The sequence below is a fragment of the Sander lucioperca genome, chromosome 13, assembly GCF_008315115.2.
Source record: "Sander lucioperca isolate FBNREF2018 chromosome 13, SLUC_FBN_1.2, whole genome shotgun sequence".
Taxonomy (NCBI): domain Eukaryota; kingdom Metazoa; phylum Chordata; class Actinopteri; order Perciformes; family Percidae; genus Sander; species Sander lucioperca.
In genome coordinates, this window is record NC_050185.1 from 8,038,320 (window position 1) to 8,109,174 (window position 70,855).

Below are 70,855 nucleotides of genomic sequence, written 5' to 3' on the forward strand. Positions count from 1 at the left end.
CTTTCACTGTGTTATTAACACTATATCAGGTATTAGTACAAAAATGGCCCTTTTTGATTGTTTCATCCCTTGACAGCTGGGGTTATGACAGTATTCTGTTTGCATGGCTATAAAAAAAAGTGTAAATGGACATACGAATGAAAAAATAAAATAAAAGACACATAGCCTACGATAAGGACAATCTCTACATCAAGAAGGGCTTTTTAACAATGCAAGCTTATTCAACTATTGTCTTCTTCAAAATTACATTTGACTAAAATCAACCATTTTAGTCATTTTGTATGAGAATTTATGGACTTGTGCAAAGATCCTCTACAAAAAACCATTGGAATGTAGTTTAACAAAGACTTTTGCACACAATTCAGAGTCTCATATACTGTATATTATAACCTCACTGTGTTTTCAAAAGTTTTGGTTGATGTATTTGTTCGCATTAGAGAAAGAGAGCGTTTTTGAACGACGTAGTTATGAATCCTTCTAGCAAAATTTGGACTGAGTGAGTGAGTGACCTGCAACTGCAGTTATTATGCTGCAGGTGCCCTTGAGCCACACAGCTGTGCTTGAAGTGAGCTGCTCAGTGCTCATTAAACTCTAATTCAACTGAGATGATTATTTGTGACTGACTGTAATGCTGCTGATTAAATATATTATGCATGCATTTAGGAGATCTCCCCTTTAAAAAAATGAAGGCTGAACTCTCAACCCTTTTGAAACTTTGAAAGTTCATCAACACACATGTTGTGTGGTCAAACATTGTTGAAACACACAGAACTTAAACAAAATCATGCTGAATTAGTTGGATATAATAAAATGAGGCACAACACAGCTATAATTTACACCTATACATTTATAATTGCAGCCAGGGCTGGATATTTGATTCATTACCTGCAACATTCAACTTCAGTAGGAACGATTTGCTGTAATAACTGGTAGAACTTTCTGGTAATTTGAGGAAAATAGCCACATTACTTCTGTCAAGTACTAACGTTTGTAAAACAGCATATTTTTACACGTTTGTTGAAAAATTATGCATAATATTAACAAGGTATGTTGATTCCCTTGCATCCTTACAGCAAACAAATATAATCTTTATTGATTACATTACTGTGTGACTTACTTACAGGTAATGGATAACTCGGACATACATGTTGTGCCCAATACCCTCATGATTGTTGGTCTGGCCTCCTTGGGTATCAACTACTTTGCTTCAAAGATCTGTCAGGATGCTTTGGATGCCGGGCGATTTCCTCGCTGGAAGAACATGTTAAAGCCCTATTTCGCTGTCTCTTGCTTCTTCACTGTGCTCATGCTGCTCGCTGTCATCATGAGCTTTGCGATGAAGGGAAGTCTGGAGTCCTCTCTGAAAGTTGGCCTGAGGAACGGCATCCGCTTCTACAAGGACACAGACACCCCGGGCCGCTGCTTCCAGAAACAGAACATCGATCGCCTGCAGATGGACTTCCATTGTTGTGGAAACAATGACTTCAGGGACTGGTTTGAGGTCCAGTGGATCAGCAACCGCTACCTTGATTTCAGCTCTAAGGAAGTCAAAGAGTAAGTTGTGCACAATATTATAGAGTGTAGTGGGGCGAGTTTCCCATCTCTGGATATTTGTGGAAAAACATTTGGTTATTATACTGTATCTGTATGTAATCTGAAACATATCTTTCCCTTGTTTCATTAGCCGCATCAAGAGCAACGTGGATGGCCGTTACTTGTTAGATGGAGTCCCATTCAGTTGCTGCAACCCCAGCTCTCCACGGCCATGCATCCAATTTCAGCTCACCAACAACTCAGCTCACTATAACTATGACTACCAAACCGAGGAGCTCAACATCTACCTCCGAGGCTGCAGAGAGGCCCTGGTCCACTACTACATGGGGCTGATGAACGCCATTGGGGCTGGAGTACTGTCAGTCTTCCTCTTACAGGTATTTTATGAAAAGAATTACAGTTAAACTCATTGGGTTTTTAAGCAGAGTTGCTGGTGCTAAAGGGAGCTTTTATGTTGGAGGATAGTTGAGGAATAGCATTAGCTTTTTAGGGATTTGTAATGCTGCCATGGTGTTATAAAACCACAGTATTTAACATTGTGTCATGGCTTTACAAGTAAGGGAAAGAATGTGCTGCAACAACCCACCATTCTGCATGTACACTATACGCAAGGCTAGATGCAATTTTATAACTCAAAGATTTTATTTATGAGAATCCGGACTTGATTGAGAGTGAACTTCAATTAATTCCTTATTCATTCATTGGGTCTAATATGTGCACAATTTATGCAATTTCCATCAATCACTACTTCCGTTTAGTAGTGTTTGTGGATCCTTGATGATGCTCTTCTGCTCTAAATCTAACCCACATCTCTCCACCTTCCTCCCTCCCAGGCCTCTGTGCTGGTGAGCTTGCGGTTCCTGCAGACCTCCATGGAGGCAGTGGCAGGGAATGAAAACACAGAGATTGAGACAGAAGGGTACTTGCTGGAGAAACCACTGAAAGAGACCATCATGGAATATATTGAACCTGTGATGAAGTTCTTCCTGCTTACAAACCAGGTGGAAGAGGGCACTCCTGGAGCCCCAGCTTCAACTTAAATCACAAATAATGTACACTCATGTAAATACTTTTTACACAGAGAAGGCAACTAATGAATGATAATTAATGATTTAAAATTGAAAATATTAATCACACATTTCTATGAATTTCACAGATTTAGGGATAGTATTTTTCATTGTCAGATGACCATCACAGGTAAAGTAAATGTGTATTACAATACTGTACTTTCCCATTCAAATTTGATACGCTGTTATACCCCTTCTGTAAACCACATACTGAATAACATAAGAAAAGATGATTTTGACTGTTTTTGTCAATACCCCTCAATTTTTTAATTATTTCTCATTTCTTTTTTTCTTTATTGTTATATTTGTTAACAGTTCCACACATTCACAAAATCACTTCACTGCTTTGGAACATGACATGCATTGCTAATTCATTCTCAAGAGTCTGTGTCAAAAGCAGTAACAACAATCACCAATCAGTCATTTGGAAAACAGTAATTCACGAAGCAGTGTACAAAAATAATTTTTAATCTTACAAAACAAGGATGTAAAGCTGATTGTAGAGAGACACGAGGCACAATGCTCTGCTGTGCAACAGGACTATTACATAGTATACCAGATGAATTATTAAAGTTTGAGGTTACTAATTGCCTTATGGAGTGGAGTCTTTTTTTTCTAATGACATGCAGACATTATAACACTTCACATGTCAGATGTCATACTCCATAACAAGTGCTCCAAGTTGCTAATTTCTCCCTGCCTCTCTTCTTCCTGTCAGTGAAAGGAATAGGATTATGAAGATTGATATAATCAAAGTCAGTAATGCAGTGAAAGCCATCAAGTGTGTCCTCTGTTCTGACACCTTTGTTAAAGCTTTTAATCCCATTTGTTAATACTCAACCTGCTGCCCTTGCATTTAGACACCTGCGTCAGGTGAATGTAAGATGCAGAGTGAACTATGCCAAGGCTTTTTTCTGCTAATGGAAATATACTGAAAAAAATATATAATATTAGTGATATAACTTCAAACTTGGATGAAGAGTTTGTGTTCTTTACCAATGTCCCTGAGCATTTCATTAATTATGCAAAGAGAAATATTCTACAATCTCTTTGTTACCAAAAACAAAATATTGGTTAATCTCTGGAATCTATTTGTAATATCCACCCATGTGAATAGCTTTATTAAAGGTCATTTTAAAAACATGACTGTCTTGAATGATTTTCTGGGGATAGGCAGACCTCTTCTGATTTCAAACAAATAGTAGCCTACACCATAGGTCTAGAATCCACAATACAGATGTCAGAGCCCATGTATTCTTATAGCAAAATCTTCAATTTGTACATCTTTATAGTATCTTGATTCTCTGGTTTTTAACTAGAATTGCTGTTATTTGTGCATTGTCCTTGTCATTTTTGAGGCTGTAGCTTACAACAACAACAACAACAACAACAACAACAACAACAATAACAACTTTTGCATAATGTTGTAATCGATTGCATGAGAGTTGTATGGCCTTTCTGTCCACCTGGAGGACAAACCAATCAAAAGAATATGATACAACTGTCCACTGGCTTCAAACATTATCATAAAAGCATGAGTCAATGGACTGAAATTACAGTATTAGTAAAGGACATTTATTCCTCCACCGTGAGGCAGAGTCTGTTTATTGAAAATTTGATATTCAAATTCATGGTATAACTGACTGCAAACTATTGTTAGCAATTACCCAGGCAACAGATCATAGAAGAATCTGCCTGCGTAGTTACAGACGCGATGACGTTTGGATTACGTGGAGGGGCGACGATGCGCGGTTATATGCGCGCTCTGACATTAGAGTCATTCTCGAGATCACGCCGTTTTGAATCATTCTCGTGTAAAAGCGTTCATTATACACCCAGTCATATTTTTTCAAGTTATCTCCGACGAAAACTTTGGAACACTTTATCTTAGCTATTTTAATGGCTACTTCATTCATGTATATCTTAGTTAAAGTGGTGTTTCAATTCTTGCAGAGTGACTGTCACAGCCAGTAAAGAGCGGTTCAGAATAAGCGAATCTATTACAGTCACACCATCTAACTGTTGCAGCTGCCCGGAAAGCTAGTTTTAGACAACTGGCTAGCCGCAGCCCAGCCAGGGCAGAGAATAACAGCGAATCGTGGATTAGCTAGCTACTGTAACGTTATTTACAAAATTAGCTTTCCCATCCAGTGCGTAAGCAGCAAGTGGAGGGGAATTCACCAAAACTGGCAGGTAGGTGGACAACAGAGACATTTTGTTCCTTCACTCGCTATTAACAGTAACGAAACGTTATTTCAGAATGTTGTGCAAAACAACAAAGTGGAGCTAACGTTAGCTCTAAAGTGACAAAATCGCCATCAACTGATGGTATCAAAAGTATCGCAGTAACGTAAATGTTTAGCGACAATCTCAATAACGTTAACGTTACACGATAGCTAGCTTCCCTCGCCCTAACGAAATGAGTTTAAAGTTAGTGGCGTTGAATAACGTTAGTTCCCTGGGATATTTCATCTATTGTTTGGGTTTGTTTATGCATTTAACGTTAGGACATAACGTTAAGTTAGCCTCTCTGTATTTAACGTTAGGCTATTAACGGTTAACGTTATATAAATGCTCGATGTCCTGTTGAAGACCATATAAACGGTGCTGAATAACTGACATGTTAAGGCCAAACGTCAAGTCTAGTTCAACAGGGTGAAGTCAACAGTAGTCGAATGGGATGTTCTGACGATACAGGGTCTTTTCCAGTCTAATAATACCACATGGTGGCGCTGGTGCATGATGAGACCTGGGCTACATTAGCATGATTACATATTGTTGATGTACATTTTGTTTATGAAACATGACTAAAGGGTTAGTTGTTGAGGTTAATGGATGAAGTGACACGTCAGTGAGGAGATCCCCCCCCCCAATATTACTACTGTCTGTCAAGTCATCTATGAAGCAGTTAAGTTACTAGGTCTTTATTTAAAGGTATGAGACTAATGTTACTCCTTTAATAGTTAGCTACTCTAGTTAGCCAGCTTTACATAGATAACTTAGATTTTAGGAAATCTTGTGAAGTTCTGTGTTGACACACTTTTGCGTCCCATCCCATCCCACATGTAGATCAAAGGAATCCCTCCTGGTCTTATGTCCCACATCAGACAGCTAAGCTTGGGAAGCATGGGTAATGCATTCTGCATAGCTAGATAAGAGGGAGCTGCAGACGTGCTGCCCATGTTGGCATTTGTGCATCTCATACTTTGAGATACTTGGTGTTACATCCGCACATCTGAAAACTACCACAAATGTGGAGTTTCCATGTGAATATATACATCAGCGTTCATTTTTTTTCACTTATCTCCTATGGAGAAAAAAAACTTTTTTAGGTTGTTTCTGCAATATATGTTGTAATGCACATGAGTTTGTGTTTGGTCATTGTGTTTCAGAGTAGAGATGGAAGGAGATGACTGCAATTTTCCTCCAGATTCATTGGATGATCACTCGCAAAGAGGAAGCGTTGCTTCTTCCGCAACACTTTCCCGTGGTACGGTGCAGCAAATATTTATGTAGCTAATGGAGGATGAAATCAGTCCTCGGTGGCTTTTCTAGCATGTATTATTTTTATTTGTAGCAAATTAACTTTAAAGAAAGATAAAAATTGGATGTGGTGTTGTTTCTCTTTGGCTTACTTGTCTTTGTAATTTATTTAATTACTTTTGGTTATTTGTGTTTGTTCACACAGCTCAAGATGTGCTTATATACCTCTGTGGTGACAGCGCAGTGCACTTATCAGTAGAAGGGCTTGGCAGCGTCTCTGTGCAGGAGTTGGGCCGCAGTGTTCGTGAGGCTCTCCATATTCCTGAGTCTGCACAGGATGCTTTTGCCTTCTGGCTTTCTTCTCCACTGCTCGGTAAGAACTTTTTCCCCCACACTTTTCAAACTCATAAATGCTGCGACTCTTCATCTGGCAGTATGTGTATATGTGTGCTTCTTTCTTTAAAAGAATCAAAAATATTACTCGTAAAATATTAAAGACTATATTATATTTATATCATCCTGAACAAGCCTAAATGATATAGCCATTAAACAGTACACTCCTTGAATGAGGAATTAAATGGTATAAGCAGGTTTAATACAGTATGTATAATTTATGTATTTAAAGCTATAGTGCGTAGTTTCTGTCGCCCCCATGAGGAATTCTAAGTAATGACAACAAAACTGTTGGCGCGTCCACATGATACAAGCCTTCCATGATCGCGCCCCCAACATCCTCCACGCAGTTGCTAGTAGCCAAGGAGGACACGGAGGATTAAAAAAAACATGATGGACTCTTCAGAAGAGGTCATTATCTTCACTCGGGCTTCTGCGCCCAAAAGTGGCCGGACGCCACAATCTTCTGAACATAGTCATACTGAGAAATCCAGAGAGAGTTGTGTGGAGCTGATAGTCTTGATTAGCTTTGTAGCAACTCATTTGGCAATGGCTTGAATGTAACAGACGTTCATTAATATAAAAAAAAGTTATGCACTAAAGCTTTAAGTGTTATAGCTGTTAACGACTGTAACTGTTACAGTAATTATTTAGTTTAAAAATTATGTCAGTCAATGTTTATGTCAAAAATGAATTGTGTTTACTTTGTGGCTTCGCCGATGGCCATTTACTCTCTAAATGATTGTACCTTACTTTGACTTTCTCCAGTTTTACAAAAGCAAACGGCACAAGAATCGGAGCAGGAAAACAGACGCATCTCACTGTGTTACATTTGCCTCCTCCTTACTCCTCAGAATTGCAGTTAAAGCTAAGGCATCAACCATACAAACTGTGTCGACAGTGGCAGGACTTGCTCTATCGCTTCACTGAGGCCTCGGAGGAAGACATCTCACAAGGTGAGGTCTTTATGTCGCTGTGTTTACATGCATTATGTAACTGCATTATTGTCAGCTTTCTGCAATAAGCTAATTTTTTTTTGGAAGTCGTCTGAACAAGAAACCGAGTATGGTAAGGATTAGAAGACTTTGTTTATAAAGTCAGATTTTTGCTGGAGAAACGTGTTTTTTTTGGCCATGTATGCACGTAACCTGGTTTCTGACAGAGTTCTTGCAAGAGCTCTTGCAATACACAGCCAGTTTCTTTTTCTGCAGCTGTTCCCTGTGGATTTGTATCTTACTTACAAATTGTTGGTGCTTAATACCTCACTTAGGGTAAAAGTGCTGTCAGGTTTGTTTGGAATGAATTAATAAAAGGAAAGAGAGGGAGTTGGCATGATAAGCAACAAACACCTGTGTCTGAACAAGCAAAAATAAAGACTGGAGCATGTAGAAATCAAACGACATGAAGAGAAACCAATCAGAGAAAGAGAACAGAGAAGAGATTACACTTGCTGCATTTTAGTGAATATTTCCTCGTAAAATGATGTAACTGAACAGTTACCACATTAGTTTAGACAACATGAGCTATTAATACTGTATAGAGTAGATTATCTTGGCTCTTCAGACCTTTTTTACCCTTAAATATTTCACATCATACAAATATTATTTTGAAGCATTTTTAGGATGAGGGATGTTTAGCGAACCTGATCATTGTAGCATTATCCACAATACGTTGGCAAATGCTGTTCACACGGGAAAACCTAAACGTTAAATGTTTTTTCTTGTGCAATGGTTGCGTTGTTTAAAATAAATTACTAGCCTACCATACAGTGATGGCCATGTCACATTTCATGTTGTCACCAATCCATCCAAGTTGTCAAAAATTCTTTTGTCAACTGTTTTGATTAACAACTAATTGTAACTTGACCTAGATCCAGTTTCTTAAATGTGGAGATGTTTAGTTTTTTGTCATGTGAGATGTTAAATGGATTTTGGATTGATGTTTTGACTTAACAAGCGACTGGTGATTCTGCTGCGAGGTGCATTGCAAAAAACTAAACACAACTGGGACCGCTTACCACTATTCAAACTGTGTATCACAAATGCATTGCATAATTACTCAAATGCTGTTATGTATTTAGTAGATAGGGCTTCCATGTGGGCTTCCACATTAGAGTGCGGATCGGGCCGCATTTTTCTGTCCGAGCCCGGCCCGCGTCCGACAGAGCAGTAACCGAACCCGGCCCGAGCCCGACAGGCATTAAGATATATATGTCCGAGCCCGACCCGAGCCCAACACAGTTAAAATCTAATTTGTTTTCTCATATCAATGACACATATGTTTGTTTGTGTGGAAAGCCCGCTTTTATTAAGCAACTGTAGGAAGGCATTCGGAAATGTCAACAGATGAGCGCATCAGCGCACACGGGGCAGCAAGCGCCGATAACACAGGCGCGCACCTACATAATAAGCTTTTTAAAATTTAAAATGTTCAACGCCTTATCGTGCTGATGTGACCGAGCCCGACCTGAACATCATTTTTAAATATCAGTCCGAACCCGGCCCGGCCCGTCGGGACGGTACCTGACGGGCTCGGTTCGGGTATCCATCCTCTATTCCACATGCACCATAGTGTTTGTTTCAATACCCTCACTCCTCCACTCTGGGCGGTGTTGATGAATCTCACCCAGTGACAATCGGACGAACAGAATGGTCGCCTGACCCTAACGCATCACTGTCCTCTGCTTTTTCCTCAGATGAACCATGTCTCCAGTACCGTCGGAACGTGTTTTATCCTAAAGCGAAAGAGCTGCAGGTACCATTAAGCCTAATTCTCTGCAAGAACATTTAATAATCTTAGAGATGACTACATTAATAAGACATTATTACCTATCCCCGTCCAGTCCATGTTTAGTTAATCTGGATCGACGACAGTTCATTTACAGAATAATCTCCGGATCATCCGCAAAACTCTGTGCGTTTCGGGAAACCACGACAAACTTCGAGCTAGCAAGCTACACGCTGAAAATGGCAAGTTTTGAGGAAAATTTGGATTGTGCAACAAGGCAGGCCTACTTGGTTCTTTCAGGAAATGATTGTAAAGATGTACAAAGAACGGCATTCACCGCATTTACTATCAAACTGGGGCGTTTTGGGACTGATTGGCGGGGATTGCTATGGACAAAATACACACGGTGATACACTGGTGAAAGCAAATGAGGTTTAACCATGTATCCAGCTAATTTAAATAGCTAATGTTACTGTATTGTGTGAACAGTTAACTTCATTTAATATTTTATGTGGCGTTTTCTTTTGCGGGAGTGCAAATATTTTGCAGAACCACCGTCGCTGCGTCCGGAGCTTAGCGACCAAGACGATTGTGATTTATTTCAAGAAATGCAAACAATCCAAGAAGGTTTTTTTTCTCCTATACAGGAGTGTATGTGTGGAGGGGCCAGACCTTACTCCGCAGCGCTGTGGAGTAAGGTCTGGCAATGCGAGACTAATGTTTAGTTCATCTGACTAAAAAAAAAATATTTTTTTCTACTCAAAGATGTTGTCCTCAGACTAACTGAGCTAGTTGTCCTGCTAACTGTTGGTTAATTGTCATGGTGTTATTCCTGAGCAGATATATGATGAGGGAGTGCTGAGGCTCCTGTATGAGGAGGCCAGGGACAGAGTTCTCACTGGTCGATACCCCTGCGACCCCGAGCACTGGACAGCTCTCGGAGCCTTGTCTCTTGCTCTTGATGAGGGAACTGGTCTGGACGGGCAACAATTTACTACTACTGTGAGGTATGTTAGAACGGTTGGTTATAGAAAAAAATGTTTGACCATATTCTGGATATGGGTTTTAAATGCTTTTCTATTTTTTGATTTCTATAGATGATTGTGTTGTTGACCCTTTAGTTTCTCTGAAAGGAATATTTTCATTGTTTGACATTTTTCGCTTAGATGACAGATCGATATCACTCAATGTTTTTTTTAACTTTTGGTCCGAGCCAGACTAGCTGTTTCCCCCTGCTTTCAGTCTTTATGCTAAGCTAAACCGATCATCTCCTGGCTGTGGCTTCCTATATAACCCACAGACATGAGAGTGGTATCTTCTCATCTAAGAAAGCTAACAGGTGTATTTCCCAAAATATCCTTTTAACAATTTAGCCTATTTGAAGTAAATTACAGATTATATCTAATGTTGGCATTGAAATATATTATTGAAATTGAAACTAATTTTGAAGAACAGGAATTTATTTAACTGTATAACTGTGGTGTAACCATATGCACATACACTGATGTTAACATTTTCTGGTAGGATAATCAACACACGCAGCATTCTTTTTAACACATGAGCCTACTTGACTTTCTGTTCCTTGGCTCCAACTTGCACTTGGACATTTTGTGAAGTTCACAGTTGATTATAGTTTGCCTCTTTAGAAAATGAAGAAGTATGCACTGGCCCAGCTGTTTATTTTCACTTCAGCTTAATGTACTAAAAGAGATCGGCACTGTAAAAGCCAAAATCATGTCTCTCAACCCACATATTCTAAAGAGCAGCTGGTAGATTGTGCAGTTTCAAGTACTTCAGTACAATCAGCGACAACATGTTGCAATTTGATGAAAATCCACAGGCATTGTGAGAAAAGGTCAACAGTGCTTTTTTTGTTTGAGTGGGCCTTGATTTTCAATATGTTGTTAACACACATAAACACTCATACTGTGCCACAGCAGTATTTTCTAGTTACTTGTTGGTTTTTAAGTGCCAAGTACAAGAATGCACAAAATTACATTTTTGATTGGAGTGGAGTCCTTGTAAAGCCTTTTAGAGACTTGATTGTGATTAAAGAGCTGAGAATTATAAGTACTTGACAGGGCCTGTATATCACTGCAGGTATGATACACATGCATGCAAAGTAAGGGGAAGTAGTCACCGTTGTTATTTTAGGTACTCACACTTTACTCTCTGCCTACATTTAGTATGAACATACTTCTGAATAGATACTTCTGAGGAAGTCTCATGATATTGTATTAATGTCTTAAGTTTGTGTATGCCTGTGGTTTGTGTCTGTTGTGTCCCATTTAACTGTTTTACAACTTCATTCTGTAAAGAAATCTTCTTTTATTTGGGGTGTAGTAATTATTACACCGAAACAGACAATACAATGCGCTGTATCAAAACAACCATAACGACTTCATCCAAAAGTCTAAAAGTCACTTTCTATATTTTTCTCTGACCATTGAACTTTGCAAGATGTTCCAAGCTTTCCCAACAATGGAAGAAAAGAGAGAAGACACTGAGTTTGTCTCTTACACCTACATTACATGATTTTTAACAATACAGTTGAATTAAAACCTCAAATTATGATGTGATTGGACTATTGTGGAGGAGAGAAACACAACTGTAAGCTCGACAATCTTGATATGTGCTGATGGAATCATGCTTTGTATTATAATTACTGTTTGCAGATTATATGTTATATATATATATATATATATATATATATATATATATATATATATATATATATATATATATATATATATATATATATATATATATATATATATATATAGACCAGGTTCTTTTCAGAGGATATCAAGGTAGTCATCAGTTGACATCTTTTATGACGCTGAAGAACAGGAGCTGTCCCACTTAAGGAGATTTTTTTATGTCAGGACGTGAGTAGTAGTAATTGAGAAGAGAAGGTCAAAACTCCAGCATCATTCTACACTGTAAAGAACTTCATTGTGAGACCAATGAGATTCATGTGCCAAGAAAAAATCGAGTGATTTGAGGAAAAAGAATCTGTAACATTGAATTTTACAACACCTGAAGGAGTGAAGAAAACCGATTATTTAAGGAGAAATGTATAACGGCACAGCACATTAGCACATGAAAGTATTGATGCAATTGGTTGTCACAGCATCATGTTAATCATAAAGACAAGAGCAACCGAAGGAAGGGACAACATGAGATTATATCGTAAATGCTAATAAATGGATTGTGAATTTAATATAATCTCCAGCCCGGATTTGCACCGATAAGATGCACTCAATGCATAATACAAACGTCTCTCATCTGCTTTCCACAGAGAGAAGAAGCTGTCTTCGTTTCTGCCTGTACATGTTGCCATGGGGAGTGGAGGTTTGTTCTCCACTCTGAGAGGGAAGTCGAGCCGTCAGACAGGGCTGGAGCAGAACCTCTTGGAGGAATACAGAAAGATCAGTAAATCTGATGGAAACTCTCCCGAGCCCACACAGCTCCTACACCAGTACCTCAACACATGTCACACTCTGCCTTATTATGGGTAAGAATGTCTTTTTTTCTTTCCACAAATGTTAGTTTTACCTCAAATAATTCACATACCTCCAAATCACTTCATACTTATTAGGTTTTAATTAACATTAACTACATTAACAGGTGCGCCTTCTTCGTTGGGGAGATTGACAAACCAGCGCAAGGGTTTCTCCAAAGGGCCAAACGCAAAGCTGTCAACGTTGGGATCTGCCTGGAGGGAGTTTATGTGATGGATGTTAAAGAGAAGGTGAGCACTGCATTGTCTTTGGTTGACAGTTTGGGAAAGTGTGTGGGTGTGTGTGGGTGTGTGTGGTTTTTCATTTCTCTTCAGGAAAACAAACCTGATTTCTCTGGTTATACACATTTTCTTGCAGCATGTGCTGCTTGGCCTGCAATTCAATGAGCTTTCCTGGGACCACAGCTACCCTGAGGAGCAGGGGGACTCGCATATTCTGTGGCTCGAGTTTGATGGAGATGAAGACGGCACTCCTGTTAACAAGTTGCTAAAGATCTACTCAAAACAGGTAGGGAAATAAGATCTTGAAATTAGATTTTATATTCACTAATCCTCTGACGAGATTATATTTAACACCTGTACCTACAGCGTCACCAACCAGCATGTGTAACTGTGAACTGTTGAGCATGTTGGGTCGATTGGCTTTTTGGGTCGCACCTGTTGTGGTTGACAACTCTGCCATCTCTGCTGTGGTTTGAATATCAATTTAAGAGCGTCATTGCTGCTGTGACAGATGTAGTCATTTTATGTTTGTCTCACTTCAAATGTTTTCAACAAGAAGAGAGGTATACAGCCATCTCTAGGGAGCGCACAGCACCTGGTGTTTATGAGAGCTTCAGGATTGAGCGCAGCTGTTTTGCCCATTCGTTCTTAGAGGAGCACAGCACTCGATGCTCTAAATACTCCTGTTGAAACCTAAGAGATTTCAAATATTTGTTTGTAGACACGTGTATCATCCTTGTTTAATGATTGTTAGGTTGACAAATACTGTCTCAGCCAACAGACGATGAAGAGATTTTGAGAGAGAGTTACATAATGGTCGAGGCAGTAATACATAATCACACCAGGCCCTAATCCAAGGCTGGCAATGTGACCCTTTTATGTGCCTGTGGTTCACTAATGGACCATCGAAAAGTAAAGTACAGCTGTACTGTATATCATGCATACGTTTAAAGCTCAGACTTATTCATTTGTTTTCTTTTTTCCTTTTGTCAACCAGGCAGAGCTAATGAGCGGCTTCATTGAGTTCTGTGTGGAGCTGAAGTCTGCGTCTGAGGGAGGGGCTGCCGCCGAAATGGACGGTGAGGTGAGTCTGTCTCAGCAGCCTGCTGGGCAAGACGGCAGCAGCAAGAACGGACGCGGAGGGCGGCGCGGGGTGCTGCACAGGCAAAGCAGTGTTCTGTGCAGTCGGGTCCATTCACTTAACACTATCAGCTACGTGGACAATGGTGAGTCTAATGGTTACGTTTAGTAGTCCAAGCCTAGTAACAGTATAATCTTTCTAGAGTGAGTAACTTCCAAGACGATCTCCCTGTAGTAACTTCAATCGGAGTAATTTTTCAATAGTTTGGTCCGTTTGGTGTCTTTCAGGAAAAGAAATCAAACGCTTGAAGCCGAAAAGAGCCGCGTCCTTCTTCACCCGTCAGGCGTCTACATACTCTGCTGTGCAAGTGACGGAGAGTCTGGAGCAGAGTTAAATCCACTGATCATGCCTCTAAAAGACCAAACCTGAACATTTAAAGAAAAGACTTGAAACAAGCTTGAGACATTCAACTGATAATATATGAACATGCAAAGGACCAAGCAAGGGATCTAAGTGTGAGTGACAATATTTATCTTTTGAAGTTGTATATTAAGACAGTACAGTAATGTGAAAAACAAAATGATCTATTAACCGCTATGTTTCCAAGGTTTCACTGAAGTGGCTATTCATTAGATAGCCTTACGTTAAAAAAAAAAAAAATAGTATTCTCTGAGCACCATCTGATGGACATCTTTCATGAAACAAGCCTTAGAGAAATCCTCAGACAACCACTCCAATTGATGACTGTATGATGACCGTTCTGACCTTTCTGCAGCGCTCAGGAGCTGTGTTTACTGGTAAATGTTAAACCTCATTAGAGTAGAACCACTGCATTACCTCTTTTTACCCTTATTGGCGGTTTGAACATCAAGAAGAATACATCCCCATATGACATGGAGTTACCACTAGAGATGTTCTGATACTGATACCAGTAACGGTATTGCCTCCGATACTGCCTAAAATGCTGGTATCGGTATCGGGAAGTACTGGAGTTTATGCACCGATCCGATACCACGTAATAAAGCCCTAAAGAAAATCTACGTTAAAGTAGTTTATTTATGTTCTTTTTCCGTTATAGCTGACTGTCAAACTGGATATAAAAAGAAAGTTCTGTGGCATTCATTGTTCATGTTTCACAAAGAGTTTAACCTGAGCCAGACCGACAACAAAGATAGAAATAATATCACATCCATACAGGGATAGTAGTATACAGCTGTTAAAACATAATACAATATACGACACGCTGGTATCGGATCAGTACTCGGTATCGGCCGATACGCAAGTTCAGGTATCAGAATCGGTATCGGGAAGCAAAAAATGGTATCGGACCATCTCTAGTTACCACAAACAACTCTTTACAGTCAGCATGACAAACCCTTTCAGGGGACGATCTGAGGGCGTGTTCCCACTATTCTGCTTTTTCAAACTGCCAGTGCCTTGTTCTCATCAAAGGGGGAACACACTTTAGAAAAGTACTGGTAGAAACATTTAGCGGTTGGTGTTAACTGATCATAAGGAGTCCGTATGGGAGCACATTGTCCGTGTTTTGGAGGTTTCTTGTAAGTACACGCTTTTAAGAGATACTTAATATTTGGTATTTGGATAATGGTGGAAAGAAAGCCCAGGTGGGACATCCCGCTTTTAAAATAACAATTTTGCCGATTTTCATTTGTAAAAGCGGGATAGCGTGAATGTAGTCTAAACATGCAAAACAACAGGATAAAACGGACAGGATTTTACAGCATCTAGTTGTAGAAGCTAACATGACACATTCACAGTATTGGGTTGTCATTGGGGAGCATGACTTGATTTGCACCAATAAAAGAATCAAACATGTATTTACATTGGACTTGCCCGTCCAATGTAAATACAGATAAGAAATTCTTCGCTTACGAGGATAAGTCAGATCATTGGCAGAGGTCATTTTACACCAATGAGGACATATTTATGAATGAAGACATTGATTTTAGCTTATAAAATACCTAAAACACTACACAGTGTACCTTTTTCAGTTAGTAAAAAGAAGAAAAAAACTTAACCTAACAAAGGCTCTCGTTTAGCAATTAAAGAAACACACCTCGCTCTTATTCCTGTCACTGAAAGGTTAGCATGTCACATTCAAGGTCTAACTTCTAATCGGCACCATCAGTACAAGCGACATCCATGCACAGGTCTTGACTTGACTATAACTTGCTTGGTCAGACCGGATTAGCAAAACTGATGCAATACTGTACTTCTGCAACTTCTGAGAGACAAAAAAAGAAGAAGAAAGCTTCCTGTTTAGCTGTTATCAGCACTAGTTTTACATATTGGACTCTGAAATTCAAACTGCAACCTACATGTCCAAGTTTAGGTTAGCCATTTGAAATGATTTTGTCCTTGCAAATCATGGTTGACATTGTTTAAAAGAGGAACGGGGAACACCATCTTTGTATAAAAATGTTGTTGACGCCTGTTTTCAGCATTTTTTATGGGCTATTTAGTTTAAAAGTAGGACGGTTTTCTCAAAGGAACATAACTGCTTCAGTTTATCTGAAAAATGTAATATCACCAAACTGAGGTACGTTTTCACTGGACAGGGCTATGTGCTCTGTGCATATGGCACAGACTAACTGTACAAGAACTTGTGACTGTGCTGTTGAAATCTCAGTCTGTACACCAAAGCAAGCCTATCTTAACATGCTGCAAAACAGTATGCTACCTTAACGCTCCAGAGACAGACTTCAGTCTCCACCACATATCAGAGTCCTCCAGGTGTCTCTTTGAACCTCACACTAATGCTGTAAATTTAACAAACAGCTCACCTCACTAATGGCCATTTTTTTTTTTTTTAAAACTGCCTTTCACTTGAACGTATGTTCCTGATTTGAGATGTGGCGGCATCATGTATTCTTCCTTATTCTCCTGAGCAAACGGCAGACTGTTTTTACTTTTCTATGCTTTGATTTGTAATATGTCAGCTACCGTCTGTAACCTGGCTGCAGCCGTACAATATATTGTTGCTATCTTACACTATGCATGTCACATTGTAGAATAGGCATTCCACATCAGACTACACATCACGTCTGCACTATTAATACTAATACACTGTTTTTGTATTGTTTGTTAGCTTTTGTGAGAGAATATTTGTATTTCATTTTCATATACTTGTCAGTGTTTGTACCTAATGAATGAAATTAAGAAATAGGTCATTTAAAGCATTATCTTCTCAAGCAATCACTTTGCAGAAGCATTAAGTGCCTTTTTGTTTGTACTGAGTTTGCATCTGAATGACTGAATGTGCTTGGAAACCAGGAATGGACACTTCTTGTTATTGCTATGGTTTATATTGCTATGGTTTAAAAAAAGACTAATTGTGTTTTGTAATATATTTTCCACATTTTCAGCTAGACCATGCATTTATCTTTCCTAGTTGATGTGAGTATATTGATATACTGGATAACTACACTGGGCTGCTGTTGAACAGTGTATTGTGGTTCCTCTAAATGGAGTGGTCAGTCTGCCTTCATTAAAATATGTCTGGTATGCTTCTTCTTCTTTTTTTTTTTTTTTAATAAACAGATGCAAAGTGGGCCCATTTCTCTGAAAATATCTGTTAAAAAGTGTTTAGTACTTAACCTACCTACAGCCTAAATGAAGACATACTTCTTTTCATCAGCTGTTACCTTGTAATTTTTATTAGGGCACAATGTTTTAGATCTATACATGTTGACCTGTTCCGCAGTAACTGCTGTAAACTGCTATTGATGTAATTCCATCAAAGTCATGCTCTCGTTATGTTTGAGGCACTGAAGAAAGATCGACCTCACGTTAAAACCAGATTCTGTTGCAAAGTGTTTTCCATCATTAACCTTAAGTATGTGAAGGTTGCTCGGATTCTGCCAAAAAAAATATACTTGAATAGTCTTGTTTAAATAAAAAAGATCGATAGATAAATAAATAAGCAGTTGACCTGCTTATAAAATGATTTTGCCTCTCAATAGGAAAATAAACAGGGATTCCCCCCACTTGTTGATGCTTTCCATGGGATTTGAGTTTAAATTGTGATTTGGATCGATTAGTTCCGTGTTGGATACACGCACTTTGTGTTAACTCACCAACCTATGTGTCAAGACAAGGCCGTAATATTGAGCCAGTCAGTGAAAGGAGACGTTTTCACCCTTTAGCCAACCTCTTTCTCCTGCAGCCCTTTGTTTTGCCATGTGTTCTGCTCAGATACTCACAACTGTAGATGTAGATTGTTGTCACTGCTTTGACTCTTGTAACATATCGACTTTTGATGAGGGGTGAAAAAGCATTCTAGTGTTACATTTTGATATTGATAATATAATATGCAGATATGTAACAGTGATATAACACTGTTACAGTTGCTTTATGGTCACTCCTGTGCAAATGATTTGATATGCTCCTAAAAACTTGTATTATAAATAACTAATTTGAAAAATGCCTGAAGCAATTCACATGATATGATTCAATTGTTAAAGTATTGTCCATGATGCAATATATCTAATAGTCGTTTTGTCAGATTTTGAATCTTTGAGCAATTAAATGAAATTAAATGTGTTTTTTTGAAGATGAAGCCCATCAGCTGTTTTTTTTTTTCTTTTAAGACATAAATATGAAATTAATGTGGCAGAATTTTGCTTAATTTTTAACTTTTTAAATATTCATGCAAATGAAATAAGATTTTATTATTTTTACTTCGTGGCACATCATGCACACACGAGAAATTAAGGTTTTGGCATGGCATGCGCAGTAGTGCACTTCCGGACAGTCAGACCGAAGTACATTCCTAACATAAGGTGAGTAGTCAGTCCTCTTGACTAAACTACTCTTTGACGACGTAACACCGGATAGGCTATAAACTACAAACCCGGAAACGCTGACGTTTTCAAGTTTTCAAGCTAACGTTAGCTGTGTGTTATCTGGAGAAATATATATATATTTGTTGAAGCAAACTCTTATTAAGAGCAGAGAGCTAAGCTTACACGAATATCAGTCACTTTGGAGGAAGAGGTTAACGTTTTCGGGCAGTGGTTGTCAGGTTTCTGCTGCCAGCTGGACGCCCGTCATCTTTGTTTATCGTCATTTTATTTCTACATTTCTCAGCTGGCCGGTTTACAGTATGGACGGAGAGGCGGACGGCTTGGTGCAGCTGTCGGAGGACTCCGGCAGGCCGCGGAGGGTGCACGGCATGCTGAAGCTCTACTACGGGATAAACAAGGAAGGAAAGGCCGCGGAGCAGGCGGAGTCCCTGGATCCCTGCGACATCAACGGGGCGCATTTTAACCCCGACCTTTTCCTAAACAAGGTGAGGACCACTGCTGTCATGTGAACTGTTTCCACTGTGACGCAGTTCACATTATGGCTTGCCCTCTCTGCACAGTATGCTATTAACGCTGTGTCAATGTCAGTGTTACTTGAAGTCAGGGGCGATTCTAGGATCAGACCTTTAGGGGGGCTCAGCCCCTAATAAGAATGTGACACGGATACAGTGCCTTGCAAAAGTGTTCCCCCCCCCCCCCCCTCTGCTAAATCAGTAATTTCATTAGCCGATCATCTCTGAGCTAGCTACTGAACAACAACAGTCAGCTAACGTTTTTTGACACTATTAACACTATGATGGAACTAAACCTGACACTTTATAGGTCACAGTAATAATGACCACTTTGGAACAATGTTCTAACATTCAGCAATTTTAGTTGCTTACGTTTCAATTTGGGTTCTAATCTGCGCCATGAAATTACCAACTTCTTCTCTGGGGACTACCAACGTTGAATTTACAACCATCTCCTGCTCTCCCTCTGATAGATTAGATAGAGATTCAGCCAAAGGCGGGAGTCTAGCACAACCACCTCCGATTGGCCAAAGCTACGTTTCTGTTGACCCTGTTCTTGACTGGGTTACAGGTGCATAGCATTGGCTACAGCAACACAGGATATTAAACCTGTTTCAAGCCCTTTGAACCTGTAATTGTTTGTCCTCTGTCACTAACAGACAAGTTCGCAAACTCTAACTGGCTTGGGCCCCCCTAAAAAGGGTCTAAAATCGCCTATGCTTGAAGCTGCTAATGTAACTTTATACATTAGGCCTAGTAACTTTTATATGCAGGTGTTAAATAAGAGAATATAACCACATTTTACAGCAAATCATTATACAACAAATCACCAGTACACATACAGTAACTTACTACGGCACCATTCTATACACATATTGCACCCTTTTGATGTGGGGAAGTGCTGTTGATTCAATGTATTTAGTGGATCAATAATGTAATACTGCTTTGGTTAAAGCAATTGTGAATAAGGCTGCTGTGTGAATAATGCTGTCTGGAATACTGTTTTTAAGTGTTACTGTGACTGTTGCGTGTTTTTGTGTCCAAATGCAGCTTAGAAGGGAGTGCTCTCTTGCAGAGTTGATGGACCAGGAGACCTGCATGGTCAAGCAGATCCGCTCTTTGGACAGTGACATGCAGACGCTGGTGTATGAAAACTACAACAAGTTCATATCTGCTACAGGTGAGAGAATGTCTCGCTCACTGTTGAGTTACTGTTGAAATGTAGTCCGATTTGGTTGAATTGTGCTTATGTGGTTGGTTAAATCATCTTTCCATGTTTTTCCAGACACCATAAGGAAGATGAAGAATGACTTCAAAAAGATGGAGGATGAAATGGATTGCCTGTCTGCTAACATGTCTGCAATCACTGAGTTCAGTGCTCGTATCAGTGGTACTCTTCAAGACCAGCATGAACAGATTACAAAACTCTCAGGTGAGACCCAAACTGGCAGTTTGTTTTGTTGAATCAGTTGTGGGGACTTCATGGTGGTTATTTTCACATTTTTGTCTTGTTGTGTTCCACGCCAGGGGTTCACACTCTGTTAAGGAAGCTGCAGTTTCTCTTTGAACTGCCTGCTAGATTAAATAAGTGTCTGGAGCTGCAGGCCTATGCTCAGGCAGTGAGATCCCATCGCCGTGCCCGCTGTGTGCTGCAGCAGTACAGCCACCTGCCCTCCTTCAAGGGAATTCAGGACGACTGTCATGCCATCATGGACAAGCTGGCACAGGAGCTTCGACAGAAGTTCAGGTGGGAATCTATCAACCTACATTCAGATTAGAGATGCCACTGTGAGGGAACATAACACTTGAGAGTCACGTTTACTGCTAACAAGAAATGTGACTGGCAAGTGCACCCAGATTTTATGAACCAAAGAAATAAATTAGGATTCAATAAATTGAAAATGACAAATCCTCATTTTGTTCTTTCAGACTTTTGCCATTATTTTACCCTGATTTCAAGTAATATTGCACATTTTCTACATTGTATATTGCAGATGTTCATGCTCAAATCAATTAAGAATACATAATACAGATGTTTTGTCATTATTGAATGTTATTCTTGCCTGTACAAAATCTATTTGTATTTCAGTTTGAATTTTTAAAATGTTTAAAAATAGATTTATTTGTGTCTAATTTTTACATTTACGTTTTGTTGTTGTCTTAAAGGGATGGTGGGTCAAGCGCTAAAGATTTATCAGAGTGTGTGGAGCTGCTGCTTCAGCTGGATGAGCCAGCGGAGGAGCTCTGTGATAAATTTCTGAGCCATGCACAGTCTCGACTTGAGACGGACCTCCAGGGTCTGGAAGCAGAGATAAGACCGTACCCATCTGCCCCGGCCGTGAAAGATGCTTCTGCACCCAGGTTGTCATCCACTGCAGCCGCTGGCTCTCCGACTGATAACTCTCCTAAAATGAGCACTATACCTTCTCCCACCTCAAACACTGACATCCTGGAATTCATTGACCGAGGCTGCAATGAATTTGTCAGCAGCTTGTGTTTAGTAATTGCATCCTATCAAGAACTATTTATCAACCATGCTCAGACAGGTGAACTTGCATCCAAAAATATTCCTCAGATGGCAAACGGTAAGTTGCAGGCCTTTGTGGGTGATCTGGCTGCTCGGTATTTCTCGCTGGTTGAGCGGAGGATACAAGAGGAGAAAGGGGTCGGAGATAACTCCCTCCTGGTCCGCGCACTCGACCGCTTCCACCGCAGACTTCAGGCTGTGGCCAAACTGCTGCCAGGCTCTCCTGTGCCAAACCAGGGGACTGAGATTGTGATACGGGCAGCTACAGAGCGAGTCAAGCAGTACCTCTCTGCCCTGCAGAGCTTCTACATGGACAGCTTGACAGACGTGAGGCAGGCCCTGGCGACACCTCGGCTCTCTGTGGTCAGTGCTTCAGGGGCTGGAGGCGGAGCTCTTCTAGGGGGTTCGGCCTCCAGCAGAGATGCTCCGAACAGCCTGCCAGAGCTGCTCTCCTCGCTGTCAGCCTCTATTCTCAATCAGATCAAGTCAGTGTTGGCATCAGTGCATCTCTTCACAGCTAAAGACATTGCATTCTCCAACAAGCCGTACTTTAAGGTATATAGCTTTTCTGTTTATTTGCCAGTTAACACTTGCCCCAGAAAATCAGTCTCTAGTGAGAGTGACAGCTGTTTCTGTCTGTCTTGTCCTCGTAGGGTGAATTCTGCAGCCAGGGTGTACGTGAGAGCCTGGTGGTGAGCTTTATAAAGTTTGTGTGCCAGTCTTCTCGCCAGTTTTGTGAGAGTGCAGGCGACAAGGGAGGTTCGACTCCTCCGGCCCTTCTGTTGCTGCTGTCTCGCCTCTGCTTGGACTATGAAACCTCTACTATCTCTTACATACTCACTCTCACAGATGAACAGTTTCTTGTGCAGGTAAAGGCTTGTCACCTTATAAATGCAGCGGCATGCAAAAAGACCATATTACACTGTAAAATGACGGTATTTAACTTCAGATAGATGCTTGAATGTTGCATTTTAGTGAATCAGTCCTGATAAATATGACTAATATGTAATGTTTTTGAATGCATTTTTTTTAAACTCCTTAAAATTGACATATTTCACTCCCAAAAGCTAACCTGTTTCACTGCCATCTAAATACAGGTCTTCTTCTTTTTGTACGTTCTCAGCACCACAGTCCCGTAACACCCGTCACAACTTTATGTACAGAAGCCAGAGAGGCAGCACAGAAACTGCTGAACCATTATGTAAAGGTAGGTTTTCACCTACAACATTCTCTGAGTGAAGAATGTCATCACTGCAGGAAAATAATAATACAATCTTTTCTCACAAATTTGTATATTTCGTTGTTTTTGCAGGTCCAGGGCCTAATTATCTCCCAAATGTTGCGAAAGAGCGTCGAAACACGAGACTGGGTTAACACCATCGAGCCACGAAACGTCCGCGCTGTGATGAAGAGAGTAGTAGAGGACACCACCTCGATTGACGTGCAGGTCACAGTCTACAATATCAACATCCGCATTATGTCCTCAAGTCCTCTCATTATGCTTTCATCCCCATGTATGAGCAGATTGTCTTATGAACCGTCTCTGCTCTACCACAGGTTGGTCTTTTGTATGAAGAAGGTGTGAGGAAAGCACACAGCAGTGACTCCAGCAAAAGGACTTTCTCCGTCTACAGCAGCTCGAGGCAGCAAGCCCGCTATGCTGCCAGCTACACTCCAAGGTAAACAAGCTGCACATAGACTGGTGACGTGATGAAACAAAGTGCAGTCCTCTAGAGTTTTTTTTTTTTTTTCCTTTGGCAACATTCTCATATATTCACAACATATCACACTCTGTCAGGGAGAGGATGAACGAATGAAGTCTTGCACTTCATGTATTGTCTGATATGTAAGTATAATTTAGAAAATAAATAAATCTAAGCCATATCATGAAAACTCTTGCCTAAATCTAAAGCCAAGATCCATCACGACTCACCTTTGTAACCAATTATACATCTCTACAATTAATTATTGTGCATTGTTCTGTCCTTTAATGAGTGGCTTGGTAAGATACTGTGTGTGGCAGACGTACAAACAAACACAGGCAGCTAATCTGTATTACCTCCTTCACTTTCCCTTGTTACTGAGTTGCCTTTAATCATCAGAATGAGTTCAATGTTCTAATTGTGGATTTACTTGAGTGGTTTGTCTTGTGTCTGCCTGCAGTGCGCCCATGGATACTAATCTACTGAGCAACATACACAAGCTGTTTTCTGAGAGGATTGACATCTTCAGCTCAGTGGAGTTCAACAAGGTGGGTGCAGGTCTTCGTTCAGCTGTAGTGTTGTCTTTAGTGAAAAACATCTCTCACACACAAACTCACACACCTCATCCACTGTCCCAGGTCTCCGTGATAACAGGAATTATCAAAATCAGTTTAAAGACGTTCCTGGAGTGTGTCCGTCTGCGCACCTTTGGCCGTTACGGGCTGCAGCAGATCCAAGTTGACTGCCATTACCTGCAGATGTACCTGTGGCGGTTCGTCTCCGATGAGAACCTTGTACACTTCCTGCTGGATGAGATAGTGGGGAGCTCCGCCCACCGCTGCCTGGATCCCGCCCCGATGGAGCAGAGTGTGATCGAAGTCATCTGTGAACGGGGTTGAAGCTCAAAGTGCAGCACAGCCAGCTAGTCTTCAAACATCATTGAATTGTGCATCTAAATGTAATCCTCTCTTTTACATCATTACTGTTAATGTTAGATGTAATGCTCCAGATTCAAATTACACTGAAAAAATGGCATAGGCATAACACTTTTAATACTGTAAGAATATTAATAAATCTTTCAACACTAAAGAAAATCAAACATTTGGCTGTTATGTTGTTGAGAAGATTGACTGACAGTGAATTTGGGACAGATCTACATTACATTCCATGCACAAAGTGCACATGAGCCTCTAGTACTTGGGTTTAATATTATAATAGCCATTTACAAACCATCGAATATGAGCAGAGACAACCCCTTTCATGTCCACTATCGGCAAAGATAGAAAAAATTGAATTATCCATGATACAAGAAAAACCTTTTAGCACATGTTCCCCTTGAAAGTAATGCGTTTCATGTGAATACAAAATATGAATGACGAAAGAGTAAAAGTTGTGTCCCGCATGTATTAATACATTCTTTTAGGGCTATTTTGCTTAATAATTTGCAATCTGACTGTCATCTGATTATGTAACCTGTGTCTAACACTAAAGTAACTACAGAAGATTAACTGTTTATCTTGAAGGTTAGTTGATTCTGTTTTCTGTGTATATCTTCCACAGATAAACACTATGTCTAGGAATGGTTGTGTGTATGTCTACAATAAAAGTGCATTAATGTAAGATTCAAATTGTGTTTTTCCTTTACAAAACCAGTTGAAACAGGCACATTAAAAAAAAATGTGTGTGTGTGTGTAATCACACAAATATTTGCAGTTGCAGCCTCAGTGTTGACGGACAGATTTTAGAAGTGGTATAACTATGTAATTCAGGTATATTTCACAACGACTTCAGCCATTCCAATCCTCACTGTTGTATGCACTGTCGCCACCTTACGAGCTCATTTCATTGGCTAAGCCCTTTTCTCTCCACCCTCTTCTGATGACATTGGAGCGATCTGATTCGCTGAGAGACACTTTCGTCCTTTTCAACGGGTTTCAGGGGTGTTTCCATCTGCGACTGCTGGATGGATGCATATTAGAATATCATTACAGTCCCAGCTACACCTCCGTGCTTTACACCGGTAAGACACTGCATTTACTGTGTTATAAGAGAAACAGCCTGATGATCTTTACTTACGCGTTATTTTCTTTCTGCAAAGCCGTTGTTTCTCTCGCGCTCAGATCACTTTAGCATCGGCAGGTAATGGGACAGCAACTCAACGCCCTTTTGTCTCACGTTAGCTGCATGGGCACACCGGTACTAACCTGAACTTTGCCTCGGTGGTTATGACAGCAGTCGCAATAATATAGTAATAACATCTAATTTAAAGTAGGCTATGTTCCAGAATGGGAAAAACTGCTTAATTTGTGATCAACTGGATTTAGAATTCCCTTGAAGGCAGCAAGTGTCTGCTCAAAGGCGCCCTGTGTGAGAAGTCTGAGGGAATAATTGTGAAGATGTACTTAGACTTTTAGTAAGTAAAAGTACATAAACATACTACGCTAAAAGTTAAAGTTCTCTATTCAAAATTTCAAAGAAGTATGAGCAGCAATTGCAGCAAATGTAGCCTACTTAAAGTATCAAAAGTAAAAAAAAAAAAAACTGAAAGAGGCAGAATGGCCCCATAAGCTTGTATTTATTAATGCATTAAACGGTAGGCAGCATTTGGATGTAGCTAGCTACTTTGAATTATTTTATAACCTGTAACACTTTCTTGTTCGTACAGTTTTGTAACTAAATGTAAATCCCAGCATTGCTTTGCACTCCACACTGAGGAAGTCTAATTAGCCAGAGTGATTAAAACACCTGTGTGAATACGCATGGCCTTTAATCTGTAAAAATGCATCATATTATACTGTGTGCAGTTTATCATATGTTTTGTATGTTAAATCAAAGTCACTGGTAACTGTAGCTGTTAGATAAACGTACAAATACCTCCAGGTTGTACTTAAGTACAGAACTTGAGTAGATGTGCTCAGTTATTACAGCTATTATCAAGGATGTTTAGCTTATGGTACATATACAAGTTCACCATCATCAGAAGGCTCTGTTACTCATTTTACTAATTGCCATTACCATCTAATTACTATTTATTTGTTCCTCAAATGTCTTTGTCTTTTTGACTAAAATGTATATTTTCACAGGAGACCATAATGAAGCCAAACAGTCAAGTGCTCAAAAACAGATCCTCACATGACACCGAGAGGGAATTTGGAGGAACCCTGGGTGAGTCACAGCAGGCCAGACCGCCTTACCCAGGCGCCATCGTGATACAACCACCTATATTTTGTTTAAGATGTTTTTCCCTTTATATAACCATGAACTCCACACTGTATAGACATTTTGCTATTACATTTGTTGCAGCTAAGCAGGAAAAAATCAAAAACAAACATTTTCTTCATTCTGTTCATGCACTCTTGTCACTTGTTCACACTTATTCTGTTTGCAAATTGTGAATGCTGAATTACATTTTCATTACATAACCCTGTGCTGCTCACAGGTAAAAGCTGCTTTTCTGAAAAACAAACTTTTGTAGCCTACATCGAAGGTGAACCTCAGTTGACAGCCGGCATACAAAAGAACATTAATACTAATTTACTATTTGTGATATAGAGACACTGTCATGATATTTGTTGTTTCATAAAATCAAAAAACTGCTGCCACAATAGCAAGATGACAAAACTTGCTTCAGTAAAGATCTCTAAGATCAGAGCAAGAACTCCATCAACACAGGACTGTTCATTACAGCTCTAATTAAGAATCATTACAACCTCAGTTGACAAATCTCGTACTTGTATCATATATTATATATACCATATCATATATTATATCAATATGTATCACTGTGTGTGCGCGCGCGCTTCATCTCCTGCTGCATTCCTCCATTTGCGCATCACATCCAATTTGTCTTCCAGTGATTTTTGAAGTAAAATCCTGTTTTGACCATGGCAGTTGAGCTCTCTGCAGACTACAGATGTAGACAGAAGACAATACTGGGTGAACCGCATTTTTAGTTGCACCCACACTAGTCTATATCCTTGACGTAATGTTTATATTGTTATGTTATGTTATATCCTTCCGTTCCACTTCCCAGATTGCTCCGGTGCCGCAGGAAATTCTGCTGGTGCATGTATTTTCACTGATGTCCATTACCTTCTTTGTGTTGAAATTTTAAACTCCGGTGGATTTCTGAGGACTATGGTTAACTGCTCCTCAGATCTCTGCAGGGTAAATCCAGACAGCTAGCTAGACTATCTGTCAAATCTGAGTTTTTCTCGCTCAACTATTTTACAGCGGCTCCGTGCGGAGCTTACGATTGTGATTGGTGATTGGTTTAAAGAAATGCCAATAAACCAGAGCACGTTTTTCTCCCATCCCGGAATGCTGTGGGGGGTAGCCAGACCCTCCTCCGCTCCGCAGCATGTGGATGGTCTGGCAAAGCGAGACTACACCCACGCTGTCTAGCTAATCTAATTTTTTTTGCTACTACACAGTTTTTCAACGTGTTTAATTATTCACAGTTATCACACATTTGCTGTATAATCTAGTACATTAGATAATTTCACTGTACTCCATTATTAAGTTTTCCCTGTGATGCTGCTTGACTTTTTTGTATCTTCATTGCTTTTGACTACAGCTCTGTAATGTCAGCCAAGTCATCATCTCACTTTTATCTGTAATATCTCTCAGGTGCCTTATGCATACCCATCTTTCTTCCGCTGACGGTGCTGTTCCTGATCTGTGTGAGTCGGTCCCCTGAGGCCAGTGTGCTCCAGATTCCCCCTCCCCTCCCCTCTACTGAGCAGCTGTGGGACCCTCTGGCCCTCGTGCTTCTGCTGGGCTGGATCGCCCTGCATGCCCTCCTCTATGTGATGCCATTAGGAAAGGTATGACACGTTCATTTCAGCCTGGCACAAGGATAAACTTACATTAAAACCCGCTGTGGTGATGATGAACACCAATAAGATGCGTCTGAAAAAATGTTTTAGGGCATATGGTGACTTTGATTATACAACCAACCATAGAAGCACATTTTGTGTGTTAAAGTAACCCATGTGTAACCAATGATAAACATTGATTTATAAATGCATGGCGTATGGTTTGGTGATAACTAACGAACAATAAATGAATGATTCCAAGCAAATGAACAGTAAATTAATAGTCCGGCATACAACTCCCATGTAAAACAGCGAATTGTTGTTTTAACACTTAGGTTTTTGTACAGATTAACATGATAATTAGTGAGCTTGAGGGGCTTGTAGGTGGATTTTGTTACCTTTGAACAAAGCCAGGCTAGCTGTGTCCCATGTTTCAATTATTTATGCTAAACTAAGCTATCTGGCTGCTGGCTGGAGCTTCATATTTAAAAAATATGTGGGAGTGATATTGATCTTCATGACTCTGCAAGTAAGCAAATAAGCCTATTTCCCAAAATGTCGAACAATTCTTTTAAAGACACACTCATGTTTAGCTGTGGCATGCTAAAATGTGTTGTTACAGGAGTACAAGCTAAAAAAAGAGAACACGTGTCATAAAGTCAACAAACTTCTTAGCAATGTTAGTTAGACCACATGGATTTACATTTTTTAGGCTATACCAGACCAAGAGAGACTATAGCTGCAAAAATGACTTAAGCAAGGGTGCATCCAATTGTTAACACATTTACCTTTTCATGTAATTGAGGGATATGTTATTTCTTCTCCTTCGTCTTTACACATGATAAGAGTTTTTTTATGTAACGCTTACAAGTGGGAGACAATTGATGATGATGATTATGATGATGCATATGATTTATTTAGCGCTTTTTTAAACACTCAAAGACACTTTGCAAAGTTTTTAAAAGGAAATACACATACTAGGAAAATTCACACACTAAAATACACACATTAATTGATAATGTTATTTGTTATTTTGCATATATTTACCACAACCATGATATATACTGATATGGGAAAATATTCTTACTAAGGTGGTAACCTAACCTACCTACCTAACCTTAGCATGACAGTATATTATATGCATTATATAACTATATGTACATGAATTGAACAATTTTGATTAGTTGACTTTCGACCCAAATATGCACTGCTAACAGAGTTATAAGATAAGACTTTGTTGATCCCCATAGGGAAACATTTTATATGCTTTGACTGAGCTTATGTTAGTCTGTTGTTACAGAATGTATTTCATGTGTTCAGATTCAAAATGAGTGTATTTACCTGCAGGTGTCTGAAGGATTAGTGCTGAGGGATGGAACACGTCTCAAGTATCCTATAAATGGTATTTATATTACTGATCATTAAAAACATGAGAGTTGCAACACATATGTTTTGTTTTTATGATTATTTATTTATTGAGGATTTAATATGCATATATTAAAGTGCTCATATTATGCTTTTTGGCTTTTTCCCTTTATTGTGTTATATATCTTTTTTGTGCATGTTATAGGTTTACAAAGTGAAAAAGCCCAAAGTCCACCCCAAAGGGACTTACCATCTCCAACAGAAAACACTGTTCACAAACTGCTCCAAACAGCTCTATTGTAGTCCAGCCTTTACTTCTGTGACGAACGTCACTTTGTAACACACGTTATAATGCTGGCCTAGCTGCTAGCATGGCACGCCCTCATACTCTGCAACTGACTAGCTAGCAGCACTTACTGCGCATGTGCGACTCCAAACAAAGATGGAACAGAAGTGAGATGCCTCACTCTGTAGCTAAAACAGAGAGCTCAACACACAGGGTGAAAAGAGGAGCTGCAGCAATGTGCAGTACAACAAATATATGGTGTTTATTGAAAATTAACCCACATAAACCTATGCTGGTACAACCTCTAAATACAATTAGGAACCTGAAAATGAGCATAATATGATCACTTTAAAGGCTCAGTTTTAATCTCTTAGTCATATTTTAAGTGTGATTTTCTTCAATGTTGTTGACCACGACTAGCTTTGTTTGTACTTTGAGTAATGGAGGATAATTGTGCTCCATAACATTAATGTCTAAATACTGTAGTACTATAAAGTGACAGTATGACAGCTGTAATATTTCAAAGTTATGCTAAAGTTCTATACAAGTTTTGAGTGCAAATGCTTTTTCCCCATCTGTAATGCTTCCCTGCAGTGAAATACACCTGCTGTGACATTTATTTTAAGAAGGGAAAAAAAAGTCATGTTTCTTTATGTATCTTTTGGTTTAACCTCCACACTTTCTGACTGATCTGACCTTCAGCTAAAGTTTACTTAATTTACCCAATCTGAAGTTCCATCTCTTCCAACTTTTACCTTTTTTTAATACCAGCCTGTGTCCGTCTGCTTGTCTCTTTCCCTGGAGCAACAACATTAAGCTTTGTTTGTTTCTCTCCCTCAGGTTTTCACAGCCTGTGCATCAGCGGTGTGTTGCTGATGTTGTTACTGGGGCTCGGGGCTCCTCTGGGGTGTCTGTTTGAGCTGCTGGTGCCTCTGGCAGTGTGTGCAATAGCCGTGTCCTTCCTGTTCTCCGTCTACCTTTACATCCGCTCCTTTTGGGTTCCTTCTCATGCTCTCGCTTTGGGGGGCAACACAGGTGAGATTCATCATCACGTTCAAAATACTATTTTAAAACAGTAACTGGTGAAGTACTGTGCATTTGTAGGCAGCTTTTATTGTTTGGTGGAGGGGTTTTAGTATTCCTGTGGGTAATTATCTAACAGCCAAGCTCTTCAGGAGCCTGCAGGCATCAAGTGAACACTCTTTCGAGTAAGCTGACCCTGCTACACTGGCTACGCTATGTGCTCAGCTGCATCTGCAGGCAGACACCTGAGAGCATCCAGTATTGCGGTTCAGCTTCTGCTCGTCAGTGGTTACGTTGATCCCAGTTTGAGAAAAGACAAAAGGATCAAGGCTACAACATGTTGTCTCCAGTGCCATGCTATAAAGTCAAACGTCTTGGGGATTCAGTTAACATAAAATTAATGTAGTTAACATGTAAAATAGGCACACGCATGTATGATTAACATAGTTTCGCATTTCCAGGCCTTCCTCCACAGCATCGCGGAGGAGGGTCTGGCCAGTCCACACAGCATTCTGGGATAGGAGAAAAACGTGCTCTGGTTTGTTGGCATTTCTTTAAACTAATCACAAATCGTCTTGGGCGGCGCTAAGCGCAGGACGCAATAACGGTGCCTCTGCAAAATAGCCTCGGGAAGGAAATTGTTTTAGTGGAACATGTATGTTCAAAGGTTGTTTTAGTCATGCAACAGAAAACTCAGATTGGACAGATAGTCTAGCTAGCTGTCTGGATTTACCCTGCAGAGATCTGAGGAGCAGTTAAATCCACCCGAGTTTAGAATGTCAACACAAAGAAAGCGGAAGGTTAGGGACATCTGGCCAAAAATGTGGGCATCCGGCAGCTTCCGATGGCACCGAACTATCCTGTAAATGAAACATCGTCAGTATAGGCTAGATTTACACAGAATGTAGGTTACAAAAAGCAACAACAAAAATTTAAGCCAGTGGCTAAAGAGATGGATGGAAAACTAGATGCAATGTATCTCTTTTAGCCATGCTAGCTGCAAAAACTCCTGCAAAACTAACAACATTCTCAACTGCCTCAGCTGTACTCAGTTAGTGCCAATTAGCCAAATTAAATGTACTAAACTACCGGTGGTGAACATGGTAAACATATCTGCAAAAAATAAACATGTTAGTATTGTCATTGTGACCACGTTAACATGCTGGTGTTAGCATTTAGCTCAAAGCCCCACTGTGCCTAAGTGCAGCCTCACAGAGCTGCTAGCATGGCTGTGTAGACTGTTCTTTTTTCGTGTTTGTCAAATAAAACAAAATAGAAACACGGTAGCTTCAGTTGACCTGAAGCTCTCAGTCCACCATTACTGTTCCTCTGTCTACGTGTACAGTATCTATAAGCAGCCCAAAGCGAACAAAAGCAACATATTCATGCTTCTATTCTGGGTGTTAAAAGGCATTCAGAAAATTTTAGAAAATTGCTGACATAACTGAAAGAAAGCCGAGACAATTCATGTCAATTCATGTTGGTGCTTACAGCTGTGCTTTTCCTACTGTGATATATCAAAATGTCTGCTGTGAAAAATGCACATCAAAATGACAGTGGATTCATCAATTTAGTAGTCCTAAAAAGCTTTTGACTGCAAACAGGTTTCAGCTAATTGCTAATTAATTGACTGCTAATAGATTATTGAAAAGGTTGCTGATGAAGTCAATAATGACAGACTTAGATAACCTGTATATACTGTACCTGCAGACACTGAAAGGACACTTTTTGTAATAATGTGGATTATTTGAATGCATTCATCCCTCTGTCCTGTCTAGGAAATCCCCTGTATGACTTCTTCATCGGTCGGGAGCTAAACCCCCGGATTGGAAAGTTTGATCTTAAATATTTCTGTGAGCTCAGACCGGGTCTGATTGGCTGGGTGAGTTAATCTGCAGGAGTAAACAATCAATTCAGTTTCAAAACTACCCATTTTTAAAACTTCTACCTCCAGACATTGATTAAAATGTCTGTTACATTTCTGTTCTGTTATATATACATATATACTGTATTTTGTGGTAAAATAATTGGGAAACTGCCTCTGACCAAGTGCAGAGCTGTTTTATAGTAAATTTTGCTTCATAGAATCTTACTCCAACTTACATTTTACTTTGAGGACATGTATTGAGCCCTAGCTGTCATTTTGTCATACTTAGAGTTTGTAGTAATGCAGTTAAACAATATAATATAATTTAATTTAAAGGAAAAGTTGTGACATGTGGAGCGTACTGCTTAAAACAAAATACATCTGTGCTCTTTCACTTTATTTATAAGTCTGAATAATTTAAAGTGCTCTTATTATGCTCATTTTCAGGTTCATAATTATATTTAGAGGTTATATCAGACTGGTTTAGATGGTTTAATTTTGAAAAAACACCATATTTTTGTTGTACTGCACATTGCTGCAGCTCCTCTTTTCACCCTGTGTGTTGAGCTCTCTGTTTTAGCTACAGAGTGAGGCATCACACTTCTGTTCCATCTTTGTTGGGAGTCGCACATGCGCAGTAGCTAGGTAAGGACTACTAGCCAGTCAGAAGCAGAGTATGAGGGCATGCCATGCTAGCAGCTAAGCGAGCATTATAACGTGTGTTACAAAGTAATGCACGTTCATCACAGAAGTAAAGGCTGGACTACAATAGAGCTGTTTGGAGCAGTTTGTGAACAGTGTTTTCTGTTGGAGATGGTATGTCCCTTTGGGGTGGACTTTGGGATTTTTCACTTTGTAAACCTATAACGTGCACAAAAAAGATATATAACACAATAAAGGAAAGGGAAAAAGCATAATATGAGCACTTTAAGATGCACCCACTTAATATTATTTAACACTGATGGTGATCTCTGTTAGAGAGCCCCAAAAGACCAACAGATGGCGATGTTGCTCTCCCCTGATCTTCCATAACCATTTGCTGTTTGAGAGTTTGACTCATTCAGAATCAGAAACCTTTTCTCCCTGATGACCTGACACAGTGAGATATTTGATGGTCATCTGTGTCTGAGTCATCAGACCAAATGAGACAACATATAGAAATTCCAGTGAGATTTTTAAATAAGCTTCCACAAAATTACAACAAGGTTCTCTTTGTTTTCACCAGTCAAAAAAACAACATAGAGACGATAGTAGAGACAGGCGAGTCATACTGGAAATGTCGATATAATGAATGCCTTATTTACATTTTTTTCTCTGTACCTACAGTATAAACAGTAAAATCTTTGCACATCTCAATGTTCAAAAGCCAGGTGCGTAGGAGAGGACAGAAACAGCTCCCACCGACTGGCTACAGACAGTGTGTGGGAGATTAATGCTTCCTGTTGAATGTTTAAACTATGTACTTTTAACATCTTGCAATTGCTGATAATGACATTTAAAGGGCTCAGTCTCCTTAATACTTAAATGTTTATTTGGATATACATAAAGTTCATAGTCTTTAGGACCCCAGTTAAGGTTCCATTCCTCTTTATAAATAGAGTATTACATGTTAAGTCTCCCCACATTTAGATTTCAGTCCCTCCAGAAAAACGCGATTATGCGATCACATAATTCAATGCATAATCAGCCAAAGTCCGCTTATTTATGCGGGGGCCGCATTTTTTCAAATACTCTGCACTTTCGCTGCATAAATTGCCGATTTCCGGGCAAAATATGCGGTGCTTGCATGATTTCACAATCCCCGCATTTTCGTGCAAAAAAGTCACATATATCTTAGCAGAAAGTTGAAAAATGTTGCGTTTACTTCACACAAGAGCAGCCCTGTTGCCATGGGAACGTTATGAAGTGACGTAATTACGCGACCTGAACATCATCGAAAAGCTGCAAACCCCGCGATAAAGCCATGATGAAACCGCAGTTTTTGCAAGTTCCTGCAATTTCATCGGATAAAATTGCATAAATATCCCGCATATTCCATCGCATTTTTTAAGAAAACGTGCCACATAATCAAGGATTTTTGCCCGCAACAATCACAAAAAAACTCAGCATTTTTCTGGAAGGACTGAGATTTGTTATCTAGGCATGTGTGATACTGTATTAGACCCCCTTCAGTAGCACGGATGGAAAGATTAGTCATTACATTCTTCATACAGTATGGTGGTCAAAAGCTCATAGAGAGAACAACTTGTCAAAGCTATCCATGACATGTAGTGAGTTGAGTAGTGACTCCATCATATTGCATCATAAAATATAGACAATTTATGGTAGAGCTGTTTTATTGGATTGCATTAGATTATATACTGTAGATGTACCTAACACTGATTGTTTTTTGTCTGTGGAATGTATGCAAGCACTGTGGTTTTGTCCGCGGTGGTTTCCGTTTCTGTGAAAGTCTCATTGATTATTGGGTGTTTGAGTTCACCTGACAGTGACTTTTTGTAGTTCTGATCCAATTAATCACATACAGAATTCGTCAGCCAATACTTGGGAGCAGCAGGTGAAAAATGTCGCCTAACTTAGTGATGTTTTTTTTCTTCAGGTGGTCATAAACCTTGGCATGCTGATGAAGGAGGTGGAGCTTCGAGGTTCCCCCTCGCTCGCCATGATGCTGGTCAACAGTTTCCAGCTGCTGTATGTGGCAGATGCTCTGTGGAATGAGGTGAGGGCTCAACAGAGTCAGAGATAAAGAGTATGCTAAGGACTGTAGAGCCTAATGTCATACATCATAATTTAGTCCTGCAAACATTTAAAAAGTGGCACACTAAGAGACTACTTAGAGAGATCTTTGTAAATATTATTATTTTATTTTTTTCCCCACTTAATCACATGCACTGTTGTGTTATAACAGGAGGCTGTCCTGACAACCATGGACATTGTGCATGATGGTTTTGGCTTCATGCTGGTCTTTGGGGACCTGGCCTGGGTTCCCTTCACATACGGCCTGCAGGCTGCCTTCTTGGTTGTGCACCCACAGGCCCTAAGTTCACTCGGAGCAGCAACTATAATAGCACTGAATGGTAATCATGTGCAAGGTCTTGTTCCTCAGGCTGTAATATGTTGTGTGTCATGGTTAAAGATGGCGATGTTAACATTTTTCTCTTTGCCATCAGGTATCGGATATTATGTTTTCAGAAAATCCAACTCACAGAAGAACCAGTTCAGAAGAGACCCTACACACCCAAGTGTTGCAAGTCAGTCATTTTTAGTGTGTGTTCTCTTAATCCATACAAATACTCTAACTTCTCTTTGACATCTTATATCTAATTATGTATCTCAACTCCTGCTGTATATATCACAATGACGTGGGGGTTGATCTCTGAAGTGGCTTGCACTTTCTGCACTCAGAAATATCTATGTTTATTCCCTTGCAGGACTAGAGACCATCGCCACAGCAACAGGGAAACGGCTGCTTGTGTCTGGCTGGTGGGGTCTCGTTCGTCATCCCAATTACTTAGGTGACCTCCTCATGGCCCTGGCGTGGTCCCTGCCGTGTGGTAAGACAGCTTAAAAGCCTCTGCAAGGCTTGTTTCGCATACAGGCCACACTGATGTAACACAATCACTTTGAGTGAGAGTCTTTGTTAGAACATGTGGATGAACTCATAGACAAGAGTGTCCGGCGGAGCGTTTAATTGTATCCAGCCATATTCATCATTAGAAACAAAAAAAGATGTGTTGGTGTTTTTAATGACATGATCTAAAACACATGAAAACACAATTTAAAAAAAGTGTAGCTCTGTGTGGATCCTACTGTCACAACTCTGCATCTGTACAGTGGGTTGACAAAATAACAGAAACAACTTAGAATACAATCCAGTAGCCCTGCAGTAAAGCTAGGTGAAGCTGAAAACTTTTTTGCTGAGACTGTCAGATGTGTTGATTCATCTAAATGATCATTTTAAAGGCTTTACATTAAGTACATATTCAGTGATTTCGTCTTTTTGTCAATTTCTTTACTAATACAACTTTCCCAATAAACATTGTTAGGGCTGAATGCCTTTAGTAATCAATACTTTTGCTGATACATTGCCTACTTAAACTTTGTGTACAAATTCCTGTTATATTAAACAAAAGGGCTCAAGTTCTCAAATGATACATGTTGTGCAGCTTATCAAAAACATTTGATTTAAACCTTCAATAATTGATTTTATAAGCCACTTGGGGGCAGCAGAAATTGAAGATCATAACGATCTGTAGGTTCGTCCCTTCCATATACAATATTGATTTTTACAGCTCCTTAAATCAGGAACTGCGTGACCAAAATAAGGCAAACAAAATTACAAATCTAACTAGGCATTGTATGCTTACTTTCAGTAACTGACAGTTTCTGATTCTCGGTGCTATCTAGGCATTCCGGTAGCTACAAAAAGTATTGTATTATCTTCCTGTACTTATTAGATAGCTATACAGTGTTTGCCACTGATGCGGAAGCCATAAAGGCTGCAACAATATGTTCTCTTTGTTCCTCTGTCAGCTGCCTTATGTTCCCTTTAGAAACTCTCTTCCTAAAATGGTGGCTGTTAGACACATTCTGCTCATTGGTATTCAAACTTTATGTAACTCAGTTGTGTAGCTGCCTTAGTACTGTGAGATGTACTGTAATTTCTGCCTTAATTGCTGCTGCAAAAGTCACAAATTGTTAAATTATGCACTTAAAACAAAGAAATCACGACAACACATTCCAGACTGTCAAAGAGGAACAGTGGTCACATTCAGACCCCGACTGAAAGACTAAAAGATATTTTCTGAAAAGCACTCCAAAGCGCACACTCAAAAAATTACCATTAAGGCGGATCAACACTTGGAACGTTATAAGCATAATCAAAGTGGTATTCACTTCAGGGTTCTTGTAAAGTACAGATTTAAAAGGAAAAATTTACAGCTATTTGCAGAGGAGGATGAACACTTGATTACAGCTTGTTTGATGTCATTCACATCATGAACAATGATATCAATAGTAAAAGAAGGTGTCTGTTTTTCTCTGCTTTGATGATCATAATAATAATAATAATAATAATAATAATTTATTTGATATAGCACCTTTTACAGACAGTCACAAAGTGCTTCACACAATAAACATTTCTTAAAATACAGTAAGATCTAAAAGCGAGTTGAAACAAGTGTGTCTTCAGCTGCTTTCTAAAAGCGTCAACCGAGACTGCAGAATGTAAGTTAATAGGAAGGACGTTCCACAGAGTCGGAGCTACCACTTCAAAGGAACGGTCACCTTTAGTTTTCAAACGAGTGCGTGGGACCACCAGTACTCCCTGGTTAGAAGACCTGAGTGACCTGTTAGTAGTGTACGGATGGAGCAGGTCAGAGATAGAAACAGGTGCCCGACCATGCAATGCTTTATATGTAAGAACAAGAACTTTAAATTGGATCCTGAACTTGATCGGAAGCCAATGTAACAAGGATAAAACAGGAGTGATGTGCGACATCCTGCTGGACCTGGTCATCAGCCTTGCAGCGGAGTGCTGGACCAGTTGTAGACGGTCCTGGGACAACTGGCTGAGACAGCATAAATATGTTACAGTTTTCTTTGATACAATGTTGTGTTTCCTCCTGCTTACAATCAATGTATGCTTGTCTTTTCTTTAGGATTCTCACATATTCTGCCTTACTTCTATGTCATATATTTCACCATCTTGCTGATTCACCGAGAGGCCCGTGACGAGAGACAGTGTAGGGCCAAATACGGACTGGCGTGGGACACCTACTGTCGCCGTGTCCCCTACAGGATCTTCCCTTATATCTACTGAACAGGAAAGCAGATGGTTGGATGGGACCTAAACTGTCTCACAATATCCTTATGACTCTTCAAGTCCAAACTTGGCAATAACTTGAAAAGAAATCCATTTTCAGTTAAACAGACCACAAATAATATCCGGTGCTGTTACTGGGAATCTACTGGGAGCTCCCAATTGTAATCAGCCTTGATTCGTCAGGTTGCAGTTCACTTACAAAATGGTGTATAATGGATCAATATTTCTAATTCATTTGAATTTTGACTTTGAAACCTCACAGGAGTCTAATATAGGTACACTCAGTCTTCAGACACGTGTCTCTAGTTCAGCTAAAAACATTCCATCATAAAAGGCTAAAACTGTAGTACGTCTGAAAACAGTCTTGGCCTTGTGATTCTTTATCTCATAAAAATGAGAATGAGTATTTTTATCATGCTTGTATTTTTACAATGTCTGCTTTTTTAAGTGTGTGTATCTGTGAAATACATTTAAAATAAACAAAACATAAAAAATAGACAGACAGTGAATCTCACAATGATATTGTGTTGATATGGGGGAGCTCAAATGTTTGTATGAAAATTTAAATCTGTGCCTTTTTAAGCCTGTGAAGATGGCAGCTAATAGATGTGTCAGTTTTAATAACCTTTTCCAACTTGTTATCATCGTCCTGTTAAAATGGATTCTCTTTCCAGCTTGCAGGCCTCAATAGCACAAGTTCTCTGAGTCTCTGGGCTGTTCTCTCATGGCTTCAGCTTGAATACGCTCTCTTTCAAATTACTTTGTAGGGACAAAAAGTACATGGGCTGCATTGGTACAAGTAAATGTCAGTCTGACTCAAGGGCTCCTGAAAAATAGCCACAATCATAATTCAAGCATTGCTCTTTCTTGAAGCGTTGAATCAGAGCATGTTGATTCACTGTGGCAGGTGGTCGTATTGTTAACGGACTGGTGCATCACCTTGAAGAAAGTTTTTTTGAATGGGTGCTTACTAAGTAGTACATCTTCCATGATAATCTGTTATTATGGCCATGCAACTTGGTTCACGTGGCATTATAAATGGAGTTTGCCTGTTTATTGCCCTTTTTAAACATATTTAGCCCTCTATTCTATTAACAGGCAATGACAAAAACAACTAAATTTCCAATCATAAATCATTTTGCATTTACATTGCAAATACCACTTATCTCACATTGCAGTGAGGTGTGCACAGACAGAGCTCTTATTTTCCCCTGATTCTGGTCATTTTATTGCTCTTGTACCATTTTATGATTGTATTAAGAAAATTGTTATTCTCATATGAGATTATTTGAATGTTAAATTAGTTCAAACTAAAGTTTTATACTAAACTGAACTTTATTCTATATTTTATATATATACAGTCATGTGAACAAATTAGGACACCCATGCAAAAGATGACTAAAAAGAGGAATAAAAAAATCATCTTTTGGAAATTGATCTTAATGCCTTAAAGTGCCCATATTATGAAAAAAACACGTTTTCTGGGATTTGGGGTGTTAAGTTGTGTCTCTGGTGCTTCCACACACATACAAACTTTGAAAAAAATCCACCCATGCTGTTTAGAGTGAGATACAGTTTCTGAATGTGTCCTGCCTTCAGTCTCTGGGTGAGCTGTTCAAAATCGACACGGCTTGTGACGTCACAAGCCGAAACAGCAGGCTAACCGCAACATTAGCTCGTAGCGTTAGAATGCTAACGCTAATGCTAGCATGCTACCTCGTTCTCAATAGCAAAGCACTGCTACAACACACACAAGTTCACCATAATCTACAAAAGAACTACTTACATGTGTGCCCTCATTTAGAAGTCTCCCAGCTAATCCTGCCTTGTAACTGACTGAAGTTGTAGAAACAGCCTTTCTTTTACTGTCTATGGAGCTAGCTAGCTGACATGATCTACATCTGAGCTACTGGGCATGTGCAAGTGCAATCAAAGATAGTACAGAAGAAGAAGAAAAGAGATCTCACTCTGTAGCTAAAACAGAGACCAGCTGAAAAGAGGATCTGCAGCAGTGAGAGAGAGCGGTGCAGTACAACAAAAATATGTTTTCTGAAAATTAAACCATGTAAACCTATTCTGGTACGACCTTAAAATACAATTATGAACCTGAAAATGAGCATAATATGGCTGCTTTAATTAAAAAAATGAGGAAAATCCAACCTTTAAGGACACCAATTTTCTTTGTGAATGAATAATGTACTTTCAATCGTACATAAATAAATGTTTTTCCTTAAAATACAGGGGGCATAAGTCAGTACACCCCTATGTTAAATTCCCATAGAGGCAGGCTGATTTTTATTTTTAAAGGCCAGTTATTTCATGGATCCAGAATACTATGCATCCTGATAAAGTTCCCTTGGCCTTTGGAATTAAAATGGCCCCACATCATCACATACCCTTCACCATACCTAGAGATTGGCATGGGGTACTTTCCATAAAATCATCTCTCAATGCAAATCAAACCAGCTACTAGGCTAACTGACATAAAACCATGCCAATCTCCAGGTATGGTGAAGGGTATGTGATGATGTGGGGCTATTTTAATTCCAAAGGCAAAGGGAACTTTATCAGGATGCATAGTATCCTGGATCCATGAAATAACTGGCCAATCAAAATAAAAACCTGCATGCCTCTATGGGAATTTAACATAGGGGTGTACTTACTTATGCCCCCTGTATTTTAAGAAAGAACATTTATTTATTTACGATACATTATTCATTCACAAAGAAAATTGGTGACCTTAAAGGTTGGATTTTTCCTCATTTTTTTAATTAAGGCATTAAGATCAATTTCCTAAAGATGATTTTTTTTATTCCTCTTTTTAGTCAACTTTAGCATGGGTTTCCTAATTTGTTCACATGACTGTATATACTGTATGTGGTACCTGACAATGTAATCAAATACATTTAATTTAAATCTTAAGTGCATAACTTTTTGATATTAATGAATGTCTGTTACATTCATGCCATTGCCAAATGAGTTGCTACAAAGCTAATTAAGACTATCAGCTCCACACAACTCTCTCTGGATTTCTCAGTATGACTATGTTCAGAAGATTGTGGTGTCCAGTAACTTTCCCGTGCCGAAACTCAAGTGAAGATAATTACCTCTTCTGAAGAGTCCAGCATGTTTCACATCTGTTACAGAGTTAAAATAAATAAATAAAATAAAATAAAAAACTGGTCGTCTACGGCCGAAGGAGAGCAGAGGTCCTGACGCTGGCTGAGTGTAGGGTGTGGGGGGTGCAGTCGCACCTGGTCCAGGGCTAGTCATTTGTGAACAGTACAACAATGTTTTATTATAAATAATTACGTTTTAATGGGTTAAGGTTAGCATTATTGTGCATCGGCATAGGTAAAAAAGAGGAAAAGAAAAATAAGGTTGTATCTACCTTAAAGGTGCTGTACTCAAAGTGGGATTGTCTCCACGCGGCTCTCAAAGAGTGTTCCGCAATACGTGAAATACCTACGTTTTTACTTGCTAACATGCACACGCTGCCAGACCGGTTATTAAAACAAAGAACAGAGAAACTTGGATTACAACACACACAGAGTTTGACCTTATTTGCCAGTTTAACACACCACCGGGCCAGCACGCTAAGGGTCCCAAATCAAACACACCCAGCAGGTGTGTGCTGCACACTAAGGAACTTTTACCCTCAGTGAGGTGATGAGGCTTTTCTGTTTGTGACTGTTAATCTCTGTCCCAGTTGTGTTGAAGAGTCTCTTTCAGCTCAAAGTACTTGAGCTCAGTGTGACAGAGAGACTGAGTGGAGAAGTTTTTTACTTGCTGTTGCACAAAGTTATAAAGATCTTTCAAGTGTTGCGATCAATATTACAGTAGTCTGTCATTAGGGGTAAAATTAGACACTGGCATGATCATTACCAAGAGCAAGAGGAGAAATAAAAGCCTCAGGGCCTCATTCATTAAAAAAAGTATACTGGGATTTGATCTTAAAGTTAAATCTTAAAATTAGTTGTCAGCAGACCTGTCTGATTAAAAAGACCATTACACCTGTGCTTAAATTAGCCTTAAAGTGCCTCAGGAATTTGACCATGTATCAACAACCTTCTTGTCCTACCTGTAGTCTGATCAAAAACACCAGCATGGCTACAGAAAAATGGGGTTTTATTCATTTATTAAAAAAAAAAAACAGCACTGATTTGGTTTTCATTTTTAGCAATAACACATTTTGAAGGACATATGTTGTCATTTGTTTTAGAAAGTAATTTGCACATACTTGAAAAAAATGAAATGTCACGATTTTTATGAACGAGGCAATTAATTGAAACTGATCGAGTTTAGTTACAGATGAAAGCGATGGATATTTTTATAGATGAGCTAGCAGCTGACAGTCGGAGTGAGTCACGCTCAAGACGATTCACGATCCAAATAAAAACAAAAGTGCGAACAGGTTTGACACATTCTTGGACACAAACAGCTACTGTTATGAAAGCCCATCCGCTCCTTCATTCTTAGGATGAACAAAAACAGCAAACGCAACATCTTAATTTTGTAATGACAAAATAAAAATAAACGGAATATAATTTACAAATTACATCTCTGCTTTTAATGAAATAACCCACTTTTGAGTTGCTATGCTTTCACTTTTCAGTTTCTCTAGTCTTCTTGTTACTGTCATTGTCCTAATATACAGTATGTCCCTCTGGTCTTCCTATGTATGTATTTCTATACAGCCATGAAAATATGCAACATCCCAGAGTGTCTTGCATAATAATGAACGAGTGAACATGTCTGCATGCATGCACCTCTGCGTGTGCGTGCACTTGCCAATTGCGTATGCCAATCGTGACGTTTCAGGCCTATCAGTTGTAGCCAGTTTCCATGGTAACATCGCTCTGAGAGCACAGACGTAGGAGAGAGGGGAGCGGAGTTGGGACAATTATGGTGGTGGAGGGTGCTGGAAAAAGGAAGAGCCCGCAAAGATGAGAGTGAAACAGTGTGAACCGTGGGAAGACAGAACGAGAAACAGATGCATGTGTTGTGAAGGAGCGAGCATTCCTGTGTGTGCATGTTGCTGTGTGTATCCTGGGATAAGCAGGTGTCATGCATAGAAGTATTGGGGTTGGGGTTGTCATGACTACATACATACACCTGTTTTATGTGTACCAGGATGGAGTATGACTTAAAAAAAAATACATTGTGCAGAAAAGCAGTGCTGCCAGGCATGTGTACCACCTTGAATTTGATTTTTTCTGTGTTTTGAGTGAGAGCCTCACAGTGAGTCAACAGGAATCTGTAATACAATTTAGTTTCCATGGTGACAGCGGATGGACAGGGAATGATGTTTTCTTTTCAAACAGAGGGAAAACGCCAGCTTGAAGCATCGTTGTTGCTCTGTTTTCTGTCTGAATCATTATTTAGACAAGTGATAACCTTGCAAACCTTACAGACCCTACAAATGACTCCCCGAGGCTGCTTTATGCTCAGCATTTTCTGCTGTGTCTCTTTTTTCTTTTTCAAAACAGGAGAACATTTTTTTTTGCTGAGCCTTAAAAATGTCAGAAAATGTTTAATGTAATACAGCTGTTGCAGTGACATTTTCATCAGCAATCTCTTGCCGTGGAGATGTACGTGTGTCACCTTTGTTTTGTTATGCAATCCAAGAGGCATCGCTGTGCTCTATAATTTGATGTGTTAGTATTCTGGAGGTGCAGACATTAATGAAAGGCTATCATCGTCTCTTTGCCGCCTCTCCAGTTGAAGCTCTTTTCACATCAGCGAAGCATTTTCAGGGAATTCAGTTATTTTGGTGCTTTTTAGGAGCTTGTGTGAATGTCTCTGAAACCACTTCTAAATGCAGCTGTTTTTCCACAGCTTTCGATGTGGTGGTTCGTCTCTTATACTCCCTCTAATGCATTACTCAGTATCCTCACTTATTAATTCACCATTCCCCAGTACATCTCTGGTGTTGGCAGTGCATCACGTCTGCAAATCTACTCACAGGTGGCTAAAATACTGACCCTCAACATACAGGAAGTAAGAAACTTGGAGATGATCTTTTTGGCATTACTGTTTTATTAGAATATGGCATGAGAATTGCTGTTTATTAACTGTACATCATTGTGTAACCTAATAAATATAAAGTAATCCACCAAATTTACTGTAGCATACATTGATGATAAATGTATAAAAGACAGATACAAATAGATATACTCAAATACAATTTTCTAAAATGCTTTGTTTAGAGCAACTACATAATGACATTCAACCAAGCTGTATTTCTCCTCCTTTCCTCGTCTTCCTGTGCTTTAATAGTGATTGTCCACACTCAACACACTCGCATTGTTGGCAGAGTTCTGAGGTCTCAGTATCCTGTAATTACTTTTATGGGAACATCATTTGGCACATCATGTATTGTATTGTCTACTGTGTGTCTTCAAGAACACTAACAGACTATTCAAGTTGCTTCAGTCAAGTAAATGTTGCAATTTGGTTGAAATTCAAATCACACAAGCGGTTTGAGTTGCTCCCTTCAATCGTTAGTGCCAAAGTGACATGAAACAGACTGTGATTGACACAAGAAGTGTGTGTGTGTGTGTGTGTGTGTGTGTGTGTGTGTGTGTGTGTGTGTGTGTGTGTGTGTGTGTGTGTGTGTGCGTGTGAGTTTTTTTTAATTGGTGTACTTTACATATGTAATGTACTGTATGAATCAGTCACTACAGATGAATTTTGAACATTATTTTGATTGGGAATAAAACTCTTATTTAAAAGATAAGACTAGGGATATTCTATATTTTTCTTGTTTTCAACAAACATCGTCCTGCTGTTGTAAATACTCGGAGTGCGGAAACATGTATCAATCCACGGCTGAAAATAGTCCCCAAGAAGTGCTGAGTGACATTTCTGAAAAACTACAGTGCCCAGCTGTTTGAGGAAATGATTTAACCTTTAAGATTACACAATATATTTGTAACCTGTTTTTTAAACTTTAGTAGAAACAGTTTGGAGCTGAGTGCCACAGACTATATGGAAGTCCTAAATATTAACACATTGTTGGTTTTAGTCATTTCATGGGGTTTATTGACACTAACTAAAAATAGAATAATGCCAGCCTGACTATTTGATTCATATCGGTATCCATAGTTGCTTCCAATTGAAATGTAGTTAAAGCTAGTCATTAACATGCTAACATACACAAAATGTACAGCTAAATTATTTGTGTAGTAATAGCAATAATCTTAAGTATTCTGTGTTCTCTATTTAAGTTTCCAGAAGTTATTTTGCCTGTTTAAGAATGAAAAAGTGAAACAACTAGTGTTAAATCTTCGTGTTTTAGTTGTAAATCTTTTGAAATAATTAGATACTACTTCAGTAGGCTTCAATGAGACCTTATTGTCCTAAGTGAGTCCCACAGTTTATATACCAGATGTGTCATCACTACCATTTACTACATGTAAAGCCGGTGTATGACAGACATCACAGTTTGTTCTCAGGCTCCAGAGTTTTCTGTTTTTCTACTGATGTTAGAATCACACATTTGAACCATCACTTATCTACTAATAGATTAAACTAATGAACACATGATAGCAAAGGCAGCACCAGCTGAGGACAGGCTTCGCTGTTACAGATCTTGGTCATCAGCAACATTAACGTCTTACGTCTGTCCCTTCTGAAACTGTATGATAATAGACGTATTGAGATGACTTTCATATTTTTACTTATTATTAAATAAATAAACGTTGATATTTTTACACTTCTGAAATAACGGAAACGTTGTCATAGAGTCATTATTGTCTCATCTGCCACTTGTGTCCCACTCACTAATACATACACTGAATATCATATGACATTGATAGTTTGCTGTTTTTAATTGCTTTTTGTACATGAAATTTCTATAATCTACCTTGGATCAGAGAAAAGGTTCTGTGCTAAAATGACTATAGTATAGATGCAGATGAGTAAGAGTAAACTGGAAATAGGAATAAGGCGCTCCCTGCACACTAAAAATCAACAGAACTAAGTTTTTTTCTATTTTGATCAAGAAAAAAAGCATTGTACCAAAATGAAATGTGTTACAGTAAGTGAAGATAAAGACATGACAGTGCCTCTGCATGTACATGAAAATACTGCCTCGTCACATTTCTTTTCACTTGTCCTAATTGACTTTTAATTTGGCACAATGTTTTTCAGATATAAACTTTTGGCATTAAATGTCTGAGCATGATGCTCTTTGGAAAGCATGAACCTAGCAGGAAATACACCCTTACAGCAATGGACATACTTATTTTGAACACACATTACAAGCACTGACCCTTGCAGTCAAACTTATGATTAATTCCTTGTCTTTGTTACAGTGTGGAATTTGACTTTTGGCAGAGGCTGGCGTCAAGGAGATGTTGTGTTGGTCTACGCTTTATCTCTATCCTGGTTAAAAGTGCACACACCAAACTGTTATTCCCCTGCCAGGCCTTCTGCATTTCTTACAGTGTAAAGTCCTCCTGTACAATTTGTTTCTTCCAGTTGTATGTACCTGTACCTCAAACAAAGCAGTGGTTTGATATTTGAGGTGTCTATCATCCTAAATGCATGGAATGATACCAAAATATTCCTCAAAGTCGAAGAATACAGACATATTTTGTTGAATTCCAGCCCCTAAGTGTTTGGAGCTTCACAGTGAGTTGAGCGACTGGATCAGTATGAGCAGCATGGGAAAGCTCCAGCCCTTCAGAAATATATTGTTAATTTGTGTAATGGGTCAAAGGCAACACACCTGCTGCGTCCTCTTTCTGTTTCGTTTCAATCCTTCAAAACTGTGTCCAGTTGTCCGACAGCAGTCTCTAGGTCGAAGCGATATAATCGAGTGGAGGCCTTTACATTCACATTATCACACAGATTGGTCTTCTTGTTTTGTCCAGGGTTAGGTTGTTGAAAACCCAAGCCAGTGATGGGAAGGATACATAAGGAGAGGAAGAGTTGATGTCTCCATTTATTCCAAATACTTCCTTTTATTCCTCCAGACATCCTGTCTGTTAGAAGCTCACCAAGGCATAGACCATACTTCGGGAGGAAATAGACCGTGGAAACAGATGGAAAAATAGGCAGAAAATATGAATTGTGTTGCTATTTTTAGTTAAGTAAGTTAATACAACATTGCAACAAATCTGAAAGGCATCACTGAAACCTAGCCAATCAACAATGTATTGAAAATATTATGGTTCTGTACTGACCTGTAGAGATAATAGAAGAAAGAGAGCAGATAAAAGCCCAGCTTACACCAGGACTCCTTCTGGCAGTAATTGAGAATGTCGGCGTTCATCACACTGACGGGATCATACATGACCTCTGACCCGTCAGCTGGCCGATGAAGAAACCTGAAAGTACAGAGAGGTTTGTCTCACGCTCGCGCTGGATCAACACAAGCTTGTCAGACATTTGGTTTGGGACTGTACCTCCACAGATGGTAGAAGAGCAGCGGGATATTTAGGCCAAGTGTGACCCACTCTCCAGCACACATGAACATCAGGCAGAAGAGCCCGTGGATGGAGTACTCCGGTACCACCAACTAACCAGAACAGACACAGGAAATTAGGTAATAGGTCTGCATATAATCACGGAAATCTGTATTCACACTTCAATAACTGCTGGGAAAACACTGAAACACACATGGGTCGCATGTTGTGAAATAACTACAATCTACGAAACTCAAATCACACTGCGAGGCAAACACTTTCACACAGAAGGTGTTAATGTTACTCATGAGCCACTGCTGTTACGAGTGCAAATATAGTTTCATACACATGTAGACTGGTTTTTAGATGTTAGTAGAAATTGATGTAGTTTGACATAGATAGTTCAGGTTGCTCAGCTTGCTTGCCTGCCTCTGATTGGCTACTTGTTGCCTTCGTTGGTTGGGTTGGTTAGGTTAGGCATAAAAAGTAAGATTGGTTAAGGTTAGAGTAATATCAGGGTTAGCCAATCAGATTAGGGCAGGTTTTGGCTTCATCCGTACCTCCGGACTGTCCATCCTAGCATCTGGCTGTTTAGCGGCTAAATGCTCCACTATGTTCCAGAGTTGCTAACTTTGTCTGTCTGCTGTTTGGTGCTTAAACATATACATTGTTGGTTATAGCTGCTTTAAAGAGTTTTTTTTTTTAAATCAGCATCGTTTTTTGTTGACTCTCCACCTTTAACTGCTCCAATCAACCGTTAACAGCTTCTCTTTGACTGACAAAATTGTTGATGGGACAGATAAGTCACCACTTATTGGTTAGGGCAAAATAACTCTCCGGGCTGGGCTGGCATAAACATGATGTCAGACTGAATAATGAAGTGAAAACAAAAAGGCCAAATAGTAAATTAGTCTGATTACCAGGCTAGATTGATCACCTTTCTATTTGTAAATTGATTAGGAAAAGTTTTTTTACTGCATCATGCTCCGCACTGGTGAGCCTTGTCATGGTTTTAGCTAAATAAATTTCCTGTTGAAGATGTAATTTCTGTGCATGTTGTCTCCCTCTGCAACCGTTAAAGGTGTTTGAAATTATATTTTCCCTACAGCAAAGATATTAAACAAATATGTGTCATCTAATGTCTTTCTCAACTAGTGGTAGAATGAGTATGTATCAGTAACACTTTTATTCCTTCAGTGCACCACTGTGGAAAATAATGAATAATTGAAATAATGAATCAATAAATCAATCAGTCAATTTGCAAACAGCTGTGAATCAGTAGCTAAATGCAGGAAAACATCTAATACCCATTTTCCCTCCAGATAATAAAATAATCTTTTCACAGATGTAAAATACATTATGGTCCAAATTTTGATCCCAGAGCTAGCCTTGTAAGATAACATTGTGCTTTGCACCTTCCCTGATACATTAAAGCTCATGTTATATTATATTTATTTATTGATATAATAGCTTGAGTTTATTTAAAGTCCTATGTTGTACCTAATGCTGTTAAACATTTTCCAACACATGCATGTTCAAAATGGCTTTAAAAGCATGTCACGTTTAGTTTAGGGATATTCAGCTCTCTTTCTGAAAACCTTGAAATGTGAAAAAAACATCACAACATCTACTGCTATTGACGGTATAACTGTTCTCCATCTCTGTGTTTTTGCAGAGCGGTGATGGTGGGTTGTGAGGATGGGCTACATGTGAAATGAATCTGTGTGCGTCACGGTCCTCACAATAGAAAGCCAAATAATCATGGTTGTCTGAAGCCCCTCAGTCACCCACCAGCAGTAGGTTAAAAACAAACGATTACTCACTTTGCGAAGAAGGTTGCAGATTCTTTCAATGTTTAGAATCCTTTCCCTCTGTGGACAACAAGAAAGTCTGATTAACAGTGTGCATATTTCTTCATCCTATTCACCAATTTTGTCTATCTATGAAAAGAAATCTTAAGGCCGAGATAATACATGCTTTCAAGCTTCAGAGAATTCTGTTTGCAGCTGACAAATTTTGACACATTTCAGTGCTGCATCAATAAAATGCAAAAACCACACATGGTGAGTGATTTGAAATACAAAGAGGTTACTGCTTAAATTTAAATATTTTGGCTAAGGTAAAATATGCATCTGTACAAGGCCATACAACTCCATCTGATCCACAAAAAAAAAAAAAACTAGACTTATCACTACATTTAATGAATAATAATTGACTGACTAACCAACTTTATTTATATATGTTTATATATTTATTTTATACATGCAACCAAACTGTTGGTCAGTACATAAAGACATTAGCCACATTTGAAGCAATAAGCACAGTGATGTTTGGTGCAGGTTTGGGTTTTAGAGTTGAGTCTCCTGTGAGCCATGAGAGAGGGCTTAATGATCAGTTTTTTTTAGAAATGAAAGCCATCCATCTTCTACAAGCCAGCAGCCAATGGTCTCTCATTGATTAGGAAGCCAGGCAAATGAGATGTGTTGCTGTTGTTCATCCACCTTGATTAATGTGTCCATCACCGGGCTAATGCTCTCCACACACTAAAAGAACAAAACTGTTCAATGTATCATTACATATCATTGTGTGTGGGGACTCTTCCATTTTCAACATGGGGAGGGCCAGGCACAAGAGACCAGGTAAAGAAACGTACCAATAGACAGTCAAATTGTTCATTTATTTTGCTTCATTTATTTATTGAAACACAAATATGTCGAGTCGATAAGCAGCATGGATATGCTATATATGTTTAGCATGTTTAGCATACTGGTGTTTGTTTCCTCTGTATTTAATGAAGCCTCAGCTGTAAAGGCTCTCATTTAGTGACATATTGAGGCATCTGTCTTAGTTACAGGAGGATGGCTTCCAGTATTGAGGCTCCTGTCATGTCCGTTCCCTTTAGTGTAAGCCACAAGCTGCACCTTTTATGAATCTGTAAACATAAATCAAAACTCCCCCGGCGACCTGAAAGTGGATTTTGCCCTGAATCTACAACATCCAGCCTCCAAGCCAGACACTGGCTCTATAGCATCACTGTCTATTTGCAGTTGTTGGTTAATTTGGTCTATGACATTTCCTTTTTTTTTTGCTTGCTTTGTGCACTGCATCCTTCCACGACACTGAGCTTAAAAATGTGAAGAGCCTTCCAGCTAAAACTACTATACATTTTACGGTTTAATTGCACTTATAAATTGTTGTCCTGCAGTAACTCTGCTAAGATTTACTGCCCTAATTAGTGCCAGGTCATCCACTTCACTATGAATTTTTAATTGTTCCAACAAGGGAAACACGACTGAAGACATTAATCAAATGCAGTAGGGACATTTCACAATATACAGAATAAATACAAGTAATGCAGAGCAAACAGTGAGTATCAAGTAGTATAATGATTACTTATCAAGTAGCAGGTAAGTATAAAAGAATTGGTTTCACTGGCAAACAGCCTTGTCATTTTACTACAGCCACTAACATTAAAGAAGGCACGAATGAAGGAAATGTCACTTTTGTGATTTGCTATTTCATGGAGAGAGCTGTGGCCATTTGACATGGCGCTGCTCTTTTTAAGGTATTTCAAGCGTAAATAATTCTACATTTCAGTCACTTTTAATCAACCAGCCAATCACAGTGTTTGTTTGTTTTGTTTTTATGGCTGTGCAGATAAACTGATGAGATAAAATGATTCGGAAACATATGTCTCTTCCATTATGTTCTTTTGTAATTTCTCTCTCACTAACAAATATTTACAGCTTTTGTCCTTTTTTTGCCAACAACAGCAGATGAGTGAATACACCTTGCTTTCAGCTAACATCCGAGATAATCACCATAATTGCCATGTATGTGTTCTTCAGTTTGTGCAGTTTATTGACTTTGAGAAATACTGGCAGCATCGCAGCCTAGCAGATCATGTTCTTTCTGAACACATCTGGCATGTTGACAAGTATAGGTTGTTAGTTATAGATTAAAAAAAACACCTGTCCAATGAAATGCAATCCAATACAATTGCCTTGATACAAATCCTGCTGCTTATAATGTTCAATATGTGTTAGCTCTCCTGAGGGGGGCAAATAACACATCCACTTTGAACTGATTATTCACATCAGTATTATTTCAGAGCTACTGTTTTCGGGTGCATTATATTTTAATTGTGTTATTGTGTCCAGCCCTCCTGTAGCTGGCGGGCCGCCATACTCCCACAATCTGCTTTCACACTTTCCTCTCCCACTCCTCATCACTCTCACTTTGCAGTTCAGATGCAGGTTCACATGATTGCTGGAACATTAGCTAACTTGTGAAAAAGACATTCACAGCTGCTGTTAACTTGCTAAATGAATAATGGCAGTCATTAATGACTCATGATGATGTTTTTTTTTATTTTATTTTTTGCAAAGGATTCAGACAGAGACTTTCAAATGTGATTTTTGAGTGAATAAGTTTGTTCTTATACAGTGAGGGTAAACCTTTTTCAGTATCTCATTGTATAAACGCCGGCTTCATTTGCATCAATCTCTTTAATTAATTAGGCCAACAAGCCGCCATATTTATGGCAAGTTGATTGCTTCAAACTGCATACAAATGAGACACTGAAACACTGCCTGGGTGCTACTGTTGCAATCACCTGGCAAGCTTGGATAAGTATGAACGGTTTTAAAAGGAGTACACATATTTGATGTTGGCTGAATGCAGCTGAATAAAACATTTGAAAATGTTCATTCTAAAAGCACAAAAACCTTCATTTACATGAAATGATGGCTTGCTTTTCCCATATGATTACATGACAGTGTGCTGTGGGTTTCTCATGAAAGGCTATTCTTCATAAACTCAGTTTGTTTATGAGGAGTGAACTGAAATTTGTTATATTGACTGATAACTTTAGGCTCATATGCAACATTTAGGAGTGAAACCCTCAATTTGTTCTCAGTATTTATGTGTAGATCACTGAAGGTCCCTTTTGGAAGTGAAGAGAAGGGCTTTACACGAGGGTTTGAGCATTCTTGAAAGAAGAGAAACAGCAGGGTTCTTACCGCTCTGGTGGGATTGCTCTGATCAATGGGGTTTTTGAAGTCTGTGCGAAGCTCATCAAATGCAATGATCTGAAAAATAACAGACATGTGAGATTGTTTTCAATTAGCCTTGTTACCTTTAGAGCATTAATGAATGCACACACTGTAACTGTTTATGGAATCAAGACATAGTTGCTATCCTTTCAACACCACACTCTTTGAAGTTGTCTCAAGTCTCAGCCTGTTGTACAATACTGTTGTAACTATGGAACGGTTTACTGTTCTGCACACCCGCTACATCTTGTACAGCTGCAGTCACATTGTTCACTTTGCCCGAGTGCACATGGTGATCAAATGGTGAATGTGTATATAATTACTTACAGCCTTGCTCTTTCTCTTTACACTGTGTACTGTATGAGCTCCGACATGCGTCATTATGTAGTTTATTTAAAGAGCTAAAATTCTGATTTAAATTCTCCCTGTATTGTCACACAGTGTTAGTTTAGATCTGACTCTGTTTTTTCCCTGTTTTTCATCTCCTCTTAAATGATACACCAGCCTCTTTTAATTAATCCTGATAATAAAGTTCGCATTAGAAACTATAGAATATCAATTGAGACATAGGCAGCTGTCAAAGGAACTCCTTTTGTAATGACAATTAACATGTATTTATTCCTAATCTTCACATTTAAAGTTATGTGTGGCAAAAGCTAGTTATATTTAAAATGCAAAACTTAAATATCTCAACAAAGCATACATTTTAAGAGGATTATGGTCTACTGGAGGCCTGTATAAAATCACAATTTAGTTTCTTTGTCCTTTTTAGAAAAAACGTCAAACTATATCAGACTGAGGTCACTGTAGAGAAAATAATGTCATTGTTCGGTTAAGCTATGCTGTACACTCTCTAGCTGCTCCCTGGGAGGTGAGTATTATGGGAGATCATTTTTCTCATCAGCCCCCTGATTAATAGCTCTATAAAAAATACTAATAATTCTCAGTGTAAAGGCCACCTGCTATGTGCTTATCATCAGTTCATCTTTTTAACAGTGAAGCTTATCTTTGACGGTCCATTGAAAAGCAATAAAAAGCAGACATTATTTGTAGATAAGTGATCATCTGATTTGCATCCTCAACAATGACTAATAATATGAAAACAGATCTGTTTGAAATAGAAACAGTCGTGGTGGTAATTTCCCTCATACGAGGGCTATACGGCTCTCCCTTGTCTCCCTTCACACTTAGCTCTGTTGTAAACAGATGCAGTTTCCATGGCGACATGGTGAGCCCCTCAGTGGGCTCTGTGGTTACTATAGCAGTGAACAAACGTTGTGATTGGTTGAGAGTCACAGAGAATGGGGGTGCTGTACCCGTGGGTAGAGGCAGACTGGGGGAAGGGGTGAACATAATCATAGTTTGATACGCTTTTGCATCTCATGGTGGAATGCTTAGCCAGACACACGCTTCTCCCTGTCTCTTTCACACACACACACACACACACACACACACAGACACACTGACTGACTCATATGTAGTCTCACCCACTTAGTCAATTGGTACGTTAGTCATTTCAAGTCTTATGTTCATAATGATGTGTATTGTATTTTCCCTGCCTCCATGAATCGAATGTTAAAGGTGAGAGATCAAAGCTTTAGTGTTTGTTGAGTCTGCACTTGTATAAACCAGCAAGCCGAGTGCACCGGTGTCCAGCGACATCTGTGCAAATTCCACTCAAAATGCCGCAGGCAGACAGATTCACAACAACCTGGCAGTGAGATTTATGATCATTGTGTTTTGCCGCCTCCCTGTACTCATATCATGCAGTTTGCTGAAGCCCAATCACCTTGTTTGAAGAACTGTTTATTGTCAGTTCTCTGGGATCAGAGGTTGATTTACTGTGGAGGAATGGAGCTGCTTGGAATCTGTCTTTTTGCTATATGTGTCAAGGCCAGATGAGTTACTCTAGTGATAAACCAGCATGTAAACAAGACACTTAGACACTATATGGAAATAAGATGAAAAAACACACAAATAAATTACAGTAATAAGTTAACATTGTGTGTTTTTCAGGCTCATGCTCTGTGGTCTGTTTCAACCATATAGGTTTCAACTAATTATGTCTTTGCAGTTAGGTGTTAGAAATTAAAGGCAACAAAGTGTCATTTCGTGGCTTTTAAGATGCAATTCAAAACGTCAGTCACATGTAGGTAGCCTGCAATTACACTGAGATTCAGCTGACACATTTATGCATGCCATTACCTCGAGAGTACCTGAGAGAGGTGTGTGCATATGCCGTGTTCCTGTCAGTGTTGTAGAGCTGTGTGTAGGTGGATGTGTTTGTCTGCCTGCGTGGGACGGAATGTGGACATTCACAGGCCCTACATTTAGTGTCAGTGTGTGTGCAGTGGCTCCAAGTATGCACAGTGCTACTCACCTGCCATATGACAAAAAAGATGAGAGCAGCGCACAGCACCAAGGTGAGCATGTAGCAGAAGGCCGCAAAGGTGAATGCCACGGCAGAGCCCGCCAGCCTGACGACGAGATGGGTCGAGAGAGAGAGAGGGGATTTCTCCCCTGCTCTCTATCTCTATCTGGCGATTGCCCTCCCTCCTTTTAGTGGAGGTTATTGTCTGTTTCCCCCTCCGATGCGAGGAGGAGTCTGTGTTGTCCAGGTAGGTAGAACACTCAGTTTTAGTAACAATCAATAACCAGCTTGGCTTCCCGATCTTCCACTCACGTCTTTGTCTCTTTTTGTGTGACAGCAGCACGACCACTGTGTTGCTTTGATTTAGGAAGCACTTATTTGTCTGTTCACAACCACAGTTGTCTGTCGTTGGCCTGATGCTCTTTTTTAGTCTCTGACAGGCAAGATGTCTGTCTCCTCCTTCTCCTCCTCCATGTAGTTTCTTTTTAGACCAAGCCTACACATTTTTTTTTTCCTTACAGCAACGCAAGCCTCAAAGTGTCTGACTGACACGCTGACAGCAGAAGCACAGGATTCTTGTCGATACTAAGCGCAGCTCTGTGTTTTAAAAACATTGAGGATTATGGACTAAGATGGTTATGGCTTGTGATAGTTCAGTAGTTTGTCGTATGGCTTTCAGTTCATCTGTTGCTCTAAATCAAGAACACCATTAATGACGCATATATCTAAATCACATTTAACGCACTTGTAAACAACCGTAGTTTGCAGATTATCTGTGTGTTATAATTTACAGAGACAGTCTCTTGGCTTATTACTACATTTTGGGGACATGATTAATCCCCACATCAATCTGATCGTTTGCTAAATACACAAGGTATTGCTTTGCACATTAGACAGTTAGTTATATTTTGACAAAGCAAATTACAGGCGATTTCGCAATAAAATAATATAGTATAAAATAATAAGTATAAACCAATGAGGCAGCAAATATTGGAATTAGGTTTCAAATGAAATGGCTATTTAACATTACAATGCCAATATCACACATCCAAGAGGACTTACAAATACAAGATCAGAGTACAATAAATAAGATAGTTTGAGTTAGCATGGATAAATATCTTGACCGATCTTAATATCGAGGAGAGAATACCTGTGTCTGGTTGGAGACGTGTCTGCCACTGAACAGTCCAATCTGTCCTCGTCTCTGTCAATTTGGGTCGGCACCATGTCACAATTCTCTGCTCTGCATCTTTCTCTCAGACGCATCCCTCAGATTTCTCCAAAATCATTGAGATTTGTCTTTGCTGACGTGCAGGGTAATAAATTCTCGGGGGGGGGGAAAGGGGGGGAATTTAACCAGAAACCTGCAGAATCTACATGTTGAGTCGCATTTACTCTGACTTAGAAATCTCTTCTCTTCTTAAGCAAAAATCTCCACAGCCCTCAGAAGTCATAAGTTAATTAGTCCACCTTTCTATTATCTCCCCCTTTCTCATTTGGCTTTCTTTCTTTCTTTCTAAAGTCCTCTTTCTTCTGATCTTTTTGAAAACAGACCTGAATGTGTTTCCTGAGTCTACTGTCTCTGTCTCTACGTCTATTTCTTAGACTGCGAGAGAAATATTTCTATCACGCTTGATGTTATAACGGTCAACCAATAGCATCGCTCTGTCTTCCTCCCTCTCTTAGTTGCACTCTCTGTTCTCTCCCTCTCTCTCTCTCTCTCTCTCTCTCTCTCTCTCTCTCTCTTTCTCTCTCTTTCTCTCTCTCTCTCTCTCTCTCTCTCTCTCTCTCCTCCTCCACCTCCTCCTCCTCTCTGTCTGTCAGTCTCCCTCTCTCTTGCATTTAACCATTTCCATAATCCCTTGTTCCCCAGGGAGTGATGAGGGGGCAGGGCAGGCTGCAAATGTTTTCTCTTTTGTCTGCAGCTCTCTCTCTTTCCATTTCTCTTCCTCCCTCTTTCACCAGAGCCTTCACTCATCCGTCACTTCATGTAATGCACTGCAAGTCTGTTTCTTAGAGGGTGTTGCTCTCGATCACCTGTGATTTCTTTCAATTCTCCGCTCTATTAGCAATTCACTCAACATCTATTAAATTTCTCAATTTTACCATGTACATTATTTCTTTGACAAATGCCAAAGTCTGTAAGGATCACCTACATCACAAAAACAACACACAGCATTTGTGAAAGTTCTTCATCACTGTCTTTCATAGTCATTGTTCTCTGCTGTTAATTAAATATAACGGTCAGGACAGGGGCGATGTGATGATTTAATGCAGTAGTTCCCAACATTTTTTTGTCTGACACACCCACAGCTGAGCTGAGATGACCACCCATTATGTTCAAAATATCTTCTTATGAATGGATTATAATCTGCAGAAGTGGGAATCGCTCATGTGCTTGATCCAGACAGGGAGAAGCATTTGATCAGCTTTGTAGGAGACAGGAAACAGACCATCATTAGATCCTATCAGCTCTGGCATTTCTCCTCCTTCAGTAATACAAAATACCAGCTTGTTAGCCAACCAGCTGCGGACACTTGGATTCATATTGTCATAACCCAGATTGGCCAAATTATTGCATGTCTTCAATCACTGATAAGCATAGCGACCCCTATAGAGCAACAACCTCTCGTCTCCTTTTTGGCTACTTGAGGGCAGCAGAAACAAGCTGTGAACACAATACTGACATATTATCACATTTTTTTTGCCTCAGGGCCAGCAACAGCATGGCCGGAGACATTATGTTTTCAGGTTGTCCGTCCATCCGTCTGTACGTCCCATTCTTGTGAACGCGATATCTCAGGAACCCCTGAAGGGAATTTATTCAAATTTGGCACAAACATCAACTTGGACTCAAGGATGCACAGATTAGATTTTGACAAAATAAACATCTTCCAAGACTTACAGAGGAGGCCAATTTTACGACAAGGGATACATTACAGTGGTGGTTTTCTTTCCGGGTTTGGCTCTTTGCACCCCGGGGCTGAGTCTGCTAATTGGACAGCTGTACAGCTAACCAAGCTAACTAGCCAACGGCAGCTAACTACAGTTATCGGTCACTTTAGCAACAAGTAACAATAGCCTAAAGCTATTGTATTGTCCAAAACATATTAAATCACCTCGGTACTGCATTCATTGTCGTCAAACTGGTCTAAGAACTTTTATGACTTTTATCTTAATGACAAGTCCAAGTGGTTCCATTTTACTTGAGGTGAAAGGAATTATTCATGACACCGTTATAAGAGGCTTTGATGGTGAACTCAAACTTCCCTCTGCAGGGTAAATTGCGACAGCTAGCTAGACTATCTGTCCAATCGAGTCGTATCAAGTCAGGATTCAAGTGTATATCCGACACAACAAACCTCATAGACTATGCCACCAAAGAAACAACAGCACAATGAGGACGAGATGGAGGAGATAAGAAACTTCATGACAAGTCCAAATTGTTTCACTTTACTTGAGGGCAAGGAAAAATATTCATTACACAATTATAATGGTCTTATGACAGCCAATGTTAGAAACGACCACTTAATGACAGCTTAATGTTAACACATAAAGGCAAATAGTTTCTCAAAATTTTATAATTAGGCCTGCCGTGACATATATATGACAGGTTATGCTGTCTTGGTTTGTGTCAAGTTGTCATAACAAAGACATTGACAGGTATATTGTCTTGCTTAATGTCAAGTTGTCATAACACAGAGATTGTTGTCTTTGTTAATGTCAAGTTGTCATAACACAAACATCTCAAACAATGCCAATTGAGCATTAAAATAAACATAATCTACCGAATGACACTTAATGACAACAGTCTTGAACATTCAAAAAGACTCCTTCATGTTCATGACTGGTGCCATGTCATAGTTATGACGGTGTCATGTCAGTCTTATGCAAACCCCTTCAAATAAAGTGTTACCCAATATGTACTGACACATTAAAGTATAAAAAATTAAAGAACGTTATGCTGCATGTGTCTTACTGGATACATTGCTGATCTACACCGGATTATGACTGTGTACACATGATGCCTGGTTCCATACGTCTGAAATGCTGCCCACATTTTAAAGTGAAAAGACCTGGCAATTTATTTGGATTATCATGCTTGTATATACAGCACATTCTGTAGCACTATATATGGCTGATGGCTTGTCATGTAAATATGGTGTGAAAAATGCGATTTTGGTTACAGCACACAGCAGTGAATGAGTGGTATTCAGCAATCTGGGTTAGTATGTTAGCTTTCGACTGGTTAAGCAGAGGTTGCTGGTCTATTTTGGTTTACTGTGTTGTCAGTGGTCGGGGATTCCCTGCAGTCTGGTCAAACTGCGTCACAATGTCATTTTTTATGTTAATGACTTTCTCACTTGTATCATTTCTAAAGCAATTTGGATTGTTAAACCGGCAAAACCATAAAATAACAGGTAATGAGAAACACACAAGTTTGGTTGGAGTAATCCACCTGAAGCAGCTACACATTTTCCTCTCTGTGTCACAGTGAGACACCTAACATAGTGTGCTTATCAGTTTCTTAGGTTAGTAATACAGTTGTAACTGCAGTTAGATGCCACATATGCTGAAGGCTGCCAGACAGCCTTGGGCTGAACGCTTTTGGCTCCTTCTTGAGCCAGTAGTTCAGAAATCAGCACCACATGAGTGTGTCTGGACCAAAACCACCATAAGACGTCCAAAAAAGGTTAGTCCTCTGGCCTCAGAGTGAACACTTTCTCTCTCATTAAAACTACCTTACTTGATGTTCAGCCATGTAATATTACAGTAAAGCACCTAAAATGCATTTTGCAAGTGTTTGCTACTTTGGCAAGTTATTGTTAAATTGGACTCTGGTTTGGCTGAGGGAGACCAAAGGACCCTACACAATTGTTAGTCCCATCATGGCTATTGCTATCAGTATGAAACACACTTTGGTGTGCAGAAAGATAAGCCTCTCCACTCTACATTATTTACACTGCCTATAAAAAGTACTCAGCCCCACTTGGACTTTTTCATGTTTTATTGTTGGAAATGTAAAAGACTAAAGGATGAATGTGTTCTGGTCAAACACATATAGACTTTAAAATGGGTTAAGGTTATTTAATAGTTAGAGATCAAAGAAATGTAAGGATACTATGTTTTGAAGAATAAGGTTAAAAAATGAGGTGAGAATACAGAATTTGCTGAAAAATTGAGATATATATTATTTATTTATATATATATATATATATATATATATATATATATATATATATATATATATAGGCATTTATATTTCTATATATAGTTTCTGTATTTTGTAAAAAAAAAAAAGATGATCGTAATTTTGTTTTGTATACTTAGTATCTATGGTGATCTATTGGTCACATAATGGATCAATGGAAAGTGTAAACAACATCACTGATAAAGGCGAGATAGCTGAAAAGTGTACATTGATCATTGATTTGGTGGATGGAACACCCTCAGTGCAATGCATCATGTATTACATGCAATAAAAAGAGTTATCAAACCTCTTATTAAACCTAGCAGGATGGTTTGTCACTTGTCACTTGTAGTCCTCCCAACCTGCAGAGTATGTAGATCTGTGGTTGCCTTATTGCTGGCTTTAGACTGCCCACAAGTGGTGATTATGAGTGACTGCAGCTCCTGATGTACTTCCACATTCCTGTTGTCACACTGCAAAGGCATGACATAAAACCTTGTGAGTGAAAACTCAAAGTACTTCAGCTAGATACCAAGATAATTTGCTGAACACTATATGTTGCAATGTGAGCTGATGTCAGTATAGTTATAGGTTGTTTATTTACAGTTCAAACAGAAGTGTTAAAATAGAGGTACACATTGTTAATGATGATTTCATTTTCCATATTTCAATGATAGGAAATACTCTTAAATGATTATTTCTGTTAATGTATTCTTTTTTATTTGATGCAGCTGGTAACTGCAGGAGACAGATACATAGAGAGCAATTCAAATGTTTTGAAATACATGTGAGTAAGTACAAAATAAAATGTTGCTGTCCCTCTTTAGGATTATGTAAATGCATTCACTGATAACAGCTTTCAGCCTTTAAGCCAGTTATGCAGAACTCAAAATCATGATAATGTTAATGACAAAGAGGGATTATTTATTATTTATTATCATGGCTCTTGCATTAGTCTTGCACATTCACTGCTGCATCCCTGAAAACCTGCTGGTTAACATCAAAAAAAGAAATGATTTTTTTTTTTTTTTTAAATCAGTTCACAGTTGAACTTTTTCCATGTCAGTTGTGATGGCATTGAAGACTGACACTGTAATTTATTTGAGCTCACCAAGGTTAAATCTGTATATGAGATCCCAGGAACATTTTAATTGGCATATTAGTGCAAATGAAAACTGACAGGTTTTAAATTGTCCACAAGATGGCAACATACAAGCAGCAGAGGCAGCAACAGATGGTGACATTAGGTGTCTAACTGCACTATTGATTTACAAATGACTTGCTCTTAAAGCAGAATCCTAAATTCCTCCTATGGTTTTATTTTCTGCACATAGGCTTTGGCATGCATCATAACACGTTTGATGGACAGAGCATTCCTTATTGAACTGCAACTGCAAAACTACTGCTGTGTGTACAATTTAAAAAGAGGTCAAGTCATTCAATCTGCTCCTAGATTTAAAGATTCCCAGCAGGACTATTATTGCAAGCTGGACTGAAACGCATTAACCCCAGTTACAGTAGGACAGTGGGGATTAAGGCACAGCCTGGTCACAGCTGCATCGGTGCACTGAACAGCTAACAGTGGCAGTGTTTGGCGGGATATTGCAGCACTTGCTTGACCAGCCTAAGGGTACAGAGGGGTGTTGAAGTCATCAGCTATGCTATCAATACACTAAAAAAGACCGATCAAATTATCAATTTAATGTCCCCTGACCTGCTGCCCCCTGGGCCTAAATTAAAAGGATACAGTGTGGCATAGAAATATTAAAACCTAATGTATACATTTCAGTTTACAGCACTTCACTGACAGGTTTACAAAGTCAAACAGCTTAATGTTGTGGTTAAGAGGCTGTTGGCTACTGGGGTTAATTGTGCACAGATGCTGCCAGTCAAGAATCTCCTGGAGCTTGTTGTCTAACAGGATTCAGTTTGTCCTGACAAGCCCACTGTATCACTGTGATACAGCAGCATTATGGTGCTTTTTTCTAACTGCCCTTCATGCCGTATAAATATCTGAAAAAGCAATGCAGTCAACTGCTCACAGATTGGCAGGTGATGCCCCTTTTGGTTTGTTGAGGAACAAATAAGCCACACACATGTATGCGTGTGTAACAGTTTTAATTGTGACCTCATGAAACTACATGTTTTTATTTACCTTGATGCTGGAAGGCAACAGAGACTACACACAGAGTGATGTAAAGCAACAATACAACAAGTGGTTCACTGAACATTTTAATGAATTTATGCCAAGCTAAAAATAAATATCCAAGTGTCTGCCAAAAAGAAAGCTCAGCAGGACCGCAACCGTAAAAATGTCCTCTAACATCCATGTATACACAGTATCGGAACAGTTACCATGGCAACAAAAACAAATCCGGTAAGGTTGCTTTTCAGCCAGAAATCAAATGTTTTGTTCCCTTTAAATACTGTTTAGATACTGCTGAAAGACATCTGCAAGTTTTCAGAGAGGTTGTTTTGCAGAAGGTATCATTAGTCACTGTGTGATAATTCAGTTTGGAACAAAGCATGAAACATGAGCACACAGCATACTTCACTTCACATTTCACATTATTTTTATTTCGCTCATGGAAACATTTTAAAATCGAACAATAAATTATTTGCTATATCACATTACATATCCATGATCGGAAAGTAGCTGGGTGAAGACAAAAATCTTATTATACCAGCCCCTTTCTCAAATGATACAACACACAGAAATAGATAGACTGTCGGTCAGTTAACAATTCATTGTACAGAGAAACCTGAAGTCAGATATCATGTGTATACAGATACCATGTATATTGTAGCAATGTGTTTTACTAAATACATTCTGGTACCTGCCACTCTCTAAACCAGTAAACCTCACTACACCTGGCAAAGAAAAGCACAACTTCTTTGCAGATAATGCAGCTAGCTACTGATTATTTATACATGGATTACGAGAACAATCCAGAATGCCATAAACACACGCACTGCAGCCTTCAAATTAGGACTGCAGTCTGGAAACACAGTTATAAAGCAGCAGCCTACAATGTGAGAAGAGAGTAGAAAAGGAGGCAAAAAGGGACTACGGGACGAAAGTGGAACTACAATTCAAAGAGGGCAACGCAAGAACCATATAGCAAGGTCTAACAACTATGAGCGATTACAAGCCCAACCTCCTCCTTGTCAATTGCTGATACGTCTATAGCAGATGAGCTAAACAAATATTAGGCTCGTTTTGAGGCCATCGGCAGCCAACAAGCAAAAACAGTTGAAGCAGAGGTTAAGGGATGGGTGGGTGCACCTCTCAAAAGGTTTGAACCCTGGTAATAAGACCACCTAAAAAGACCACCTACATGCAAAGGCATGTAAAACCTGGCTTTTAGATTCTTAAAAAATTTGACTCATCAAATATGATTAAAAGGAGATATTCATTAAAAATCAGTAACTTGAGAAAATTGACAAATACACAAGAAAGCAAGCACTTACCAGGAAAAATAGCAAATAGTATAAGGAGAGGGTGTAGGGACGCACTTTGGAGAGATTCTTTCCATATTGCTTACCAAAGTTTTGCAAAAGACCAAACTGTATGTCTCAGTGAGAGATAGAAAAATAATTCTTTCATACACTTTGATGCAATGAACAACCTCACAAAATGTATCAACGTACTGGAGTCCATGGCCAGAGGGCACCGATAGAGTGGAAAATACAAAAGATCAAGTAGCTGCTTCACAAAACATAACTCACAAAAGGTTCGGCTTTCTGCTGCAGCAATATGAATTTCAAATATATTTCATCAGAAAACTGGGGTCAACAGTCAAACAGCTATTGGAAGGTCATGTTGTCACCAAAACCTGAAAAATATCCCATAAGACCAGGAAACCTTGTTTTTCACTAATATTGGCAAGGGAGATAATTATAAGTGACAAGCTAATTAGTTACCTGATGACAGCTAAGCTAGTTCCACTTCCTGTGAGATGCAGTTGAGGGCTTAGAATAAGACAGGTCTGGGCTTAGCAGCACCAATAACAACAATAATAATAATAATAATAATAATACGTTTATTTACATAGCACCTGCTTTTTTAAAAGTGTGCACAGATCTTGAGTTTAGACTTCTAAAGTTTAGGAGCTACAGCGTCAAAAGCTCAGTCTTCTTTTGTCTTGAGCCTGGAGTGAGGAACAACTAACAAACCCTGATCAGAGGACCTTAGAGACCGGCTGCTGATGTAGGGCTGCAGCATCTCTTTAATGTACAGTAGCTCAAGCGCCTGACAATGCCAGGCTCTGAACGTGATCACGAGAGTCTCAAACTTGATTCTAAATTTGATGGGAAGCCAGTGTAAAGAAATCAAAATGAGGAGAAACATGGCACCTTTTAGAGGACTTGGTCAAAAGCTTGGCAGCAGATTTTTGGACCACTTGTAGGTGATTTAGGGATGTTTTACTCAGGCAGGTTAAAAGAGAATTCCAGTAATCAAGACGGGAGGAAATAAAACACATGAATAATCATTTCCAACTCAGCTGGAGACACAATGAGCCTGAGTTTAGCAATGTTCCTCAGCTGGTAGAAAAAGGAGCGAACCAAACATCTAACATGCTGGTCAAGACTCAAAATCTGATCCATAGAATCCACACCTACATTACGCCAGGTAACTGGCCTTCAACTTTCCATTTCAGTCACAGAAACGACCAATGCCATATATGTTTATTTAAAATTACAGTATATTTTGAGGTCATTGATTGTTAGTGATGGACGGCATGAATTAGACTGCTTTATATTCAGAGGGGTTTCTTATATTCTGCCCCCTCATGTATGCAAGTATAGAGGACAAATGAATTAGTAAAATAATAAAATAATGTATTTCATTACAACAATACCTTTAACTACGACCTCAAAAATAAACATATCATTGAATTTACACATTTCTGACACCGTCACCAAATACTGACCATTATAAACTAAATAAAGCGGCCACGGAGTGGATATCATACGTACTGTGCACTGGTTTCTTATTTTCTCTCAGTTTTAAAGGAGATCTGAGGTGCTGTCCATGGTGCTAAATGACTGTGACTGAAGTATGAAGGATAGATCATGACATTGTTGGAGCTGACTGGCCCATGACAGACATATCTGTTAATTTGAACACATTGGAGAATGTGATAGTTTGTGTGAGTGTGTCTGGGGAAGGAGCCATCAGTATCATGGGTTGAGCAGCACTTCCTCCTCCCATAAACTATAGGCTTACACACATATATTTAATCTGATTTGTAAGATTAGATTTTGATGTGTTTGAGTATGTCTCTCTGTTTATTCAAATGTGTAGTAGACTTTATGTTAATTAAACCTATTGGCTGCAGCCCATACATTTAAAGCACAAATGAGAAGGCCGTTCACATTCATGAGGGTGAGTTATGTTTAGAAATTCTTGCTTCCTTCAATAGAACAGTGTGTTTCATAGGCTGAAGAAAAAAATCTGCACAAAGTCAAGAGGAGAGACTACTTGAGTTATTGTATAAGTAGCTGTCTGTTGCTATAATGTGTTAGAATGAACACAGTATGGTAAGTGACCTACTCAAGTAAAGCATCTCCACAGGTAACAGTACAAACCTTTCCACATGTTTCAGTAACAGAAGATTCCAGAGGGCTGCTCCCCCCCCTGACAATTCCTGTCCTCCAGATCTCAGTCTAATCTCTTTTATTTCTCTCCAAGGTTTGCCATGATCATCGCATCAGGTGGGTAATCTACAGCCTTCATTCCACGATTAATAGAGGCAATCTCACACCAATAAAAACTAAATTAATTTCATCCAAATGAAAGGTATATTTTTAGCTTTGCAAGCAATGCGGCTCCAGGGATGTCAGTGTTTCAGGCAGAAGTGGTTCAACACTGCTGTTGGAGGCAGACATTCATGGTACCCAGAGGAGTATCAGGTCGAAATCGCCACTTTTCTCCACTTTCTCCACTTTTCTAATATTTCAGTTAATGACTGAACATGTACTTTGAAAGGACTGTGAGCACAATATGCTACATGTCAGCATGCTAATTGAACATGCATGTTGACATACTACCTGTAGGCATGTTTAGCATTCTAACATTAGGATTCAGCTAAAAGCATAAAGTAGCCTAAGAACAGCATAAATTCATTCATTTTTTGCCAATTCTGACAATATCAATACTTTTTCTGATGAATTAAAATGGTAATCAAGAGATTTTGTATTGCACTTCCATAAAGCTAGGGGACTCATAGATTGAAGAAAAAAAACACATTTGTGCAGCAGAGGCTGAGAAACCCTAGCTCCTAACTCCAAAAACACTGGATCCTACAATTCCCATAATGCAACTCAATCGCATTTTTATGTAGACCTTCCCGGCCTGTTAAATACACTCATCTTTTAAATTCCATGCCTATGAATTATAATGCAAGTTTTCTGTCAAATATTTGCAGTCAAACACAAAATAACCCAGATGACATCACAATGACATCATCAGGGTTATTTTTTCAGACTTTAGAAAGCCCCTCCAGAGCTACAGAAGATATTACACAACTGATAACTGTTTTCATAGGATGAGTCCTAATGACAAGTAGACTGACCTTTATGTTTAAAATGTGTGTATTTTTCTCTGGCATCAAACTTTACATCTTATTGAACCCCATAGTGAGCAGAATCAGAATGGCAAAGTCGTCTTACCTGTGCAGAAATCTAGTTTGCAGGTGTGTAAGGAGGAGTAGCTAGTATGGATGGGGCTGCTAAAGACTTTTAGCCTCCTTATTTTTTTTTTCTCTCTCTCTCTTCTTCAGAATCAAGTTTAGTTTGTTTTGTTTCCCCCAATAATAGATTATGTTCATAACTTCAGGTGTATAGTTATGTGTGTCATGATTTCGAGGTCCAATTCAGAATATGTGTTTATTCTCTACTACATTTCTGTGTATAATCATCCAGACAACAACAAAAACCACCAACCCTCTACAGACCTACCGGCAGCAACATCTGGGAGTTTTTACCTCGAATATCACATCTTTAGCTTTTAGCTTACAGCATGTTCATCTGTTCTGACGGCTGATAACGATAATGAGAAAATAATGAGTATTTAGGAGTGAAATGGTCATTCATCCTGGACTCCTGATGCGCAGTCAGGAGGATACAGCCGTGCGTGTATCGCTGTTTCTGAACGTCTCCTCCCCTGTTTCTGCAGCGTTACTGCTTTTCTTCTCGTTCATCGTTTCTTGTGCCAATGCTGCCCTCTGCAAGAGTAAGAGAAGACTTCCATTTGCATAACACCACACTCCTCTTTCTTGTCTGTCACCATCCCTCTGCTTGATATCCATATTGTCCTGATCCGTGTACTGTGCGGTTTGCGTCTTCTCAAGCCTTCACCATTCATTCACGCCTACTCTCATGTGCAGTCCTGTTTGGTTCTTTGCGTTCTCCAGCTCAGACAGAAAAGCAAGCGATTTTTTTTTCTCTCACTCAGTTTATTTTTCGGAGAACAAAAACACCCTTAAAGCATTTTATAAATTGACAGTTTGGAAGAATTTCTGACTGATACAAGCGGGACGAGTGAGGACAGAGTCAGTAATTTAATTTATTTTTTTTTACGCATCAACACTCGCACGTAGGCTGGAGAGGATAAAGCTGAAACGCATTGTGGTTTTTGAAAATTACTTAGCTTTGCGGACGGTGACGCCGCGGTGGCGCAAGGGGGATTTAATAAGAGGAACTAATCCAACAGTGTTAAGTTTGCTGAGGTAGGGTACCTGTCAGGACAAAAATTGCAAAGAAGCAACGTGGAAAGATACGCTTCATTTCCAAGACACCAGCGCAACAAGCCAACACCATTACACCAGCCTGCTGTGTGAATGGCACACGGGGTGTCTTCTTCTGTTGAACTGGTGCAGGGTAGCCACGCTGTGCCCAGGGTCCAGCTGAGATTCAGGGCTTTCTGTGAGTATCTTTGGGACTGCTGTGCGCACCAAATGGACCGGTCTATTTGTCCCTCATGCACAGCGTACTGACGGCATAATCGGCTTTTTTTCTGCATCTGTAATGTCCAAAAATGTAGTTGTCTTAGAACCCATTCATAATTCAATATTTTGAATTGTCTCTAGTCTGCAACAGTGATGTTGTATTTGTATTTCTACTCCAGTTGCTAAATGTACTGGCCCACATTTCTGGCTTTTAATAAGCTTCTTAAAACTCTCTAATGTGGAATCCTTTCTGGCTAGTTTTCATGGTGATTATGAAACTCTCTACAATTTGTTAATTTAAGATAACCTGTCTTTTTACAGAGTGATATGAAAGATAAGTTCATCTCCTGGAGCCACAACTTCCTCACTGAGCTGACTCACTGACAACTGCACCCAGGTGAGTAATGCAGTTTCTAGTTTCTCAAAAATAGGAAACATTAAGTATATTCCTGCGTGAGCATCTTTGGTTTTTATCCACTATGCTGGGCTCTAAAGCTCATAGCTGCATGCAAACCAATGGTATATGGTGTGCCATATTTTGCTTAGATTTCTGTTTATTGATTATGGTTTTTGCTCAACACCAGGTCTCAAGGAATTCTTGGTGTCTGCTAACAGTCGTTTGAGGCCTCTGCTTACCAAACAATAAGACGTTTGAGGATTGAATCATCATAATTTTTATTTGGGTCAGAGGCATTTTATTTCTTTAGATTTGGATAATTTTGGAATTATTAAAGGTTAAATGAGAAACTTAATGACATGAAAAAGTGGCATCTTGCTGGGCTTGTCAGTGGTATACTTGTTAACTGATGTTAATCAAGAAATGAAATATCAGCAATCATCATCATTATATATAAATATCAGCAATGCAAAGGAGTGTAGTTTAGTACTGGTTAAGATCCAACACGGGGGTTGCATCCTTACAATCTATAAAATGTCTTAGGTCTTATGTCAAGATTAGCAAATTATCAAAGTAAGGTGAAAAACGTTCAGCTTGGTAGATACGTTGACTAAAAAAATCCTACAGTATATTCTTCATAGAAACAAGACAGAGTATATCTCCACTTGTTGGCTTGTTTGCTACCTGGTGATTTCGGAGAGGAATGCATGTCACTGAGCTGTGTATGGCACCACTAGAACAGATGAAAATATGTAGACACCTTTTGTCTCTATAGTATTATATAAAAATCAAGTTTTATTCCTGCATTCCCACCAGTTGGAAAGCTTACTTTTACCATAGAAACGTCACCCACTCAAAATTTGTGCAGGGTTGTGTGCCAGACGAAAGCAGTATTATATTATATTATATTATAGAAAGGAATCAATGATATCTCACCACAGTGCTGTGGAATATTTAATTCTCTTTAAATTACATGAAGTACACAGTCTTGCACTTTGCTTTAATATTATGGATTTATGATTCATCATAAAGCTTTGAAAGCTTTAAACTCCCATAATCAAAATATTTCTGAAATATCTGTGTTGAATAAGGATGAAACATCTTTCGAAAACCAGAGGGTCACATTTCCTGTGTGGCTGTGTTGCTTCTGCTTGTTGCTGTCCATGGTGCTGATCCTGCTGATGTTTTCGCTCACTCTGATAGGCATGTGTTGAGTTGTTGCATAACGCTGTTGCTGCCCCAACCACAATCTGTTTGTCATTTATTTATAAGCCAACAAAAAAAACTTAATTTATACATCTACTTCACCCTGAAATGTAGCCTTGATGGGAAACGTGCACTCCTGTTATGCAGGTCAGAGTGGAGATCGCAGCTTTTATCTGCTGCATGTCAATGAGAGCATGTGTAGCTATGTGTATGTAGCATTGTCAAATCTCTTCTGCTGTAGGTATGCAACCTATTTTTGACATGGAGACGGTCTTGAAATTTTAATTAGGAAGCACCAGATGACATTTCTTGGTGTTTTTTCCCCCTCTCTGCTCACATTGATGCAGATGTTAACCCTCTGGACAGCATTAATGCTTTGCTCTTTAAATTGTTCACTAATGCTGTTGATCGCCATACTTCTGCCAAGAAAAAAAAATAGATTTTAAGCTGCCCCCTGACATAGTTTAAACA

At 39.2% G+C, this 70,855-nt stretch overlaps 6 protein-coding genes across 12 annotated transcripts in view; 5 read left to right on the forward strand and 1 right to left on the reverse strand.

The window, feature by feature from the left end:
• rom1a (retinal outer segment membrane protein 1a) overlaps positions 1–3,764 on the forward strand; it is a 5,239-nt gene extending 1,475 nt beyond the window's left edge. Inside the window, exons 3-5 of the mRNA XM_031311078.2 lie at positions 1,124–1,554; positions 1,685–1,931; positions 2,388–3,764. Coding sequence (XP_031166938.1) covers positions 1,124–1,554; positions 1,685–1,931; positions 2,388–2,594 — 885 coding nt within the window. The 3' untranslated portion in view covers positions 2,595–3,764. The remainder of the gene's footprint in view (positions 1–1,123; positions 1,555–1,684; positions 1,932–2,387) is intronic.
• An 861-nt stretch (positions 3,765–4,625) lies between these two features.
• frmd8 (FERM domain containing 8) lies at positions 4,626–14,919 on the forward strand. 2 transcript variants are annotated; one of them, XM_035990994.1, is made up of 12 exons: positions 4,626–4,707; positions 4,744–4,814; positions 6,014–6,111; positions 6,310–6,477; positions 7,352–7,453; positions 9,193–9,251; positions 10,065–10,231; positions 12,526–12,741; positions 12,855–12,978; positions 13,106–13,255; positions 13,967–14,195; positions 14,338–14,919. In XM_035990994.1, exons 3-12 carry the CDS (start codon positions 6,021–6,023, stop codon positions 14,442–14,444), a joined length of 1,413 nt encoding a protein of 470 aa, XP_035846887.1. In that variant the 5' UTR covers positions 4,626–4,707; positions 4,744–4,814; positions 6,014–6,020; the 3' UTR covers positions 14,445–14,919. The 2 variants fall into 2 exon arrangements, with proteins under 2 accessions (XP_035846887.1, XP_031166616.1); XM_031310756.2 differs by having other exon boundaries at positions 4,661–4,814.
• A 3,850-nt stretch (positions 14,920–18,769) lies between these two features.
• On the forward strand, positions 18,770–25,246 carry vps51 (VPS51 subunit of GARP complex). The gene is made up of 12 exons (XM_031310755.2): positions 18,770–18,852; positions 19,160–19,361; positions 20,439–20,568; positions 20,674–20,820; positions 20,916–21,135; positions 21,555–22,470; positions 22,569–22,784; positions 23,039–23,122; positions 23,228–23,362; positions 23,473–23,594; positions 24,079–24,166; positions 24,257–25,246. The coding sequence occupies exons 1-12, from the start codon at positions 18,794–18,796 to the stop codon at positions 24,515–24,517; spliced, it is 2,580 nt and encodes an 859-aa protein (XP_031166615.2). The 5' UTR covers positions 18,770–18,793; the 3' UTR covers positions 24,518–25,246.
• Positions 25,247–25,535: 289 nt separating this feature from the next.
• Positions 25,536–39,628, forward strand: tm7sf2 (transmembrane 7 superfamily member 2). 3 transcript variants are annotated; one of them, XM_035990998.1, is made up of 12 exons: positions 25,549–25,638; positions 25,977–26,031; positions 26,702–26,783; positions 28,248–28,444; positions 29,783–29,837; positions 30,927–31,121; positions 32,888–32,991; positions 35,576–35,695; positions 35,885–36,053; positions 36,147–36,227; positions 36,408–36,530; positions 38,637–39,628. In XM_035990998.1, the coding sequence occupies exons 3-12, from the start codon at positions 26,711–26,713 to the stop codon at positions 38,795–38,797; spliced, it is 1,278 nt and encodes a 425-aa protein (XP_035846891.1). In that variant the 5' UTR covers positions 25,549–25,638; positions 25,977–26,031; positions 26,702–26,710; the 3' UTR covers positions 38,798–39,628. The 3 variants fall into 3 exon arrangements, with proteins under 3 accessions (XP_031166619.1, XP_035846891.1, XP_031166620.1); XM_031310759.2 differs by lacking the exon at positions 25,977–26,031 and having other exon boundaries at positions 25,536–25,638; XM_031310760.2 differs by lacking the exons at positions 25,549–25,638; positions 25,977–26,031 and adding an exon at positions 25,737–25,757.
• A 7,558-nt stretch (positions 39,629–47,186) lies between these two features.
• On the reverse strand, positions 47,187–57,329 carry cnih2 (cornichon family AMPA receptor auxiliary protein 2). 3 transcript variants are annotated; one of them, XM_031311050.2, is made up of 7 exons: positions 56,789–57,329; positions 55,648–55,872; positions 53,235–53,303; positions 50,037–50,084; positions 48,214–48,326; positions 47,992–48,135; positions 47,187–47,821 (listed from the first exon to the last, which is right to left on the reverse strand). In XM_031311050.2, the coding sequence occupies exons 2-7, from the start codon at positions 55,696–55,698 to the stop codon at positions 47,794–47,796; spliced, it is 453 nt and encodes a 150-aa protein (XP_031166910.1). In that variant the 5' UTR covers positions 55,699–55,872; positions 56,789–57,329; the 3' UTR covers positions 47,187–47,793. The 3 variants fall into 3 exon arrangements, with proteins under 3 accessions (XP_031166910.1, XP_035846899.1, XP_035846898.1); XM_035991006.1 differs by having other exon boundaries at positions 55,648–56,330; XM_035991005.1 differs by having other exon boundaries at positions 55,648–57,329.
• Positions 57,330–67,789: 10,460 nt separating this feature from the next.
• Positions 67,790–70,855, forward strand: part of slc8a4a (solute carrier family 8 member 4a) — a 23,866-nt gene continuing 20,800 nt past the window's right edge. The window contains exons 1-2 of one of the 2 annotated variants that reach the window (XM_031311022.2): positions 67,790–68,066; positions 69,103–69,178. The gene's annotated coding sequence lies outside the window, so the exon portion shown is untranslated. The other variant, XM_031311021.1, reaches the window with a different exon arrangement.

Excerpts from the sequence above, each read along its gene's own strand:
- cnih2 (XM_031311050.2), bottom strand. The coding sequence starts at position 55,698 with ATGCTCACCTTGGTGCTGTGCGCTGCTCTCATCTTTTTTGTCATATGG. Across the intron at positions 50,085-53,234 it reads AGAGCAATCCCACCAGAGCG|AGGGAAAGGATTCTAAACAT; the intron begins GTAAGAACCCTG and ends TGTTGTCCACAG. Across the intron at positions 48,327-50,036 it reads TCTGCAACCTTCTTCGCAAA|TTGGTGGTACCGGAGTACTC; the intron begins GTGAGTAATCGT and ends TGTTCTGGTTAG.
- frmd8 (XM_035990994.1), top strand. The coding sequence starts at position 6,021 with ATGGAAGGAGATGACTGCAATTTTCCTCCAGATTCATTGGATGATCAC. Across the intron at positions 6,478-7,351 it reads GCTTTCTTCTCCACTGCTCG|AATTGCAGTTAAAGCTAAGG; the intron begins GTAAGAACTTTT and ends CTTACTCCTCAG. Across the intron at positions 9,252-10,064 it reads CTAAAGCGAAAGAGCTGCAG|ATATATGATGAGGGAGTGCT; the intron begins GTACCATTAAGC and ends ATTCCTGAGCAG.
- tm7sf2 (XM_031310759.2), top strand. The coding sequence starts at position 26,711 with ATGAAGCCAAACAGTCAAGTGCTCAAAAACAGATCCTCACATGACACC. Across the intron at positions 28,445-29,782 it reads ATGTGATGCCATTAGGAAAG|GTGTCTGAAGGATTAGTGCT; the intron begins GTATGACACGTT and ends ATTTACCTGCAG. Across the intron at positions 35,696-35,884 it reads CAGATGCTCTGTGGAATGAG|GAGGCTGTCCTGACAACCAT; the intron begins GTGAGGGCTCAA and ends GTGTTATAACAG.
- vps51 (XM_031310755.2), top strand. The coding sequence starts at position 18,794 with ATGGCATGCGCAGTAGTGCACTTCCGGACAGTCAGACCGAAGTACATT. Across the intron at positions 22,471-22,568 it reads CCAACAAGCCGTACTTTAAG|GGTGAATTCTGCAGCCAGGG; the intron begins GTATATAGCTTT and ends TTGTCCTCGTAG. Across the intron at positions 22,785-23,038 it reads ATGAACAGTTTCTTGTGCAG|CACCACAGTCCCGTAACACC; the intron begins GTAAAGGCTTGT and ends GTACGTTCTCAG.